Source organism: Hibiscus syriacus, unplaced genomic scaffold, assembly GCF_006381635.1.
Source record: "Hibiscus syriacus cultivar Baekdansim isolate YM2019G1 unplaced genomic scaffold, ASM638163v2 tig00111002_pilon, whole genome shotgun sequence".
NCBI lineage: Eukaryota > Viridiplantae > Streptophyta > Magnoliopsida > Malvales > Malvaceae > Hibiscus > Hibiscus syriacus.
In genome coordinates this window covers 1,062,776-1,134,864 of record NW_024062948.1, presented here as the reverse complement: position 1 = coordinate 1,134,864, position 72,089 = coordinate 1,062,776, and the positions used below count along the sequence as shown (strand labels likewise).

Genomic DNA, 72,089 nt, shown 5'->3' with positions numbered 1-72,089 from the left:
AACCAACAATCCTTCAGCTTTGCTTCCCTCTATAAGCTATATAAGTTTGTTTTTTCCTTCCTTTTCAGAGTTTTGTTTTGTTAATAATTACTACAAATAAATAAAGGTCAAATTAAATTTATTTATTTATTTTAAAACTCATTAAAAGCTTCTCCCACCAATACAAGATTGGGGTCCTATAAAGAAAAAAGAACCCAAAACTTATTAATCAAAGTGAAAACAAATGGTTTTTACACCATTAACGTTAATCTCGGAACAAAACTGAACAAAAGAATTAAGATACACCAAATCGTAAAGCTCGTCAAGCAAGATTGTGAGCTACCCTATTGGCCGACCTCCCGACAAACACAACTTTACAAGAACTGAAATTTATACACCGATCACGAATAGGCCGCATATGGATTCCCAAAGTAGAAGCATCGTCCTCCGTGCAATTAAATATGTTTACCACTAGTGCTGAATCCGTTTCAAAAATAACGTTCTGCCAGCCTTTATCCCTAGCCAAGTTCACCGCAGCAGCTAGTCCATGAATCTCGATCAGGCCTGGGTCAAAACAGCCAGCTATTGGAATGGTCGTGCCTCCACGAACCTCATCCTGGTGTCCTCGAGAAATAACACCAACAACAGCTGTTTTTTTTATTGGGATCAAGCGAATTGATCTTGATGACATCCTGTTGAGGTGGGAACCAGCGAGCAGTAAGATCTGTCCGAGGAACAGCAGCAGTTAATCCCTATTAGCCTGATGTCTCGATGCAAAATTGGTAACTAAGAAGTCATTGTGCAGAAGACGAGCATTGGATACAAGAATCCATGAAGGTTGATGTCTGCCAGAATGGACAACTGTGTTTCGAGCATTCCAAATGTTCCTAAGAACCATAAGGAAACCTGTAAAGTTCTCCAGACCAAGTGCATTAAGAGACGTTTCAAGCCATAATAAAGGTATTGGAGAAGAGTTTATCATGATGGAACCTGATATCTCAGCAAGTTGAAGGACCTCCATCGCAAAGGTGCATTCACGAACAACATGTAATGTTGGTAATGTGGAAAAACAATTTGGCTTGGGTATTTATAGTGTTCATTCTTCCTTCCTTTGTTGAGAATATAGAATGAAGGGAAATCTCACACGTCGTCGTTGTCTCGGCTTGGCTCGTGGCTACTGTACGATTTAATTTTCAGACGGCGACAACTAATTAATCAATTGTCGTTTTGATTTCTGAAAATTAAAATTTTAACTTGTCAGTTTCTGAATTTATATATGTAAAACGTTGAATGAATCTAGACAATTTTTCTGCTCTGTTCATAGTGATTATTGTGCCAGTGACAAAATAATGACAAGAGCTACAGAGTTAATTACCTGGAGTTACAAACGGCTGAGTGTTAAAGCACGAACCTGGACTGAATTGATGTTAAATTCATCTATTTATTACAACAGTTTTAGACACGATTTTAATTCAGAAATTAATCAGATTTTATATATGATTTACATTGGACAATTTTACCCCTGGAGCTTAGCCTATAAATAGAGAGCTTTGTATCACTCTTAACTCACACTCAACACTCTCATATCCTCTCATCTAAAGATATTTCGAGTTATTCTCTCTGTTGCTATCAGAAGAGCAATACCACTGGTAGTCCACTCTGGTTTCGGGTGTGCAAGATTTTGAGCGACCGTGTTAACCTCTGGGGATTTTGAGCAATGATTACACACATCGAGACGAATTTGTTTCTAAGGCAGTGGTGTTTCACCACAACACGGTTTTGGTTGTTCAATATATTTTTATTTGTCCAGTCAATTGCTAACGTCTCATTTTGCAGTTTATAGTTTCAACAATTTAGAAACAAATTCATTTCTGCAAAATGTCAACACCACTGAGCAAGTTGATCCCAGATCTTTCCAAACTCGATGCCTTAGATGGTTCGAATTACTGAAGGTTGTCCCAGCTAATTTTGATTTTCTTCGAGCAACTCGATCTCGACTACGTGATGCTGAATCCACCACCACTTACTCCGGTGACTACCGCAGTTGCGACTGATGCTACTGGTGATGAGGCCACACCTGATGCCGTCTCTGCTTTCGTTGCCACTGCTGATGCCATTGCTACCGCAAAAAAGTACGATAAAGACAATAAGACAGTGCGAGGCCATCTTTTAAATCACATGCCTAATAAGCTATTTTATATGTTCCTAAAAGAAAGGAGTGCCAAGATGATTTGGGACACGTTGGAGAAGAAGTGTGTCGCTGATGATGCGGGCATCAAGAAGTATGTCGTTGGCGACTAGCTGAGATTCCAAATGACCGATGATAAGCTAATCATGGATCAAGTCCACGATTACTAGAAGCTAGTCTACGACATCATTATTGAGGGAATGAGGATGTGTGAAGTTCTACAAGCCAACGTTTTGATCGAAAAGTTGTCCAAGTCCTGGTCCGATTACCGCAACTCCCTTAAACATAAAAAAGGGATATTTTTCTTGAGGAGCTAGAGGGCCATATGAAGATAGATGAAGCTAACCGGTTAAATGATAAGGTTACTAACTCTATTGGTCAATTATCTTTTAAAGCTAACTTGGTTAAGTTTGTTGCTGCCTCAGGTTCTAAGTTCAAAAAGACCGCAAACTGCCAAAAGAGGAAATCAAAACAAGAAGACGAAACTTCAAAAGAACGCCAACTTGAAGAAACTAGGGAAGCCCAAAGCTGAAGGGAAGTCTTTCAAGTGTTATGTGTGCAGACTAGTCTGCCACAAAGCCTACCAGTGTCAACACTGTTTCGACTGCTAGAACATTAACAAACCATAATTAAACGTTACAGAGAACAATGCTGATGATTTCATTGGTGCAGTGGTTTTGGAAGTAAATCTGTTGAAGAACAATACTAAGTGGGTCGTGGACACTGTCGCTTTCAAACATTTCAGCTCAAGAAGGGAATTTCTTAACAAGTTCAAGGATGGGGACAAAGGTGAATGTGTGTACATGGGAAACTCCAACAGCTCTGAAGTGCTGGGCAAAGGCAGATAAACTTGTACTTTCCCGAAACGTTGATTATGTTGGAAAAAGTTTTTCAAATGGGAACTTAATGAAAATAAAGCTACCATTTCTGCTTACACTATTGAGACTGTTGATATGTGGCATGCTAGATTAGGACACGTGAATATTCAATCTTTAAAGAAACTGATAAAAATGAATATTCTGCCTAAACTAGACATAACTATCTTTAATAAATGTGAAATTTGTGTAGAAACCAAGTATACTAAACCTCACTTTAAGACTGTTTCTAAGAAAAAGACTAAACTGTTAGAGCTTATACATACTGACGTAGCATACTTTAGAAACTCTGAAAGTAAGGGAGAAAAACACTACTATATTACTTTTGTAGATGACTTTTCAAGATACACCAAAGTATATCTCATAGGAACTAAAGATGAGTCTGAAAACTTCTTTCTAACTTATAAGATAGAAGTCGAGAATCAGTTAGATATGAGAATAAAATAGGTTAGATCCGATAGAGGTGGTGAATATATGTCAAAATTATTAAAAGATGTGAAGAGGTCGACTCATGGTGACGTAGTGAGAGAGGAGAGGGAGATGGAGTTTGGTTTGGGGAATTAATGGCCTTGTCGTCCATCTTTGTTGCGATGGCCGTTCAGCAAGAGAGTGGGCTACTGTGGTAGGGCAGTCGAGAACTTACTTTGGAGGCTTGAGCGTCGTTGGCCACATGGAGAGGAAAGATAACTGAGTTCACGTGTTTCCTGGGGAAACATTATGGTTTAAGAAAAAGGGGTAAATCACGCAAGTCCCCCCATGTTTTATTGTTCTTTTATGTTTTGGTCATTTGCTTTAAGGGCTAATCACCCATAGGTCCCTCCACTTATACCTTGTTCTTACATCTTGGTCACTACACATATGTTGATTTATTTATTGTGATTTTGACCCCTTGTTTTGTTTTATTTTAATTTGGTCACTGATATATGCTTTATTATTTTGAATTAACTGCTAACTTTTATTTTATCGCACATTAACCACTAACTTTTTATTTTTTCCATTCTAACCATTGTTTTTTTATTTATTTTTTGTTTCTTATATTTGATTCGACCTTGTGGTGACCCGATCCGGGGTACGATCCACATTATTATGGTCTGGACTCTGTTAACCACTAACCGCTAACTTTTCTAACTTACTAACTTACTAACATTCTAACTTTTATTTTATTTGTTTATATTAACATACTAACTTGTATTTTTATTGTTCTTACTAACTTACTAACGTTTTATTTTATTGCACAGACTAACCCACTAATTTTCTAACTTTAGAATATTTAACGACCTTGCGGTGACCCGTTCTGGGGGATGATCCGCATTATTTATGGTTCGAGTTATACAGTTAAAAAAACCCCCTAACTTTTATTTTACTTGTTCATACAAACATACTAACTTTATATTTTTATTGTTCTTACTAACTTACTAACATTTTATTTTATTGCACAAACTAACCCGCTAACTTTCTAACATTCAAATATTCAACGACCTTGCGGTGACCTGCCCTAGGGGATGATCCAGATTATTTATGGTCCGGGTTAAACGGTTAGAAACAACCCCATAACTTTTAAATTTATGCAATTCATTTATGTTTATGTTTTTTTATTTTCCAGTACTTTAAATTCAAACATTTTATTTGTCTTCCCTTTAATTTTGCTGCATTTTATTTCAGTCATTTTTTTATTTCCAGTATTTTATTTTATGTATTTGCATTTAAGCATATTAACTTACACTTCATTTTATTTTAGTCACTAATCTTGCTTGTGGTATATTTACATCTAATGCCTATACTTTTCACTATTTACGTTTCAACTTTATTTATTTATCCACTTACTTGACTGGTATTTTAATTGTGGCTGTTGGTTTAGAAAGCTTGCATGTTGGTCCCTCGTTTATGCTAGTAGACTACCAATGTTTGGCTCATATTTTAGATTTGAAATTGAATTTTGTCATCTTTATTTATCGCTACATTTTTATGCACACTTCTACATTATTCAAACTTAATTTTTTAATATAAATCATCATTTTTTGTTATATATAGAAAAGATAAATTCTTGTTGTGAGAGAAATCTATGAAGACATCTCCCAACTACAAGGGAAATTGTATTTTCGAAGATTTTTCACACAAAAGGTTTTTTTTGTATTCGATAGTCTTCTTTGTTTTACATTTTTATTCTATTATTTTTTTTATCTCGTTCCATTTTTATTTTATTTTGTTTTATTTTATTTTATTTTTATCTTTGATATAAAAAATGTGAGGCAATGTCTTTTTTTTTTGAGGGGAATCTATGGAAAAGTCTCTTAACTACAATGGAAGTGCATTCCCGAGAATTGTTCGCACAAAAATGCATTCTTTTATCTTAACATTTCTAAAAATTTAATATAATACTATTCTCTTTTAAACTATATCATCCACAAAATTGAAATATCATTTTGTGAGGGAAATCTATGAAAAAGTCTCCTAACTATAAAGGAAGTGCATTTTTAAGGATTGTTCGTACAAAATGATGTGATTTCTCTTATAAAAATAAATATAATTTTTTTGGATAAATAAATAGTTTTATTCCATAAAAATATATTTGTGCTCTTTAATTTTTGTGCCCATTGCATTTATTATTTGTCATTATATTCTTATTTGGAAAAGCAATGTTATTTTAGTTTGAGAAAATTGACATCTTTTTAAATAAATTTGAACTAATAAAATGATCGTAATTTAAATATATTTTCTAGTTTGTAATTCCTAATATTTAAGCATCACATGATCGTTTAGGTACCAAAACTTGGGCATTGTGGGGGTGCTCACCCTTCTCCACACGTAATCGACTCTCAAACTCTTAAAAATGAATTTTTGGTAAAACACAGACCATTTTTTTGTCTTTTAATGATTTTTCTTAACACATTAAAATGATATTTTAAGTTTTCAACATACCTAACTTAAATTTTGATGATGATTACAAAATCAAATTATTTTAAAATTATATTTCATCATGTTAAGTATAGCTGAGGCTTGGGTAGTTAAGTTCTTGATGGTTAGTTAGCTGTTGTGTTAGTTAGTTTGTTGCTTAAGGTTGTTAGTGTAGTTATAGTAGTTAGCTTAACTAGTTGGCGTTGTAAGTTGTATATAACAGCAAGTGATCAGCTTGTATTGATATCGAAGTAAATTTTTTTTGCAGTTTACAAAATAGTTGATTTCTCAACATGCTATCAATCGCTAAAGATCCTGGTGACCGTTCTTATGCTTTTGCTTTTTGATCATGTCATTTGGTGAAGCCCTTCCATCCTCCAGCAACATCAAGATGTTTACAAACAAAAAGATCAATGTGGTGCTCGGTGAGATGAATTTTTTGTTATGGAAACAACAAGTGTTTCTTACAGTGAGTAGTCATCGTTTTGAAAGATGCTTACTGGTGCATTAAAGCCTCCATCCGAGTTGATTGCTGATGAGAATGAGACAATGATTCTGAATGAAGATTATGAATCTTTTGTAGCACAAGACAATGCATTGGCTTCCTGGTTGCTGTCCACTTTTAGCAATCATCTATTGTCTTAATTTGTTGGAGCTGAGACTGCTTCTGCAGTGTGGAACACTGTATTGCAATTCTTTGCTACCAGATCATCAACAGCAGCTATGAACCTGCATTACAAGTTGTAGTCTCTCAAGAAAGGTGAAGATAACATGCAGGTGCATTTGGCTCGTGTTAAAGAAACGTGTGATGCCTTGGCATCTTGTGGTAGTACCGTTTCCACGGTTGGTCAGATAGAAAGCATTTTAAAAGGGTTACCTCGAGAGTATCAACCCTTAGTGGCAGTGATTACTACCAATGGGGAATCTTTGTCCCTAGAAAAAGTTTGCACGATTCTAATTGATGTTGAAATGCAGCTAGCAGGATTTATTGCTCAAGAAGAAGTAATCTTGGCAAGTGCGAATGTTGCTCGAGGGTTTGAATCAACTAAGGATGGTTCACACTCATACTTCTAGCACCATCGATCTTATCAGCCATCGCATTCTGGTGTAAGATCGAGTGGTAGGTTTGGTCGTGGATGAGGAAGATCACAGGTTCAATGCAGTTATGTGGGAAGCCATGTCATCTTGTTGACCGATGATGGCATCGGTATGATGAGAACTTTCACATTGTAACCTCTAATACTGGCCAGTCTCAATACACGAGTGATTCTGCGAGAGCTAACAATGTCTCTTATGACAATGCTGGTAGTGAGTGTTGTTCGAATAACACGCGATCTCAGACTGTGTCAGAAGGTGTTTCTCGTGATCATATGCCTTCTGTATCAACTCAATATGAGTGGGTGGTAGATTCTGGTGCCACGCATCTTGCTCATCGAGTAGAACGCAGTGGGCCAGGTAAGGTTATGGTTGGTAATGGCCTTTATTTAAATGTTAATATGATTGGTAATGCCATCCTAGAAACTTCAACAAGATCATTGTTGCTAAATGATCTCCTTCATGTGCCTAGAATAACACAAAATTTAATCTCAGTGTCCAAGTTTACTAGGGAAAATGGAGTATATTTTGAGTTCCATGCTGATGGGTGTTGTGTTTGTGATATTACTACCAAGGAAGTTTTACTGCGTGGACGAGTTGAGGGTGGTCTGTATGTTTTCTCTGGAGGCTCAGTTTCAAGTGCTGAAACAAGTGCTGCTGCTAATTCAGTTATTGCTGCAAATAGCTTTAGTGTTTGGCATCGTCGATTAGGACATGCAACATTTAACACAGTTGCAAATGCTTGTAAAACAATTGATGTAATGCTTTCAAAGGATACAAATAACATGTGTGAAGCTTGCTGCATTGGTAAAAGTCATAAATTGCCTTTTGTTGACTATACTACTGTCTATAATGAACCATTTCAGTTTGTGTTCACTGACATTTGGGGACCAGCTCATGTAATATCCAATGGCTTTCGTTATTACCTATCATTTATGGACGCATACTCGAGGTATGCGTAGGTCTATTTTCTAACAGATAGATCCCAAGATGTTGTTGTGTTTAAAAAATTTCAGAAAATGATGGTGACCCAATTTGGTGTGTCTATCAAAGCTATACAAAGCGATTGGGGTGGTGAGTACAAGAGTCTTTCTACTGTTCTAGCTAAGGAGGGCATCATTCATCGAGTAGTTTGCCCCCACACTTCTGAACAGAATGGGGTAGTAGAGAGGAAACATAAGCATATTGTGGAATTAGCTTTAGTGCTCTTGGCTCAAGTTGCAATGCCTCTATGTTTCTGGTATTATGTTGCAGTCACTGCTATTTACATCATCAATCGACTACCAACAAAGGTTTTAGATAGTATGCCTCATACTGAGAAGCTATGGGGAAGGAAACCCGAGTATGAATCGATGAGGGTATTCGGTTGTGAGTGTTATCCGCATTTAAGGTTGTTTCAGAGGCACAAGCTTGAATTCAGGTCTCAATCATGCACATTTTTTGGGTACAGTCCACAACATAAGGGATATATGTGTCTTTCTACAGATGGGAGGATTTATATATCAAGACATGTACTTCTTCTATTTCAACTACTGTTCCAAGCTCTAAATCAAGCTCTCTTGAGCTTGTTACAGATGTTAGTAAATTTCATACTAATGGTGCTACTGTGGATGCTGAGCCAATAACTACCAGTTTGAGTATGAATTCAAATAATGTACATGTGGCAGAAATAGTTGAGGATGAGGTCTCGAGTGCAAATGCTGGAAGTAATCAGCCCAATACACTCGATGTTCAACATAATGATAATGCTCAATAAGTTAATGAAGACTTAGGTGTTCATGATAACATGGATTCAGAAATAGGAAATGATGCTGAAACCATAGTAAATTGCCATCCCATGCTCACAAGAAGCAAGTGCGGTGTGTTCAAGCCTAAGGTTTATTCTGTCACTTCTGACACGATAGAGTCTGCCAATGTGCATGAGGCCTTGCAGTCACCACATTGGAAAAATAATCTGTTTGCTGAAATTGAAGCATTGCAGGCGAATGATACGTGGTCACTTGTCTCGCTACCTGAAGGAAGGTCGGTAGTGGGCTGCAAGTGGCTATTCAAAGTGAAGAAAAATCCAGATGGATCTGTCAGTCGGTACAAAGCACGACTTGTAGCACGGGGGTACTCTCAGGTTCCATGGGTTGATTTTAATGAAACGTTAAGCCCAGTAGTAAGGTTTGCTACAATTAATGTGATGTTATCCTTGCCTGTAACAAGGGGCTGACAATTGCGTCAGATTGAAGTCAACAACGACTTCTTGCATGGAGACTTGCATGAAGATGTCTTCATGCAACATCTATCCAGATTCGAGCAGAGGGCTTCTGATGGTACTGTGTTAGTGTGTAAGCTTCAGAAGGTTTTATATGGCTTGAAACAGGCGCCGCATAGCTGGCATGCAAAACTAAAGCACTGCCTACTGCAAATAGGTTTCAAAGAATCCAAGGCAGACACGTCCTTGTTTATACGCTGCATTCAAGGGAAGCATGTTTATATGCTGGTATATGTTGATGACATAGTGATCACAGGTGAATCGAATACTCAGATTGAAGAAATGGTGAAGTAGTTAGGTGATGAATTTGCTCTAAAGGATCTTGGAGAACTCAATTACTTTCTTGGAATTGAGGTTAAAAGATGTGGAGAGTCATTAATTCTTAGTCAACGCAAGTTTCTGTTGGAATTGCTGATGAAAACTAAGATGCATAATGCAGGAGCTGTGTCCACCCCATGCTGGTAACGTTGAGGCTTGTGCAGGGTGATGGTGAACTGCTGTCTGATGCATATGAGTATCATAGTATTGTAGGTGCATTACTTTATACTTGCCACACGCGTCCGACATTTCCTTTAGTGTTAATAAGGTTGCACAATACATGCATGCACCTAGACAGGAGCACTTTGTAGCTGTTAAGCGAATTCTACGGTATTTGGTATGAACACTCAATCATGGTTTGGTTATAGCACCAGCAGTGGCTGGTGTGCATGTTGTAGCCTTTGCTGATGCCAACTGGGGTGGCAATACTGATGATCGAAAATCAATCATAGGGAATTGCATTTTTGTTGGTGATAATCTGGTTATGTGGACTTTTAAGAAACAAAAGTCAGTTTCTCGATCCACTATGGAAGCAGAGTACAGGAGTGCGTCTGATGCAACTACTGAAATAACATGGGTGAGTGCACTGCTTGCAGAAATGGGAGTTCAGCAGATGAAGATCCCTATGGTTTGGTGTGACAGCAATAACACAGTTTTCATAGCTGCATATCCAATATATCATGCTAAAACGAAGCATGTAGAGTTGGATGTCCATTTTGTTCGAGAAAAAGTTACAGCCAAGCAGTTTCTGGTGAACTATGTTCTTGCTAGCCATCAAGTAGCTGATGGCTTGACTAAGCCTTTGCCAATAGCACAGTTTGAGTTTTCTGTGCAAAGCTTAATATACAGTCATTTCTTGGGGGAGAAAAAAAAAAGCAGGGAGAATGTTAAGTACAGCGGAGGCTCGGGTAGTTAAGTTCTTGATGGTTAGTCAGTTGTTGTGTTAGTTAGTTTGTTGCTTAAGGTTGTTAGTGTAGTTACAGTAGTTAGCTTAACTACTTGGCGTTGTAAGCTGTATATAACAACAGATGATCAGCTTGTATTGATATCAAAGTAAATTTTTTTTACAATTTACAAAATAATTTATTTCTCAACACATCATATTCTCAAAATTAAATTTTTTAAGTCTAACGAATCCACGTTATAACAAAATAATTAGCGAAAGATTATAGTTTGATGAGGTAAAAGTTTTCGCACCTAAAAGAAAGAGGTCAACGCAAGCGTCAAGCAGCGATCATATTAGGTAATCAATTTTTTCCAATTACCTTTTAAAGGTGAAAAATCCCTAATTTTGTCTCTGGTTAGCCTACCAGGAGAGGAAAGAGGGGAAAAGGAAGAAACTTTGAAGAACAAAAATGGTGTTTTACTTCAAAGCCCGACCAGAGGTTGGCGATTACACCATTTTCATGGGTCTCGACAATTACGAGAACGAGGAACTCATTAAATACGGCTTCCCCCAAGATATTTGGTAATTTCTCATTCGATTATCTTTCCTGTTACAATAAAAATTCCTGGGAATCCTTCATTTATGATATAAATTTAGGGTTATTTTTCCTCTTATGATTATGTATGAAATTCGGTGATTGAATTTAGTTTTGTTACAGGTTCCATGTGGATAAAATGTCTTCTGCTCATGTTTATGTAAGACTTCAAAACGGTCAGACCATCGATGATATCAGCGAAGGTTTGCTTGAAGATTGTGCTCATCTTGTTAAAGCTAATTCCATCCAAGGTTTATTTTAATTTCATCAATTCCTTTTATATATGTACGTGTATATATATCTAATAATAATTTGTATATGTTTGATATTATCATGTGAGGGTAGGCAACAAAGTGAATAACGATGATGTTTTTACACTCCATGGTCAAATTTGAAGAAAACTCCTTCTATGGATGTTGGCCAAGTCGGGTTTCACAATTCCAAGATGGTGAGCATTGTTATTATCTTGATTGTTTTTTCATGTTGTTCATCTGTTTCCTTATAGAGTGTGTTTTTATCTGATTTTATTGTGTGATTTAGGTGCGGACTGTGAGAGTGGAGAAGCGGATAAATGAGATTGTTAACAGGTTGAATAAGACTAAAGTAGAAAGGAAACCTGATTTGAAAGGTATGCAAATATCCATGTCTTGTTTTCTGCTACAACTTGGGACAAAAGATAGTATTATCATTGTTTATGAAAGAAATCTGGTGCGATTTCTTTTGTTCTATATTCTTCTTATTATATACTGGAGTAGTGGTATGCAGTAATGCTGGTTTTGCCTTTTTTTAGTTTCTCAACTACTATAAATTATTGATCAGCTGAGAGAGAAGACACTAATGCCGCAGAAAGAGCAGCGAGAAAGCAACAGCTAAGGGAAAAAGTGAGTCACTTTATTAGTATTATTATTATGTTTTTAACTTATTTCGTTGGGTTAATATTGGCTAATGGCTACATCAGCTGATGGTTTATATGAGGATGCTATAGAACATGAGCATCTTAAATAAATGGTTGTAGTATGAAAAATAAAATTAACCTACTGGATTTTGGTTAGGGTAAAAGCAGTTATAGAATACTGGATTGATGATGGGCAGGAGCCATTATGCCACATATAAATTTTCATTTGATTAAAGATATTGATGGTGTTATAGTTCTATGTACATCATAATATACTTGGATATTGTTTGTTTTCCAGTTTCTTAAACCAAATACGAATCTGGGAAAATAAAATTATGTTAAATGACTGGAAACTATGGTCTATGATCAGAATGGAATGATGTTTCAGACTTGCATTCAGCTTCTCTTTATTGCTAATAGTTCAGATATTGGCATTGGGGCCAAAGAATTTGTATTGTATTTACAATTCATGGATTTCGACTCTATGATCACTTAATCTGCAGATTATAATCTCATCTTCTGCACTGATACGCCCATTTTTCACGTTGTTTGTTATTTGTGACTAAAACGAAAATCCCTTTGATTTCTCTGGCAGAAACGACAGGAGGAATTGCAAAGGCTTGAAAAGGAGAAACAAGCAGAGATACGAAGCTACAAGGGTCTCGTGGTCTCGGAAAAGATGACATCAAACAAACAAATTGCATCGACAAGCAAGTCTTTGCAGGATCTTGAAGAGGATTTCATGTAACCATATTGGTATTTGAATGCCAATTAAGATGCCGAATACCTTACTGCTCGTGAAAAAAATGGCAGTTTGTTGTTACTTGTTTTCTTTATTATCTTTATTGCAGGCTTGAAGTTATTTGCATCAGGAATAAGTTTCTTCAGACCTAACACTATTTGATAGGAAAAAGAGAGTAAGAGAACACATGAATTGGACTGAAGTTGCAGTAGAATAAAGACTATGTTGAGGGGGGAATGAGCTTTCTGTTGTAGCTGACGGTATATTCTGCTGAACATGATTCATGATTCTGTTACTGATTTAATGTAGTTTATTCTGATTGCAAAATTGCAAGGCTTCATGGCATATCACTATGGTTTTACTTATGTTATGCCATCAAGGGTTGGAAATGACTCGTAAACAATTTTATATGATTGTACTATTGAATTTATGACAATACTTTTTGCATGTCGAGAAGGTGCCCCCGAGTATCAGCTCACTTCCACCACCACCACCACCACCATGGGAAGCGCGGGTAGCTGAACCTTTGATACGAGCCAATCTACACTTGATCCAGAAAACTTACAAGGACCTATCAGTCGTTCCAAGGCTAAACAATTCAGGGCTTAAATGTCTTAATGCTTTTGATTCCTTTGAAAAGTTATCAGCCTTAGAAAACAAGTTATATGATATGTTACAAGCTGAAATATAGCATGTTATTAGCCCCACATCTCTATACGTAGTTTATATCATGTTTATGTTAGCTCATGCATCATATCCTAGCTCATTTGCATAGTTAGCATAGGTGACAACATAGTTAGCATAGGTGGCAACATGCATTTTGATTGATTCTAGTTCATACACATCTAACATGATTGTTTTTATGATTTGCATAGGTGCACACAATGGAAAAGCATCATATCGTAGCTTGGTGGGTCAAAACTTAAAGCATGACAGCTTAGAATTAGCTCAAAGCAAGGAGAAGGAAGTAGGTCTGTAAACGAGTCAAGTTGAGTTAGACAATGGGTCTATTTCCTTGCTTATCAAGTATTAGTACTTGTGGCTTCAAACCCTTTCGATTTTCTATAGATACTTGTGGTTCCTATCTATTATAGACAATGGGTCTAAATCCTTGCTTATCACCCCTTAAAGAAGCATATAAAGGCTGGGTCTATATTTTTTAACATTGGTTCTTCTTTGAGAATTCTTTTAAGATACTACTTCATTTCACATTCTCTTTCTTTCATAAGCCTACACCACGCCCCTTATCATCTAAACCAACCCCTCATTTCATCATTTCAAGCCCACCCTTACACTATTTACATCAATTGTCTAACTCTATCTCTTTTGAAGCCTGCACTTACTTATAAGTTGTTTGCTTCATTCCTAGATCCACTATCAAACATAAGTCACCCTTACATCAAGTGATATTCAGAGTCTTGGTGGAAGAAGCAAAGTACACCAATGACAACATTAAAGTGATGCCCTATCAAGAAAAAAAATAAAAGTTCAAAAAGAAGTGCAAAAGTGAAGTGCAAACAAGATGATTCCACAACAATAAAAATAATTCAAGAAGAAAATCAAAAGAAAACTTCAAAAAGAAAATCACAACAAGAAGAGTTTAAAGGAACAAGCAACATCAACTTCAACCATCAAGCCATCTAAGCATAATTGAAGACTTGATTGTGGTCATAGTAAAGTTGTAAGTGACTTGCCTTGTAAGTAACATATTTATTTCTTTTCTCTCTATTTCTAAGTCACCCTTTGCATTATATTTTGTTTTTCCTTACCTATTAACCTTTGCAGTCGACGTATCATAAGTAAGTTTACTTGTGAAAGTTTCAGTAACTCCACAAAATAACTTTGCAAGTGAGATTAAGTGAAAAAAGAAAAAAGGCTAGAGTGCGGTGAGATCAGAAGGGGACGTGTAAAAGCCATCTAGTCTGAGTGGGAAAATGATTGAATTGAGTGACATTTCAAGTTTCTTTGGAGTGTTTTTGTGAGGCTTTGTGAGAATACTTTGGTAAGGTCCCATTACACATTCTTTATTTTGTCTTAACTAACATGTTCGAGTCTTTTATCTCTACTTCCTACAACATTCTTGTTGTCAAAAGAACTTTGAACATTCAATCACAAGTTGATGAACAAAGGGAGAACATCTTTCATACTAAATGCCATGTTGAAGGCAAGGTTGGTTTGATGATAATCGATATAGGAAGTTGCATTAATGTGGCCATCATACTAATGATTGAAAAATTAGGCCTCAAAATGGTCAAGCATCCCTACCCTTACAAGTTGCAATGGTTGAACGATGTGGGAGAAGTGAGGGTCACTAAACAAGTACTTGTTCCATTCTCCATAGGCAAGTACAAAGATGAAGTACTTTGTGATGTGGTACCAATGAACGTAAGTCATCTTCTTATTGGGCATCCATAACGACAAGAAAGCCCCCCATAATGGATTCTACAACAGTTTCTCTTTTCAACATGATGGAAGGAATATCACCTTGGCGCCACTAGGTCCAAATCAAGTTAATGAAGGCTAAGTTGCTCTCAAACTTGGCGTGGAGGCAATGAAGAAATCTAAAGAAGATGCCAAATGAGAAAGAAAACAATAAGACGAACATATATGCAAGCGGAGCAGAAGTTTGAAAACATCTTTCTACAAAGAAGACTCTCCTTGTACTCATGCACAAAGATAGTTTTCTTCTTACTAACCTTCTTGAAGTCTTGCTTTCTATTTCATCTCTTTTGCAGGACTTTGAAGACATATTCCCTGAAAAGATTCCAAACGGATTACCTGTAACACCCATTTTTCGTATACGTTTTCGTACACAAGTCACAAATGTCACATGACTTTTAAAAACATTTACTTATTTGTAAACCCCATAAAATTTTGTTTCGAAAATAAAACAAAACAGTTTAATATAATAATAAAACATTCTTTGCAACATATTACAAAAAATTTCACTTTAATACATTCCAGAGCATTTTTCTTAAGTTCAAGTACATGTCAGCTAATTATCAAAATAGACATAATTGTCCTAATGTTACTGATGAGTCAACCTTGGATTGATTTTCACTGCTGCACTCCTTACTCAGCTAGTCTTGGCTCTTACCTACGCGTGAAATCAATACACGCTAAGTATTTACTTAGTGAGGCATAATATTGTAAAGGAATTGCAATTTATACATAAGTATATCATGCCTATTGAAATACAAACTAAATCGTACACTTCATAAGAATCGGTTAACACCATTTCAGTTAAACCAAATTTCTTTCATATAGTCATAAAACATTCTTAGTATGGCAAACATACATATTTTTCTGTATATTTTCCCAATTATCCTTTATTTTTCCCAATGTATGTCAAATGAGAATATAAGGTACATGCATTGCACCGAAGTGCCGAAATGGTCATTCACCTTTTATGAATACCAGAAGTGGCACCTTTTATGCCTATAATGCACCGTTATGCATTAAACAATATCGATCATAGCTTTCATACACGAAGTATGTCGAAAAGGTAATTCACCTTTTATGAATATCATGAGTGGCACCTTTTATGCCTATAATGCATTGTTATGCAATTAACAATATCGATCGATAACTTTAATTAGTGGCATCTTTTCTGTCAAAATGCACCTATGACTCTCAATGATCATACAATGGGCTTTTAAGTCAAATTCAGAAATTTAGACATTTATTTTGGCAATATTGATAACCATTGCACAACATCAATACTCATCTATTCATTTTAGAGCAATTCATACTCTAAAACTTATTCATAATATCATTCCCATACATGTTATGATAATATACCAAAATACTGTAAAACATACATTTAACAAAACATTCGAGGTTGACTCATTGTGAGTCTTCATCCTTTCACATAAGTACAATAAATGCACTCACCTGATATGCCTCACTAGTATTGATACATGCACCACATGCCCTAAAGCTAAGGATGATGAATTTACTATACCACTTGGCCCTATCACACGAGGCCGGACCAAACTTCTTAAAGACAAGCTTCAAATCACAGTTCAAGCATTCATCCGGAAGGGTCTAATAGCAGCAGATTTGCAACAACTTTTTGAAGGGGATCCAGTTGTTATCCGGTCGACATGTCTTCTGGAGATACAACCGTATGTCTCTTATCTTTCCAATGGTTCTTGAATCGCATCAATCCGATATCGAGAACTCAAGATATGGTCATTTTACTGAAGACGGTGCATGCAGGAAATCCTATACGGGATTAATACGTTATTTTGTAAATATTACGAATTTTCAATATTTATATTGATTATTTGTAATATAATTTAATATAGGATGATTAATTATCTTTTAGGATCAGATTTATTATTTTATTAGGAATTAAGGTTGGGTTAAAACAATATTTTTAGTTATTATTATTTTATTAGGAATTAGAGTTAAAACATGTTTAGTTTATTAATATTTTATTCTTTAGTTATTTAGGACCTTTAGAATTCAACCCCTATATAAAGGAGGCTTCATTCAACTTTGTAAATCAGATTTCTTTGATCAATAATACAACAAGAGTTTGTTTTTGCAAGTGCTGATTGCCTTGTGCCTTCGAAGCTTCTTCTCCTGGAGTTCTTTCAAGTTCTTGTGAGGGAGATTAATCTTCACACTCCAATTTGCCTTTTCATCGCGACTAGGAGGGTTGGTTAGAGTCATATTATCGTGTTTGCCTTTTCATTGCGACTAGGAGGGCTCGATAGGACATTATCCATCGATTTTCCACATCCATTCACGCCATCAATCATCTTTACCGTTCACTTTCATAAGGGAGATATTTGATTTCTTGGTTATTTTCTCTATTCTTAATTCCTTTATCTTTTGTTTATCTTATTTTAATCTTGTTTCTTTTCTTGTTTCTAGCACTAAAAGAAACCCTAAAGAATCCTAGCTATTGCCGCCACCTTCCTCATTCATTCCTTATTGTTCTTCATCGAGTCTAGAGCTTTTCTAGGTTTGATTCTTCAACAAGAGCAACGTTCATCAATCCGCCACCGCTTCCCTATCAATTGGTATAATATTTGGGCCGATTCTTGGAGAGAAACAAGCAATCTTGCTTGTTCTTGCACACAAAACCGTCAAGGTACCCCAACGGAGCTAGTTCACAAACGATTCAACGTTTCAGGTTTTTTTTATTTAATTTTAATTTAGATTTAAATCCTTCTTGTTAGTTTGCTATTTTTTTTTTCAAAAAAACAAAAAAAAACAAAAAAAGGCAAAAAAAAAAGGCAAAGAAAAAAGGCAAAAAACAAAAAAAAACAAAAATTTCAAAAAATTGCAAACGAAAGTATTTAGGGCTGATTTTATCCATATATTATATTCATTCTAAGAGTAATCCCCAGTCCAAATTTCACCCCAATCGGAGTTCATTGGAGCCTTCAAATACATCATTCAAGTTTCATTGGCAGATTCGGTTTAGAATCTTGTCGAATTTCTTAAAAATTTTACAGGAGGAATTTCGTGGTGAAAATTTCCAGATTGAAACTTCATATATTGGAGATCATTCACACAAAATATCAGAATTTTTGGGGATCAAGAACAACTTCGAAAAAAGTGATCAAGACAAATAGATTATTTGAGGACTCACCGTTCAATAGAGTCTACTGGATACTACTGAAGGTATTTGGTTCTGAAATTTTACAGGTGGTTTTTTGACGCATGGAAAGACATTCAAGAAATTTTTCAGAATTTTTGGACACCGGTAACCCCCTCAAAAACGTTGCTCAAGTTCATCGAGCGTTTTCTAGGTTTTCTGGTTTGGTCCCTTTTTCTTTGACTCTTAGTGCTTTAGGTTCTTTTGTTTTTCCTTGTTATTGTTCTTTTGCATTATCTAACACATTATCTTCTTTGTGTTAGTAGGACTAAAGAGTTTGCATACTTCTTCCTTCTTTGCATTCTCGTTCTCTTGGAGTCTAACCTTTGTTTGGCCTCTTAGAGCTTTTAGGTTTTTCTTATCGCCTTTGCTAGTAATCAAACTCCGATACGAACTGTGAAAGACTACGTGGTAAAGTGAGTTTTAAAGAGTACAAGATCAGCTTACTTGCCTCTCGTTGTGTTACTTTCTTGGAGTGACTTGTGAGGTTTCTTGCTTTGTTGAATTTATTTTATTTTATTCTACTTTAAAATCTTCTTTTGAGTGTTATAATTGCAGGATGGGCGACAATAACAATGAGACACTTACGGCTATCTTAGCCGCACTTGAACGACTCACAACTCAATTTGATCAACTTAACAATGCCTTGAGAGAACGGCAAGAACTACAACTGGATCAACCAAACCAGAATCCAAGGCCAAACAATGCTGAACTTTTGGCCCCCAGGCGAGCACAACCACGTTTTCAAACACCCGAACTCTTTGCAAAACCAAAGTTCACGATCCCGTATTTTAAAGGAGACTACGACCCAGACAGGTACATCGATTGGGAAGGAAAAGTTGATCTCTTGTTCGCATATCATGACTGCCCCCAAGCTGAACAAGTTCCCCTCATCACCTTGGAATTCGAAGGATATGCTCACACTTGGTGGATGCAAACAAGGAAAAAGATCGACAACTACCAAATTCAACCAATCACGTCTTGGACCGAACTCAAACATGCCATGAGGAACCGATTTCTACCGACACATTATACACGAGAAGTTAAACAACGACTACACCGACTTCGACAAGGTAGAAGTTCAGTTGAAGATTACTACAAGGAGATGCAGTCCTTACTCAATAGGGCTAACATAACTGAAGAAGAAGAGGACACCATGTCAAGATTCGTCGTTGGCTTAAACTCAAACATCACTGATCTTCTTGATCTCCATGGGTACGAAAACCTCGAAGATACACTAAAGAAAGCAATGACAATCGAAGCACAAATACAAAGGAGATTCCGATTCAGAGAACATTACCAAGGTACTTCATTCTCTTACCAAGGTAATACTTCAAATCCTTCCTCATCTTCTACTTCATCTTCTCAAAAAAAGTCGAAAGATAACAAACTCGACAAAGAAAAACAACGACCAGCGAAGAATGAGACACTTCCAGCCCCTAAAGACGACACCCGAGCTAGAGACATCAAGTGTTTTAAATGCTTAGGAAGAGGCCATATCAGCCGCAATTGTCCAAACACGAGGACCTTAACCATATTAGGTGATGGATCTTACAATTCTGACTCTGATGACAACCTCGCCGACATTCTAGCACATGCCGAAGCCAAAGAAGACAGTGATGACTATGGAAGCGATGAGTACAATGGCACAATCTTGGTGATCCGTCATACATTGAACATCCAAGCATCCGGTGAGTCTGACATACAATGTTCCAACATCTTCCACACACGCTGCCTAATCAAGGAACAACCATTCTCCATCATCATTGATAATGGTAGTTGTGTCAACGTCATTAGCTCCAATGTTGTTGAATCACTCAAACTTCCTTGCCAACGACATCCGAAACCTTATTGCTTACAATGGCTTAATGAGAGTGTCGAGATGAAGGTGGTTAAACAATGCCTCGTTAATATCAAGATGGGAAAGTATTGTGACGACGTATGGTGTGATGTAATTCCGATGCAAGCATCCCACATTCTCTTAGGACGACCTTGGCAATACGACAATGACGTCACATATTATGGTCGAAAGAACATTTACACAATTCCAATAAAAGGTAAACCGTTCCGACTTAACCCCCTACCCCCCAAAGAGATTCTCATAGATCAACAACGAATTCTCAAGGAAACAGAGAATTTGAAACAAAAGGCAAAAGAGGTCACAACCGATAAAAGCCAAACAAATGACCCACGGGTGGTGAGTGAACCTCAATGTGAAAATAAAAGAGTGTGTCAAAACATTTATGCGAGTGCAAAAGACATGAGAGATACCCTTTTTCAAAATAGGCCGTGCATTCTAGTCCGTTTCAAGGACTCCATTTTATCAACTATCACTAACATCACAGATTTGCCTAGTGTGTTTTCTTCTCTATTACAGGAGTTTCAAGATGTCTTAAGCAACCCATCGGATGGTTTACCACCTACAAGAGGAATCGAACATCAAATCGAATTCATCCCTGGATCAACCATACCAAACCGGCCCGCTTACCGATGCAATCCTGAGGAAACGAAGGAATTGGAACGACAAATAGATTCATTATTACAAAAAGGGCACATCCGTGAGAGTCTTAGTCCTTGTGCAGTTCCCGTCATTCTAGTTCCAAAGAAAGATGGCACATTCCGAATGTGTGTAGATTATTGACCTATCAATCGGATAACAATCAAGTATAAGCATCCTATTCCATGCCTAGATGATATGTTGGATGAACTACATGGTGCAAGTATCTTCACCAAAATTGACTTGAAGAGTGGTTACCATCAAATTCGAATGAAAGAAGGTGACGAATGGAAAACAACATTCAAGACAAAGTTCGGCTTGTATGAATGGCTTGTTATGCCCTTTGGACTCACAAACGCTCCAAGCACCTTCATGAGATTAATAAATCACGTTCTTAAGGAGTTTATAGGTAAATTTGTTGTCGTTTACTTTGATGACATTCTTATATACTCATCTTCTTTTGATTCTCATGTCATTCACGTTCGAATGGTTCTCGAAGTTCTTCGACGAGAACATTTATATGCTAACATGGATAAGTGTGTGTTTTGTAGTGATAAGCTTATGTTTTTAGGCTTTATAGTTAGTGTACAGGGTATTCATGTAGATAAAGAGAAGGTCAAGGCAATTCAAGAATGGCCCACGCCTACTTCCATCACCGAGGTAAGATCTTTTCATGGTTTGGCAAGTTTCTACCGTCGCTTTGTCAAAGATTTCTCAACCATTGTTGCACCATTAACCGAGATCATCAAAAAGTCAGTTGAATTCGAATGGGGACCACTACAACAAAAAGCTTTTGAACTTCTTAAAGATAAGTTATGTTCTGCCCCTATTCTTCGTCTTCCCAATTTTTCTAACACCTTTGAGCTAGAATGTGATGCTTCAGGCATAGGCATTGGTGCCGTCCTCATGCAAGAAAGACAACCTATCGCTTACTTTAGTGAGAAGTTAAAAGGTGTACAATTGAACTACTTTACCTACGACAAGGAACTTCTTGCACTCGTCCGAGCACTCGAAGTGTGGCAACACTATCTTCTCCCTAAAGAGTTTGTCATTCACACGGACCATGAATCACTCAAATGGTTAAATGGACAAGGTAAGTTAAACAAGCGACATGCTCGATGGGTTGAGTTCATTGAATCTTTTCCTTACATCATCAAATACAAACAAGGGAAAGATAACATCGTAGCTGATGCATTATCCCGACGATACACACTTATCACTCGAATGCATGCTACTGTTCTGGGTTTTGCACATATCAAAGAACTTTATCCTAACGATCCAGATTTTTCTGAGATTTATAAACAATGTGTAAAAGGTGCTTTTAACAAGTTTTATCTTGTAGATGGCTTTCTTTTTCGCATGAACAGGTTGTGTATACCACAAAGCTCTTTGCGAGAATTCTTGGTTCACGAGTCACATGCCGGAGGACTTATGGGACACTTCGGTATTCACAAAACACTTGATATGGCCATGGAACACTTCTTTTGGCCGCACATGCGTAAAACAGTGGAAAAGATTTATGCATCATGCATCACGTGCAAACAAGCAAAGTCAAAGGTAAATCCTAATGGTTTGTATACGCCTTTACCAATTTCTTCTTCTCCTTGGATCGATTTATCGATGGATTTTATACTTGGCTTACCCCGCACTAAGAAAGGACGAGATAGTATTTTTGTGGTTGTGGACAGATTCTCAAAGATGGCACACTTCATTTCTTGCCATAAAACGGACGATACCACACATATTGCTAATTTATTCTTTCGAGAAATAGTCCGCCTTCATGGCATTCCTCGCACCATTGTGTCCGATCATGACACTAAGTTCATAAGCCACTTTTGGAAGGTATTATGGGGTAAGATTGGCACAAAACTTCTCTATTCCACTTCTTGTCATCCTCAAACCGATGGACAAACCGAAGTAATAAATCGGATTCTAGGATCTTTGCTAAGAACTGTGGTAGGTAAGAATACCCATAATTGGGAAGAATGTTTACCTTTTGTTGAGTTTTCTTATAATCGATCCATTCACTCCACAACAGGTTATTCTCCATTCGAAATAGTTTATGGTTTTAACCCACTAACTACTTTGGATCTTATTCCCTTACCTTTAGATCAGGTTGCCAGTTTAGATGGTGAAAAGAAGGCTGCCCTTGTCAAAGACATTCACGCCAAAGCCAAACTCAAGATGGAGAAAACCTACGAGGCAATCACAAACCGAGTTAACAAGAGCAGACGACATGTCACCTTTGAACCAGGAGATTGGGTATGGGTTCAGATGAGAAAAGAAAGGTTCCTGACACAAAGGAAATCCAAGCTAGACCTACGAGGTGATGGCCCATTTCAAGTTCTTGAACGAATCAATGACAACGCCTACCGCATTGATCTTCCCGGTGAGTATAACGTGAGTGCATCCTTTAATGTTTGTGACTTATCTCCTTTTGATATTTCAGATTCGAGGACGAATTCTTTTAAGGAAGGGGGAGATGATACATGCACCACATGCCCTAAAGCTAAGGATGATGAATTTACTATACCACTTGGCCCTATCACACGAGGCCGGACCAAACTTCTTAAAGACAAGCTTCAAATCGCAGTTCAAGCATTCATCCGGAAGGGTCTAATAGCAGCCGATTTGCAACAACCTTTTGAAGGGGATCCAGTTGTTATCCGGTCGACATGTCTTCTGAAGATACAACCGTCTTCTCTTATCTTTCCAACGGTTCTTGAATCGCATCAATCCGATATCGGGAACTCAAGATATGGTCATTTTACTGAAGACGGTGCATGCAGGAAATCCTATACGGGATTAATACGTTATTTTGTAAATATTACGAATTTTCAATATTTATATTGATTATTTGTAATATAATTTAATATAGGATGATTAATTATCTTTTAGGATCAGATTTATTATTTTATTAGGAATTAAGGTTGGGTTAAAACAATATTTTTAGTTATTATTATTTTATTAGGAATTAGAGTTAAAACATGTTTAGTTTATTAATATTTTATTCTTTAGTTATTTAGGACCTTTAGAATTCAGCCCCTATATAAAGGAGGCTTCATTCAACTTTGTAAATCAGATTTATTTGATCAATAATACAACAAGAGTTTGTTTTTGCAAGTGTTGATTGCCTTGTGCCTTCGAAGCTTCTTCTCCTGGAGTTCTTTCAAGTTCTTGTGAGGGAGATTAATCTTCACACTCTAATTTGCCTTTTCATCGCGACTAGGAGGGTTGGTTAGAGCCATATTATCGTGTTTACCTTTTCATTGCGACTAGGAGGGCTCGATAGGACATTATCCATCGATTTTCCACATCTATCCACGCCATCAATCATCTTTACCGTTCACTTTCATAAGGGAGATCTTTGATTTCTTGGTTATTTTCTCTATTCTTAATTCCTTTATCTTTTGTTTATCTTATTTTAATCTTGTTTCTTTTCTTGTTTCTAGCACTAAAAGAAACCCTAAAGAATCCTAGCTATTGCCGCCACCTTCCTCATTCATTCCTTATTGTTCTTCATCGAGTCTAGAGCTTTTCTAGGTTTGATTCTTCAACAAGAGCAACGTTCATCAATCCACCACCGCTTCCCTATCAAGTATGCTGAAATGATGTCCAACTACTCGAAAACTTTATCTTTTCCATTTTTCTTGGTTGACTCAGAAGCTTGGTTATGATCTACACAAGCATCCATTAAGTACACATACCATACCAATATTACTATACTCTCTAACATTTGTACTTTTAATAATACTCAAAAGTACTATTATATTCAATTTCTAACAAAATTTGTCCTATCTTAAATTTTCCAGACTCAATAGTATCGGTACCCCTACCATGGTATCGATACTTCTATACTATGGTACTGATACTGCCTTTCAGTATCGATACCATTTATCTGGAATCCATTTTATCGATACCTTCCTCCTAGTATCGATACCCACATCAGTATCAGTACTAATTGCATCATTATCTATGCTGTTAATCATATTTCTTCAATTTTAATCCTATAGTATCGATACTGTTTTTCCAGTATCGATACCCTTACCCAAATTTTCCATTTTTCAGCTCAATTTTTACCCAAATTTCGTTAATTTCTCTTACTTTTACCTCCAACAATACCCTTAAACTTAACATCACTTAACCCAACTAACTTTCCTTCATTTAGCTTCTCATAACATCTAAAATCTCCAAAGAACATCCCAAACTAAGAATCTTACTACTTTTTCATACATGTTTTTAATCACTTTCAAGGCTTCTAATCTCTTATTTACTTCTTTGACAAGTTAAATATACTTATAAACCTCCATAAAAACTCATATTTCAACATATCACTTAAAAACCCACTTTCTTCAATCTCAAAATAAATCATCCATCCCTTAGTTTTAATCCCCTTTAAACCTTCCTTAATCTTCCACATCACTTAAGGTTTCAAGAACAAACCAAAAACGAAAGGAAAAACTAGCTAGATGAAACCTTACCTTTTGCTATGGAGGAAAACACGAACACACGGAAAGAATGAGAGAAGAAGAGAAGATGACTTAATTTATTTTTCAACTTTCCCCTTTTTCTGTTTCTTAAATACCCTAATTAAAAATGAATTTTAAATCCATTTCATTCTTAAAGGACCAAAATACCCTTTCATTATTCCATTCTTACTAACTGGTCTTAAACACAAATTTCTAAATCATTTATTCTATTTAATCCTCCAAATTTTTAAATCTTTTCAATATAGCCGCTCACATGATATTTGGGGTATTATAATTATCCCCCTTAAGAAATTCATCTTCGAATTTAAAGAAGTACCCAATACGAAGAGGTGTGGAAACTGTTTCCTCATGTCCTTTTTTCCCCCCAAGTAGCTTCTTCTACTTTGTGGCTTTTCCAAAACACTTTAACTAAAGGAATTTTCTTGCTACGCAATTCCTTGTTTTCTCTATCCAAGATCCAAACTGGTTCTTCCTCGTAAGTTAAACCTGGTCAGATCTCTATTTCTTTGGGTGTGATGACATGTGATGGATCTGATCGGTACTTTCTAAGCATCAACACGTGAAAAACATTGTGGATCTTGTCCATATCTGGAGGAAAATCTAACTGATAAGCTATTGGTTCGACCATTTTCAAAATTTTGTAAGTTCCAATGAATCTCGAACTCAACTTTCCTTTGCGCTTAAAACGCAATACTTTATTCAAGGGCGACACTTTCAGAAATTCTTTATCTCCCACTTGAAATTCAATTTCTTTTCATTTCAAATAAGCATAAGATTTGTGTCTATCAGAGGCTATCTTAAATTTATCTTGGATGATTTTTACTTTCTCCTCCTTTTATTTCATCAAATATGGGCAAATCAGGTCTCCATCTTTTAATTCAAACCAATTTAAAGGTGTTATGCACTTTCTCCCATACAAAGCTTCATATGGGCCATCTTAATACTCGATTGGTAACTGTTATTATAAGCAAATTCTGATAAAGGAAAATACCTTTCCCATGATCCTTTGAACTCAATCACACATGCCCTTAGCATATCCTCCAATACTTAAATAGTTCGTTCTGTCTGCCCATCTGATTGCGGATGAAAAGCTGTGCTGAAATCCAATCGAGTACCCAATGCCTCATTTAAGGACTTCCAGAATCTTGAAATAAACCATGGGTCTCGATTAGACACTATCGATATGGGTGCTCCATGCAGCCGAACTATTTCCTTTACATACAATTCCAAAATTTATCCATCGAGTAATCAACTCGAATTGGAATAAATTGAGCTGTCTTGGTAAATCTCTCTACAATAACCCAAATTAAATCCTTTTTTACGTGATGAAAAAGGTAGCCTTGAAACAAAATCCATTGTAACTCATTCCCACTTCCACTTAGGAATGGATATCGATTGTAGCAATCTGGATGGTACTTGATGTTCAGCTTTCACTTGCTGACATGTCAGACATCTCGCATCTAACTCTGATAGAACTCTTTTCATGCCAGGCAACCAATAACGACTCTTCATATCTTGATACATTTTATTCCCGCATGGATGCGTTGTCAAAGGACTATAATGTACCTCAAAAATAATATATTTCTTCAGTTCATCATTATTGGGAATGAAAAGTCTTCCACGATAATATAAACTTCCATCAGCCCTTATTTCGAAGTATTTGACCTCTTCTTTTTCTACTTGCGTCATTCTTGCCACGCATTTCTCATCTTGACCTTGCAACTCTTTTACATGATCCAAAAGCATCGAATTTAACTTAAGTTCAACAATCAAAGCACAATATTCCTTTAAAGACATACGTGCATCTAAAACCCGCAGAGTGACAAAAGTCTTTCGGCTAAGTGAATCTGCTACCACATTAGCCTTCCCGGGACGATAATTAATGATCAAATCATAATCTTTTCAAAGCTCGATCCATTTTCTCTGCCTCAAGCTAAGTTATTTTTGAGTTAACAAGTACTTTAGGCTATTATTATTCTTATAAATATGGAACTGCTAACCATACAGATAATGACGCCAAAGTTTTCAAGCAAACACAACCGCTGCCAATTCCAAGTCATGTGTCAGGTAATTTCTCTTGTGATTCTTCAGCTGTCATGAGGCATAAGCCACAACTTTTCCATCTTGCATAAGACACAACTTTTCCATCTTGCATAAGCACACATCCCAACCCAATATGAGATGCATCACTAAATATTACATAATCTTTACCCAACTCAAATTGTACAAGCACTGTGGCATCTGTTACGATTCTCCTTAACATTTCAAAACTTTCTTGGCATTTCTCCGACCAAAAAAAAAAGGTACATCCTTATGTAACAACTTAGTTAGCGGTAAAGCTAAAATTGAGAAGTTCTTCACGAACTGTCTATAATAACCAACATGCCCCAAGAAACTATGAACTTTTAGAACATTATTTGGGGGTTTCCAACCACTATAGCTTGAATGTTTTTGGGATCTATTCTGATGCCTTCTGCAGAGACTATATAACCAAGGAAAGTAATCTCAGCTAACCAAAATGCACACTTGGATAATTTGGCATACAATTTCTTCTCCCGAAGAGTCTTTAGAACCACCCGAAGATGAGCATCATGTTCCTCTCTTGACTTGGAATACACCAAAATATCATCTATAAATACCACCACGAATTAATCCAAGTAAAGTTGGAATACTCGGTTCATCAAGTCCATAAATGCTGAAGGAGCATTAGTTAATCCAAATGGCATCACCATAAATTCGTAGTGTCCATACCGATTCTGAAAAGCTATTTTTGAAATATCAACCTCTTTTATCTTTAATTGGTGGTACCCCAACCTCTAGTCTATCTTAGAGAACATTACTGCACTTTTCAATTGATCAAACATATCATCAATCCTCGACAGAGGATACTTATTCTTTATCGTTAATTTATTTAACTGACGGTAGTTGATATATAATCGTATAGACTCATCCTTCTTTTTTCACAAAAGCACATGTGCTCCCCAAAGAGAAACACTGGGTCTCACAAATCGCTTATCGAGTAGCTCTTGCAATTGGGCTTTTAGCTCTCTTAACTCCATTGGAGCCATTCGATATGGATCTATAGAAACATGTTCAGTACCCGGGTAAATCTCAATCTTGAATTTCACCTCACGATCTGGAGGTAAACCTGATAACTCTTCTAGAAAAACATCCAGAAATTCCCTAACCGCTGAAATATCATCTAATCTCGCTTCTGGTGCTCGAGTGTCTATCACATTGGCTAGGAAAGCTATACACCCTTTTGAAATCATTTTCCTTGCAACTATGGCTGAGATCACATTGGATGTTGATTTCGCCTTTTCGCCAATCACTACGATTTCTGAGCCTTCCGCATTCTTCAAAAATAATCGCTTCTTGTGACAATCAATCCATCCATGATGTGGAGACAACCTATCCATGCCCAAAATAATTTTAAATTCATCGAAAGGCAAATCCATCAAGTTTTTCGGGAACACAATCCCTTGAATCTTTATCGGGCTTTTTCTACATACCCTAGTTACTCTCGCATTATGACCCATAGGGTTTACCACTATCTTCTCACTAACAATTGGTTCTAAAGGAATTCCTCTAGCTTTAACCAACTTTGTAATAATGTATGAATGTGTAGAACCAGGGTTAATTAAAACAAATACATGTTCATCAAAAAGATTGAATGTACCTGTTAAGATATCCGGGTCATCCCGATTCTCATTGGTCTTAATATTATAAATTTTGGCGAATCGACCAGTCTCTTGTCGCGACATTGATTCAGATTATCCCTTGGATCTACCCCTACCTCTGCTCCTTTTAGAAGCTACCGCCAATCTCTCAGATTGTGCTAAACTATCCTCGAATTTCTTAGGACAATTTTGGGCAAAGTGACCAGTCTCACCACACTGGAATCAAGCTCCACTGTGAAATCTACATATTCCAAAGTGCAATTTACCACATGTCTGACTTGGAGTTCTTTCCCCAAATGCTCTACCCGAGCTAGAAGCAAAAGATTGGATTTTTTAGTTTTCTACGAAGTTGTAGCAGAACCATCTCTGTCAGTATATCGGGAATTTGAGCCCTTGCCTCTCTTAGCATGATGGGGAGTTAAAGGCGTTCGAATTCTTTCCCCCGTCTGCATACTCTGCTCCGCTGCTAGAGTCTCTTCTTGAGCTCTTTTAATAGCCTTAGCTCGATTTATGACTTCTTGTAAGCTAGGCAAGTTTAAAGCCAACATCATCTCTTTTAACTTTTGCCTCAAACCTTTAATGAACTAACACGTAGAGCATTCATTGGGAAGTACCTGAGTAGCAAAATAGCTCAGCTTGTTGTATTCAACCTTGTACTCATGTATGACTCGATCACCTTGTTTCAAATTAAAGAACTTCAGCAGCATCGCCCGTCTGAACTACTCACCAACAAACTTGTTCTTAAATTCCTCCTGATAGAACTGCCAGGTCACTTGCTCTGGTGGTGAATACATCATAGTATTTGACCACCATACTCGAGCTGATCCCCTAAGTAAAGATACAACTCCACCCAATTTTTCAGAATCCGAGCAGTGATGATTTTCATGTATTAACATAACATCATTTAACCATAAGTCAGCCTCCATAGGACCTTCATCTTTTTGAAACTTAGGAGCTCCTAAACTCTTCAATTTATTTGGAATCAATATCCTCGGTGCTAGAGGAGCAGGGGGAGGTGGAGGAGGTTGAAACCGTGTCAATATGGCATCGAGAACTTGCATAAAAGATCCAAACTCAGGAAATAACATACCCTAATGTGCAGGAACACTAGTATTTTTAGATGGAATTGGCTCATCACTATTAGCCTCGTAACTTTCACTACCCGTTCATTCTCTAATTTCTTGTTTCCCCGCTCTTCGCGAGTTCAAAGATTCCGACATCTACTAGGACATGAATAATAATAACACTAAATTTAGTAAGGAGTGACATCAATCACACTCTAATGACACCAAATCAGTAACATTGACAATCTTAGTGGCATGTAATCCTTTTTAAAGTCAAGTAAACCCAATTTCGGCCGAGAATCGGCTAGACTTGTATCTCTGATACTAATAAATATAACACCCATTTCTCGTATATGTTTCTATACACAAGTCACATGACTTTTAAAATCATTTACTTATTTTTAAAACCCATAAAATTTTGTTTCGAAAACAAAACAAAACATTTTAATATAATAATAAAACATTCTTTGGAACATATTACAAAGAATTTCACTTTAATACATTCCAGAGCATTTTTATTAAGTTCAATTACATGTCAGCTAATTATCAAAATAGACATAATTGTCCTAATGTTACTGATGAGTCAACCTTGGATTGAAGATCGCTGCTGCACTCCTTACTCAGCTAGTCTTGGCTCTTACTTATGCGTGAAGTCAACACACACTAAGTATTTACTTAGTGAGGCATAATATTGTAAAGGAATTGCAATTTATACATAAGTATATCATGGCTATTGAAATACAAACTAAATCGTATACTTCATAAGAATCAGTTAACACCATTTCAGTTAAACCAAAATTCTTTCAAATAGTCATCGAAACTATTCTTAGTATGCCTAACATACATATCTTTCCGTATATTTTTTCCAATTATCCTTTATTTTTCCCAATGTATGTCAAATGAGAATATAAGGTACATGCATTGCACCGAAGTGCCAAAATGGTCATTCACCTTTTATGAATACCAGAAGTGGCACCTTTTATGCCTATAATGCACCGTTATGTATTAAACAATATCAATCGATAGCTTTCATACACGAAGTATGTCGAAATGGTAATTCAACTTTTATGAATACCATGAGTGGCACCTTTTATGCCTATAATGTATCGTTATACATTTAACAATATCGATCAATAACTTTAATTAGTGGCATCTTTATGTCGAAATGCCATTATGACTCTCAATGATCATACCATCGGCTTTTAAGTCAAATTCAGATATTTAGACATTTATTTTGGCAATTTCGATAACCATTGCACAACATCAATACTCATCCATTCATTTTAGAGCAATTCATACTCTAAAACTTATTCATAATATCATTCCCATACATGTTATGATAATATACCAAAATATTGTAAAACATACATTTAATAAAACATTCGAGGTTGACTCATTATGAGTCTTCATCCTTTCATATAAGTACAATAAATGCACTCACCTGATATGCCTCACTAGTATGCTGAAATGATGTCCAACTACTCGAAAACTTTATCTTTTCCATTTTTCTTGGTTGACTCAGAAGCTTGGTTATGATCTACACAAGCATCCATTAAGTACACATACCATACCAATATTACTATGCTCTCTAACATTTATACTTTTAATAATACTCAAAAGTACTATTATATTCAATTTCTAATAAAATTTGTCCTATCTTAAATTTTCAAGACTCAATAGTATCGGTACCCCTACCATGGTATCGATACTTTTATACTATGTTACTGATATTGCCTTTCAGTATCGATACCATTTCTGCATTCTGGAATCCATTTTATCGATACTTTTCTCCTAGTATCGATACCCACATCAATATCAATACTAATTGCATCATTATGTATACTGTTCATCATATTTCTTCAATTTTAAACCTATAGTATCGATACTGTTTTTCCAGCACTGATACCCTTACTCAAATTTTCCATTTTTCAGCTCGATTTTTACCCAAATTTCGTTAATTTCTCTTACTTTTACCTCCAATAATACCCTTAAACTTAACATCACTTAACCCAACTAACTTTCCTTCATTTAGCTTCTCATAACATCTAAAATTTCCAAAGAACATCCCAAACTAAGATTCTTACTACTTTTTAATACATGTTTTTAATCACTTTCAAGGTTTCTAATCTCTTATTTACTTCTTTGACAAGTCAAATATACTTATAAACCTCCATAAAAATTCATATTTCAATATATCACTTAAAAACCCATTTTCTTCAATCTGAAATAAATCATCCATCTCTTAGTTTTAATCCCCTTTAAACCTTCCTTAAGCTTCCACATCACTTAAGGTTTCAAGAACAAACCAAAAACGAAAGGAAAAACAAGCTAGATGAAACCTTACCTTTTGCTATGGAGGAAAGCACGAAAACACAGGAAGAATCAGAGAAGATGACTTAATTTATTTTTCAACTTTCCCCTTTTTCCCTTTATTAAATACCCTAAATAAAAATGAGTTGTAAATCCATTTCACTCTTAAAGGACCAAAATGCCCTTTTATTCTTCTATTCTTACTAACTGGTCTTAAACACAAATTTCTAAATCATTTATTCTATTTAATCCTCTAAATTTTTAAATCTTTTAAATATAGCCGCTGACATGATATTCGGGGTATTACAATTCTCCCTCTTAATAAATTCATCCTCGAATTTAAAGAAGTACCCGATACGAAGAGGTGTGGAAACTGTTTCCTCATGTCCTCCTTTTTTTCCCAAGTAGCTTCTTTTACTTTGTGGTTTTTCCAAAGGACTTTAACTAAAGGAATTTTCTTGCTACGCAATTCCTTGTTTTCTCTATCCAAGATCCATACTGGTTCTTCCTCGTAAGTTAAACCTGGTCATATCTCTATTTCTTCGGGTGTAATGACATGGGATGGATCTGATCGGTACTTTCTAAGCATCAACACGTGAAAAAGATTGTGAATCTTGTCCATATCTGGAGGAAAAGCTAACTGATAAGCTACTGATCCGACCATTTTCAAAATTTCGTAAGTTCCAATAAATCTCGAACTCAACTTTCCTTTGCGCCCAAAACGCAATACTTTATTCAAGGGCGACACTTTCAGAAATACTTTATCTCCCACTTGAAATTCAATTTCTTTTCATTTCAAATAAGCATAAGATTTATGTCTATCAGAGGCTATCTTAAATTTATCTTGGATGATTTTTACTTTCTCCTCCATTTATTTCATCAAATCTGGGCCAATCAGGTCTCCATCTTTTAATTCAAACCAGTTTAAAGGTGTTCTGCACTTTATCCCATACAAAGCTTCATGCGGGGCCATCTTAATACTCGATTGGTAACTGTTATTATAAGAAAATTATGATAAAGGAAAATACCTTTCCCATGATCCTTTGAACTCAATCATACATTCCCTTAGCATATCCTCAAATACTTAAATAGTTCGTTCTGACTGCCCATCTGACTGTGGATGAAAAGCTGTGCTGAAATTCAATCGAGTACCCAATGCCTCTTTTAAGGACTTCCAGAATCTTGAAATAAACCTTGGGTCTCAATTAGACACTATCGATATGGGATCTCCATGCAACCAAACTATTTCCTTTACATACAATTCCACAAATTTATCCATCAAGTAATCTACTCGAACTGGAATAAAGTGAGATGTCTTGGTAAAGCTCTCTACAATAACCTAAATTAAATCCTTTTTACCGGGTGAAAAAGGTAGCCTTGTAACAAAATCCATTGTAACTCGTTCCACTTCCACTTAGGAATGGATATCGGTTGTAGCAATCTGGATGGTACTTGATGTTCAGCTTTCACTTGCTGACATGTCAGACATCTCGCAACAAACTCTGATACAACTCTTTTCATGCCAGGCCACCAATAACGACTCTTTATATCCTGATACATTTTATTCCCACCTAGATGCATAGTCAAATGACTATAATGTACCTCGAAAATAATATCTCTCTTCAGTTCATCATTATTGGGAATGAAAAGTCTTCCATGATAATATAAACATCCATCAACCCTTATTTCAAAGTCTTTGACCTATTCTTTTTCTATTTGCGTCATTCTTGCCAAGCATTTCTCATCTTGACCTTACAACTCTTTTACCTGATCCAAAAACACCAAATTTAACTTAAGTTCAACAATCAAAACACAATCTTCCTTTAAAGACATACCTGCATCTAAAACTCGCAGAGTGACAAAAGTCTTTCGGCTAAGTGAATCCGCTACCACATTAGCCTTCCCGGGATGATAATTGATGATCAAACCATAATATTTTCAAAGCTCGATCCATCTTCTCTACCTCAAGTTAAGTTATTTTTTAGTTAACAAGTACATTAGACTATTGTGATTCTTATAAATATGGAACCGTTCACCGTACAGATAATGACGCCAAAGTTTTCAAGCAAACACAACCGCTGCCAATTCCAAGTCATGTGCCAGGTAATTTCTCTCGTGATTCTTCAACTGTCTTGAGGCATAAGCCACAACTTTTCCATCTTGCATAAGCACGCATCCCAACCCATTATGAGATGCATCACTAAATACTACATAATCTTTACCCAACTCAAATTGTAAAAGCACTATGGCCTCTGTTACGATTCTCCTTATCATTTCAAAACTTTCTTGGCATTTCTCCGACCAAAAAAAATGTACATCCTTCTGTAACAACTTAGTTAGCGGCAAAGCTAACATTGATAAGTTCTTCACGAACTGTCTATAATAACCAACAAGCCCCAAGAAACTGTGAACTTCTAGAACATTATTTGGGGGTTTCCAACCACTATAGCTTGAATATTTTTGGGATCTATTCTGATGCCTTCTGTAGAGACTATATAACCAAGGAAAGTAATCTCAGCTAACCAAAATTCACACTTGGATAATTTGGCATACAACTTCTTCTCCCGAAGAGTCTTAAGAACCACCCAAAGATGAGCATCATGTTCATCTCTTGACTTGGAATACACCTAAATATCATCTATAAATACCACCTCGAATTGGTCCAAGTAAAGTTGGAATACTCGGTTCATCAAGTCCATAAATGATGAAGGAGCATTAGTCAATCCAAATGGCATCACCATAAATTCGTAGTGTCCATACCGAGTATGAAAACCTGTTTTTGAAATATCAACCTCTTTTATCTTTAATTGGTGGTACCCTGACCTCAAGTCTATCTTAGAGAACATTACTGCACTTTTCAATTGATCAAACATATCATCAATCCTCGACAGAGGATACTTATTCTTTATCGTTACTTTATTTAACTGACGGTAGTTGATGCATAATCGTATAGACTCATCCTTCTTTTTCACAAAAAGCACAGGTGCGCCCCAAGGAGAAACACTTGGTCTCACAAATCCCTTATTGAGTTGCTCTTGCAATTGGGCTTTTAACGCATTGGAGCCATTCGATATGGATCCATAGAAACATGTTCAGTACCCGGGTAAACCTCAATCTTGAATTTCACCTCACGATCCAGAGGTAAACCTCATAACTCTTCCAGAAAAACATCCAGAAATTTCCTAACTGTTGAAATATCATCTAATCTCGCTTCTGGTGCTCAAGTGTCTATCACATTGGCTAGGAAAGTTATACACCCTTTTGAAATCATTTTCCTAGCAATCATGGCTGAGATCACATTGGATGGTGATTTCGCCTTTTTGCCAATCACTACGATTTCTGAGCCTTCTGCATTCTTCAGAAATAATCGCTTCTTGCGACAATCAACCAATCCATGATATGGAGACAACCAATCCATGCCCAAAATAATTTCAAATTCATCGAAAGGTAAATCCATCAAGTTTGTCGGGATCGCAATCCCTTGAATCTTTATCGGGCTTTTTCTACATACCCTAGTTACTCTCGCATTATGACCCATAAGGTTTACCACTATCATCTCACTAACAATTGATTCTAAAGGAATTCCTCTAGCTTTAACCAACTTTGTAATAATGTATGAGTGTGTAGAACCAGGGTCAATTAAAACAAATACATGTTCATCAAAAAGATTGAATGTACCTGATAAGATCTCCTGGTCATCCCGATTCTTATTGGTCTTAATATTGTAAATTCTGGCGACTCAACCAGTCTCTTGTCGCGACATTGTTTTAGATTATCCCTTGGATCTTCCCCTACCTCTGCTCCTATTAGAAGCTTCTACAAATCTCTCAGATTGTGCTGAACTATCCTTGAATTTCTTAGGACAATTTCGGGCAAAGTGACCAGTCTCACCACACTAAAAACAAGCTCCACTGAGAAATCTACATACTCCACGGTGCAATTTACCACATGTCTGACTTGGAGTTCTTTCCCCAAATGTTCTACCCGAGTTAGAAGCAAAAGACTGGATTTTTTAGTTTTCTACGATGTTGTAGCAGAACCATCTCTGTCAGTATATCGGGAACTTGAGCCCTTGCCTCTCTTATCATGATGGGGAGTTAAAGGCGTTCCAATTCTTTTCCCCGTCTGCATACTCTGCTCCACTGCTAGAGTCTCTTCTTGAGCTCTTTTAATAGTATTAGCTCAATTTATGACTTCTTCTAAGCTTGGCAAGTTTAAAGCCAACATCATCTCTTTTAACTTTTACCTCAAACCTTCAATGAACAAATCACGTCGAGCCTTGTCATTGGGAACTACCTGAGTAGAAAAATGGCTCAGTTTGTTGTATTTAGCCTTGTACTCATGTACGACTCGATCACCTTGTTTCAAATTAAAGATCTTCAGCAGTATCGCCCGTCTGAACTGCTCACCAAAAAACTTGTTCTTAAATTCCTTCTGAAAGAACTGTCAGGTCACTTGCTCTGGTGGTGAATACATCGTAGTATTTGACCACCATACTTGAGCTGATCCCCTAATAAAAGATACAACTCCACCCAATTTTTCAGAATCCGAGCAGTGATGATTTTCAAGCATTGACATAACATCATTTAACCATAAGTCAGCCTCCATAGGACCTTCATCTTCCTGAAACTTAGGAGCTCCTAAACTCTTCAATTGTTTTGGAATCAACATCATTGGTGCTTGAGGAGCAGGGAGAGGTGGAGGAGGTTGAAACCGTGTCAATATGGCATCGAGAACTTGCATAAAATATCCAAACTCAGGAACCAACATACCCTGATGTGCAGGAACACTAGTATTTTTAGATGGAATTGGCACCTCACTATTAGCCTCGTAACTTTCGCTACCTGTTCATTCTCTAATTTCTTGTTTCACCGCTCTTCGCGAGTTCAAAGATTCCGACATCTACTAGGACATACATAATAATAACACTAAATTTAGTAAGGAGTGACATCGATCACACTCTAATGACACCATATCAGTAACCTTGACAATCTTAGTGGCATGTAATCCTTTTTAATGTCAAGTAAACCCAATTTCGCCAAGAATCGGCTAGACTTGTATCTCTGATACCAATAAATGTAACAACCATTTCTCGTAACGTTTCCATACACAAGTCATATATGTCACATGACTTTTAAAATCATTTACTTATTTTTAAAACCCATAAAATTTTGTTTCGAAAACAAAAAAAACATTTTAATATAATAATAAAACATTCTTTGCAACATATTACAAAAAATTTCACTTTAATACATTCCAGAGCATTTTTCTTAAGTTCAAGTACATGTTAGCTAATTATCAAAATAGACATAATTGTCCTAATGTTACTGATGAGTCGACCTTTGACTGATGATCGCTGCTGCACTCCTTACTCAGCTAGACTTGGCTCTTACCTACGATTGAAATCAACACACCCTAAGTATTTACTTAGTGAGGCATAATATTGTAAAGGAATTGCAATTTATACATAAGTATATCATGGCTATTGAAATACAAACTAAATCGTATACTTCATAAGAATCAGTTAACACCATTTCAGTTAAACCAAATTTCTTTCATATAGTCATCGAAACTATTCTTAGTATGCCTAACATACATATCTTTCTATATATTTTTCCCAATTATCCTTTATTTTTCCCAATGTATGTCAAATGAGAATATAAGGTACATGCATTGCACCGAAGTGAAAAAATGCTCATTCACCTTTTATGAATACCAGAAGTGGCACCTTTTATGCCTATAATGCACCGTTATGCATTAAACAATATCAATCGATAGCTTTCATACACGAAGTATGTCGAAATGGTAATTCACCTTTTATGAATACCATGAGTGGCACCTTTTATGCCTATAATGCATCGTTATGCATTTAACAATATCGATCGATAACTTTAATTAGTGGCATCTTTTATGTCGAAATGCACCTATGACTCTCAATGATCATACAATGGGCTTTTAAGTCAAATTCAGAAATTTAGACATTTATTTTGGCAATATCGATAACCATTGCACAACATCAATACTCATCCATTCATTTTAGAGCAATTCATACTCTAAAACTTATTCATAATATCATTCCCATACATGTTATGATAATATACCAAAATACTGTAAAACATACATTTAACAAAACATTCGAGGTTGACTCATTATGAGTCTTCATCCTTTCATATAAGTACAATAAATGCACTCACCTGATATGCCTCACTAGTATACTGAAATGATGTCCAACTACTCGAAAACTTTATCTTTTCTATTTTGCTTGCTTGACTCAGAAGCTTGGTTATGATCTACACAAGCATCCATTAAGTACACATACCATACTAATATTACTATACTCTCTAACATTTATACTTTTAATAATACTCAAAAGTACTATTATATTCAATTTCTAACAAAATTTGTCCTATCCTAAATTTTCCAGACTCAATAGTATCGGTACCCCTACCATGGTATCGATAATTATATACTATGGTACTGATACTGCTTTTCAGTATCGATACCATTTCTACATTCTGGAATCCATTTTATCGATACCTTTCTCCTAGTATCGATACCCACATCAGTATCAGTACTAATTGCATCATTATCTATATTGTTTATCATATTTATTTAATTTTAAACCTATAGTATCGATACTGTTTTTCCAGTACCAATACCCTTACCCAAAATTTTCATTTTTCAGCTCTATTTTTACCCAAATTTCTCTTACTTTTACCTCCAACAATACCCTTGAACTTAACATCACTTAACCCAACTAACTTTCCTTCATTTAGCTTCTCATAACATCTAAAATCTCCAAAGAACATCCTAAACTAAGAATCTTACTACTTTTTCATACATGTTTTTAATCACTTTCAAGGCATCTAATCTCTTATTTACTTATTTGACAAGTCAAATATACTTATAAACCTTCATAAAAACTGATATTTCAACATATAACTTAAAAACCCATTTTCTTCAATCTCAAATATATCTTCCATCTCTTAGTTTTAATCCCCTTTAAACCTTCCTTAAGCTTCCACATCACTTAAGGTTTCAAGAACAAACCAAAAACGAAAGGAAAAACTAGCTAGATGAAACCTTACCTTTTGCTATGGAGGAAAGCACGAAAATTATATTGCCATTTGTTTATTTTATGTTTGGTATATGAAATGACTGTTTTGGTTAACGGTTATCCTATCTTCATGAGCTGAATAAAATGGATAATATTCGGAAGGCATTTTTTTTACATAATTTTATTTCTATATAATTTTTCAATGATTTCTCTCCCAATTTATCAACTATTAACTTAATAAAGGTATGTTCTTCTCTAAGTTAGTGATGATATGTAGTTTATAGCTCGTTTGTTTAGTAAATTAATTTACAATTTGTAGAATGAAATCATCTAATGTTGATCATGTTTGGATAGATTTGTGTTTTGGAGGGTCATGGGAGAATGTTCATATGGTGCCAAGCAATAGGATAACCGTTAACCAAAACAGTCTGAGAGAAACATAGTTGATATAGAAGAAGCTGAATATTTAAAATCTCGAAGGCGATCCATTTGGTTCTCAAACATTAAAAGCATTGGAAGCATTTCAGACTTATGATTTGGTGGTACACGGGTAATGCAACAAAATGCATCCAAAAATTCTCGAGAATTAAATGCTAGATCTTTTAATAATAATGTTAAAATAATGGAAGATACACACGTAAAGCATAAGTACCGGTACAATTAACAATGTAAACGGATAAAAGTTCTCCGGTATAATAAAAATAGCCGTAAATGACAAGTTGAGACGCTTGTCATGTACGTCTATTATCATTGCACCGGTAGAATTTTACCGTTTACATTGTTAATTTAGCAAAGTATCGATAGTTTATACACGTGTACCCTTCAATTATTTTTGTTATTATTAAAAGTTGTAGCCCTCAATTATCGGGATTTTTAGTTGCCATTTGTTGCATTTCCCGTATACCACCCAGATCATACGTCCGAAACGTTTCTGACGCTTTAACTGTTTGAGAACAAAATGCATCACCATTGAGATTTTAAATCTGCAGCTGCTTCTATATCAAGTATGTTTGGCTAAGATAGTTTTGGTTTAGGGTTAACCTACCTCAGTGAGCTGACTGAAATGGATAGTATCCGAAAGGCATTCTTCGAATATCCAATCTTCCTACTTGTTAAACAAAAATTACGATGGTCGGGATTTCCCTCGCGTTTAAAGTTGGAAAAAAACAATAGAAATTAGGAATAATCAGTGATAACATGCATATTGGCTAAGTTATTCCATTGAGTAAGTTGTTGTTTGGATGGAACAAAGGCTCGGGCTAATATTTATAGTGGAGCTGAAATTTATATTGAAATTCAAACTCAAATTGAAATTTAAATTCAAACTCCAATTACATATGAAATGAATTTGAAATGCAGTGTTAAATTGAACATGGAAATTGCATAATTGATTCATACTGTTCAAGTAACATGTTTTATGAACCATCAAGCTAAAAGACAATATTGATTGAGTTCAAAGCTGAGTTGTGAGTTGATGGGGTTGTCACACTCGTCACATGGTGGGAATAAAGTACTCACATGGAAGAGATAGATTGTTTTGTTATGCACAACCCATCCCATCTGAATGAAAATATATATACAATATAATCAAACCAAAACATACATACACAATAAATTTATACATAACAATGTTCAAATAATGTACCCACATCAACGAAATTAACCCGATGAAAAAGGGTTATTTCTAACGAAGTCCGGAACATTATTTTCCAAATAATGTACCCATAACAATGCTCAAATAATGTACCCACAACAATGTTTAATTGATTTGTTGTTTAATTTTCAATCTGCATTATGTTGAAGGTAAAAAAGACATGTTGAAGGTACACTTTCGCAACGCGAAAGTGAAATTCACGTTGCGATTTTCTCGTTTCAATTGTTGCAATAGTCAAATTCACAACGCGAAAGTAAAAATCGCATTGCGATTGTTGCGAAAGTCAAATTCGCATTGCAATTTTTGTGTTGCGAATTTGATTTTCACATTGCATATTTGACTACATAAAATAAAACTGAAAAAGATAAAAGACAACAATCTGATAAGTGATAATAACTAAACAGATCATAGCAATGTTCAAACTCAAGTTACTAATGCATGTCTAACTGAAAATGTATGCATTCACACATAAAATACACATAATACAACGTTTGCATTTAAAAATCACCTAAGTTAATAAGTCCCAAAAGGTGAAGTGGTTATGATTGAGATTTTGATTTCCTTTTTCTTGGCACCATATGAGCTTTGGATTTTGATGAGACTCCATATTTTGGTAGATGAAAAGATGATTGTGATGGCACTGGTGATCCACAGGTCAACCTTGTATGACCACTTTTCTTGCACTGACTACATGTTGATATCCTCTTCTCTTCACCCTTAGACGGTATACGATCATAATTTTTTGGTCGGCCAGGTAGCCTGCTGTCCATGACTAGTGGTAAAACTGTTTGTAAGTCATCTGGTATGTCCCACTCAGAAGGATGTGGAATAGGGTAGACGATCTCGGCATAAGTCTGTCGATATACTTCTATAGTGTAACAATCCATAGCGTATGCACTTGAATCATCTTGGTTTAGATGAAGGGAAACTTTTATAACATGGCCACACGAATAACCAGATGTTTGCCATTGCATACAACTACGCGTCTTTGCATTTATATCGACAAGCCCATTTAAGTTATTATCGAATACTTCAAACAAAGTGTTTGAACATGGTTCAACTCTCCATAACGTTGACTTCACAACACGTTTCGTTATCTTTTTTTCAGTCCATGGTGTAACACGACGTTCCAATGTTCCTGTAAATTTAAATAAATAATACTTAGTAAAATATATATTAAATATGTTAAGTTACGAATTTAAAGAAATAATACCTGCATGGTTTCTTTTCTTGTAGTACCGCTGTTGAATAGAGGCTCGAAAAAACTCCATTAACATAGTAATGGGTAATTTTCGGGAATGACGACTTAGAGCGTTGATTGATTCTGCACTATTAGACGTCATGAAACCATATCTTGCTCCAAGTTGATGTACTCTTGACCATATTTCAAACCCAACATCTTCAGTGTTTGAGCACATTGAGGCAAAATACGTCTTAAACAATTTATATGCATATTAAAATCCATTTCTCGATAAGCTTTTACAACCTTCCAGTATGTTCATTTGTGATTTTTTATACCAGCACATCTTGATTTTAGATTTCAGTACAAATGAACACCACAAAGTCCATGAAAAGCATCTGGGAAACACCTTCTAACAGCGTTGTCAATTGAGTTTTCCCTATCGGATATTATTGTCAGATTGCTAATAGAACCTATGCAATCCCTAAGATGCCCCATAAACCATGTCCATGAAACAGAGATTTCAGATTTTCCAACCCCGTAAGCTATTGGTAGTATCCCATTGTTAGCATCCATGGCTACTGCTAATAAGTTTACTCCAAGGTATCGACCTTTCAAATGTGCTCCGTTAACTATAATAACTGGGCGCATGCAAGTAATAAACGAACGAATCTACAAAATAATATACACAAGATATATAATCATTTAAATGTGAAATGTATGTAACTAACAAAAATGAGTCAACAAAATTATATTGATTTACTAACCGCATCACCAATGGAGATAAACAATAACTCAAAGCGTCCATCTCTATATGTTTTGATATGAGTTACCGACCCAGGATTTTTCAGCTTTAAATTGTGACAATAAGCCAGCAGTTGGGCAAACGATGCTTCTGGCGACCCCCTCAACAATTCCAAGGCATAATATTTGGCTCTCCAAGCTTGAGAATATGAGATACTAATCTTGAACCGAGCATTCATGTCAGTCATAATTTCATGTCCCCGATATACCTTGCCATTCAAAAACATTAACTCAGCCAGAAAACCACCCAACACCTTTTTGTTTGCCTGTCTATAGTGAGGAAAAACTTGGGTTCTTGAACATGTATGTTTATCAATAAAAGTCCTAACTTGAAACATTTCACAATCTTTTATCCTCTTTGCAATCATACGCCACATACAGTTTTTGTCAATCATACACCTTGTTTCAAAACGATCTTTGCTTGATTTGTTCACTTTTAGTTGATAGCCATCTTCCATACATTTCGTATACAAAGCTATCTTCAAGTCTTCCTTTGTATCAAAACAATCATCTTTCTTGATACGAATAACTTTTGTGTAATAATCAACTACTATCTTTACCAACTCTTCTTTCGGTATATGAAGTAATTCTGGCATATTCCAGTTATACTCCCGTGGCATTTTCTTCTTTTTATTTTCTTCGGGGACTTCTTCTTCTTCAGGGTTATATGAATTACAGAATGGATGTTCAACATGTTCATTCACAGTTGTAACTTCCTCCTCATTATCATCAACAACATCTTCTTCGGCAACGGTTGTTTGATCATCAAAATTCGGGTATTAACCAATATCAAAATCATTACACACAGGTTCTATTTCTTCTTCAGAAATATCATAAAAATCCGAGTATTAACCAAGATCAAAGTCCGGGTATTGACCAAGATCAAATTTCGAATACTGACTAGTACTCATAATTTTTTCTGTTGGCTCATCATCGTCTAACTGGTCAATACGAAACCCGGAATTTGGTGCTGAAAGTTGATTGGGATTTGGATTAGGAAAAGGTTGTGGGTTTTGAGATTGTGTTTGATATTGTGTTTGGTATTGGAAATTTGGTGAACAAAATTTTTTTGGTGATGAAATTGTGGTAGAACCATTAAATTTTGAGGTTGATAATAACGTTGTACATTGTGAGCACCATAAACTGGGGTTGAAGAACTTAGTTGATTACTACCCGCTACTGACCCAACTTCACTACTTCTAGGTTCAACAACATACAATGTAACATCATTTTCTTGCGAAACACTAATATAAGCAATGAATCGTTCAACATCTTCATTTTCGGTTAACAAATAAACTTTACCTTTTCTCTGATAAGATAGCCTAAATCCACTTAGAGACTCTAAATTCAATTTCTTTGCAACACGTAACATTAGAGTTTCATAAGTTAACTTTTTCAATAACAGTTTTAGTTGAAGATTCATGGGTAAAGGCATATATCGTAAAACACCATGAACATTCTCCCATGACCCTTCAAAACACAAATCTATCCAAACATGATCAACATTACATAATTTCATTCTACAAATTGTAAATTAATTTACTAAACAAACGAGCAATAAACTACATATCATCACTAACTTAGAGAAGAACATACCTTTATTAAGTTGATAGTTGATAATTTGGGAGAGAAATCATTGAAAAATTATATAGAAATAAAATTATGTAAAAACAATTAGAGATGGGGAAGGATGTCGTTGGATATAGGAACGGATGTCGCCGGAGAGAGTGATAGATGGAGATGGAATGAGTTGCGATTTAGGGATTTAGGTTATGAGTTGCTGCTGCTGCGTAGTTATATACCCAAAACATTTGTGTTGCGAAAATAAAACCTGTTGCGAAATTAAAATTCGTGTTGCAAATTCAAAAATCGAGTTGTGAATTCAGAAATCGAGTTGCGAATTTGAAATTCAGTGTTGCGAATTTGTAAATCGCATGGCGAAATTGTAAATCGCATGGCGAATTTAAATCACGTTGCGAATTTGGAAATCGTTGCGAATTTGGAAATCGCATTGCGAATTTGACTTTTGTGTTGCGATTTACAGATTCGCGTTGCGATTTACATATTTGCATTGCGATTTACATATTTGCGTTGCGAATTTGGAATTGAGTTGCGAAATTGGAGTTCGCGTTGCGAACTCGAGATCGTGTTGCGAATTTGTTGGTCATTTTCGCAAATCCAAAAAACGTTGGTTAAAATCATATATTATAATGCATTTTCGGTCACTGAAGTTATTTTCTCTATTCAAAATAATTAAAAAATGAGGAAGGGGTGATTATTTCATAAAAAGGAGCATAAATGTTAGGGACCTAAAAAGTATTAATCCTTAAACTTCTTAATAAACACTTCAGCAAAAAATAAGGCAAATTATCATGATCAGACCCTATGATCCAGAATAAAATTCATAATAGTCCAAACTCAATGACAAAAATACAAATATGCGGCTAAAGATGGGGGACTTAAATGAAATTAATCCAAAAGTAAATTTATATCACCTAAAACAATACCCCGTGTACTTCATCTCTTCTATTTCTCTCCCTCTCCATCTCACAAACGACGCTCACCATGGATGCTCCAAGTCTCTCGATCGTCGGCCACCGTTATTAACGGAAGATAATGGTAATAGCGTAATAGCGTATCATTATCGATGCTATTAACCATTACCCGTTAGATTGCGGATGCGATCGACCAATTTTGGTGTGAATCTGCTGCCCACCATTATTTTCCCGGATTTCGGTTTCGGACGGCATCGCTACCACGAAATAGCGGACGCTATTGCGTTTTCGTCCCGTTATTTTAAACCCTGATAGCGCCCGCTATGGCCGCAATAGTGCCCGTGAAATAGTGGTAGCGCTGCCTTCCGATATACCCGCTATGGCCGCAATCACGGTAAACGCGACATGACCGAAAATGCAACCACGACCGTGATTTGAATCCATGCTGTGGATAGTTTTATGTTGGAAATGATAAATTTAACTGAACTGAAGGTACATGCAAGTTCAAGGTAAGTGATTCAAGTTTGTCCGCTTACAGCCCGAAAGACTAGTCGTAAAATTTTGATGACGGACATCTCATATCTGTGTGCTCTTAGGTTGAAACCCAGTTCTCACTAAAAACCTGCAAGAAACAAAAGAACATCATCAATTACATCCTTCCCAGTAGCTGCTTGTGACACCATAAATGTGAACTTACAGTTTCTACAGGGACATGTGAACCATGATGAGCATGCGGTGCAATACACGACCCGTTACAGTGTCGATAAGGTATATAACCAACCATGATTCCTCTGGTGTAACGGATCCAATTTCGCCACTGGCCTTGGGTGCAACAGTTGCCACAAAAAGTAGATTTCTTGATATATATTTATACATGGCATCCTGGTCTGCAGCTATAAGCTTAGCTTGAGTATGAACCGCCTGCAAGCATTCAATTTGGTTATAGGTGCAGGCAACATTCACCACACCACACCAATAGACATTCAAATAATACAGAAGAACATGCACAAGCGGTAGTAAGCCATCTTTCACCTTAAGACCTTTAACCACATGATACTAAAGCACAGTAAAATCATAAAAAATTAGACACGGTTTACCTTGTTCGATTTTCTAGTGACAGTTGCAATGATCTTCTCTGATTTTGAGGGCAACACAATAGACCACATTTCCCTAGCATCAAAGCAGAACTTATCAGCCACATTGCCATTGCACTTGCGCTTCAAAGCATACCTTTGATGATGCCATTATCATCCTCAACTGAGTACCAATATATGTTTAAAAACTCTCGTCGGACAATACCAATAGCCTCAGGAGTTTTGGGATACACATGTGCATTCTTATCAGCATCGATTAGCAGATGGAGTCGTTGCTCTGTTGAATCATTAAATGGTAGTGGAATAACTCGTACAATGGAGTGATTAAGATTTGACGAACTAACCTCCTTTCCTGTATTTGAATCAACAAAAGAAAGTACACCTAGTGCATCTGAACTTGGAAAGCACCTACCAGCTACAAGAACAATTGGATTTTCATCCAAAGCATGATGATGGGGAACCTGCCACGGACACAAGTCCTATTGGGTGTTGACAGGCTTCTGACTTGCTTAGAGACTGTAGCAAGCGAGACCAGACAATGCGTCCATCTCCGGTATGCAAGGCAAAAAGCTTCCCTGCCCTTGTTAATACTATGATCAACTTCCGGAAGCCATTGTGGTTTTGGGTCATTTTGCTCTTCTCTGAACTTTTTAACCTCTTATATTGTATCGCCGCTATATCCTCAGGACTAGCAAGCATCAGTGTACCCTTCAGTTTTAGCATGTGTCCCTTAAGAAAAACATCACCTTGTCAAAACCACATTGTCAGAGCGGATTTAATTAACTAAAATGCACCTTCAAGACAGCTTTCAAATAATGAATATAGGATGCTTTAACAATAGGAAGTCCTTTCTAAAAACAACATAACGAATTAGTATTCAAGTTAGTATCTTCGGGCATGTTTATCCACGATCTTTATCATTTCAGAATCCCATGAAAGGCAACATAGATATGATACTTCTACATATATCAGAAACAAAACTAATAACCGGTATCTGTTAACTAGTTAAAAGCAATGGAAAGAGTTGCATGCTTTCCAGTCTAGAGTTGCCTTCAGTTCAAACGTGAACATCAAATGTGCTTTTCAATGAAAACAATTCTTGAAATCAACTTAAAGGATTCGTGTTCAATACCTTAAGCCATTCAAACAGGTTGAGCTCAACTTTGGCAACCGATACACCAGCCCTTTCCACTGGGAGTTCTGAAGTAGTTACATCAATTATTGAAGCCATACCATCTTCCATGTTCCAGACCATTGTACCTTGTTGTAGTAACAGCAATGAATGATCTTCCATCACAATCAATGCCCAAAATCCGTGAGACCTCTCTGTTCGGACATAATTATTTATGAAAACCTTGTGGATGAGCCCCCTTTGCTGGTATATTTTAATGCTTTCTTTAAGTAAATCACCATCCCAATCATGCAGAAGCTTGACTGTGAGATGAATATCGCTGCCTACATGTTGAACCAGTGCAAATTCTTGTTGGCCCTCAGATATTGAGAGAGCATCGCCAACAGCTGTTTCACGATCAGCTTTTTCCACCACTTCCAACATGCCATTACCTATCGCTCTAATAAATATAGTAACTGCATTCATTCTAATTGCAAATAGACCGCAGGTCCTGGAGAATCCTCAACAAGACTCGAAATAGGTGTATGTTGAGTACTAATTTTTCCCTCATGTAAACTTATTGTTAGCAAAGCTAACCCAGTGGAATCTAAAGTCACAAGTGTCTCACTAGAAACCAGTGAAACTTGTCCCGAAAACCCACCAGAGAAGGCTGCACGTTCATGCTTCAGCAACTTCCCATTCCTGGCATTGATTTGATACATCTCAAACTAGGATGATGCACCAAATCCTACTATGTATACAAAATTACTGCCAGGTGGCTGAATTACCTGCTGAACCTCGAGGCTGAAAGTATCATGGCAATATAGTACATCAATGGCATGTTATTTCAAAGGGGGTGAGTGGAAGGGGAAGCTGTTGAAATTTAGAACTTTTATTTGGACTAACCTCTCTGCTTCAAAATCCTTGTTCCAAAGAACCTCACCATCTATGCAAGAAACAGCATGGAGGCGGCCATTGCTGAAAATGACTACTACATTATTCCTTTCAATTATCAAATTTGTCTGCAAAATATCAATACGGTGAATCAGAGAATGGAGTAAATAATTTATAACTAATTAAAAAAAAAAAAGCTTTTAAGTCCGGTCAAAATCAAGAACCAAAAGATTTCTGGAAGATAAAACTCAGACTTCAACAATACTTTAATGTTCAAGAAAGCATACTTTTTTACATAAACTAGCCTAGTTCTTTTGTATGTGCTACCAGACAACTAAATTCTTTTTAGAATGAAAATCTCATGAGAATAAACTTAATTGTACAACAGAATATAGCATTGGAAGGTCCCATGTTCCACAGAAAAAGACTGTCAAGAAAATAGAAGCCAACACATTGTTAATTGGAAAGATTCTGGAAAATAGAAGTTCTGATTCTAACCATTAATAACAATGATTTTGAGTGCTTTGGACCATGAAGTGAAGATTCCCACACCATCTGTCCATCAGGAAGGTTCCATGCTCATAAAACTCTTCCTTCCGGTGAAAGAGTAATGACAACTGAATCAATGAAATTTATTCAAAACTTAATCAGATATCAAAGCAAGAACTCAATAAACTTCCATTACTGAAAGAATAGGAGAAACCCACATTTAATCCAACAAATTTGAAAAAGAATTTTCTCAGACCAAAAGTGGAATGGGCATACTTACATTTTCCGAGAGCAATATCAATACCATCAACAGCATCATTAGACCCAAGCACATGTGTCCAAACTAATAAACAACCAGCCAGGAATCCAATATGAATTTAGAAGTATATGAAACAAAAACGGAAGACGATTTTTCTTCTTCTTCAAAAATACAATAAACGGAAGACGAAGATCAGGCGTGGCTATGACGTTAAGTTCAGTGGATACTACGACTCGTTTTATGGGTGTTGAACACTGCTTGCTTCAGTTTCCCGATGTATTGCTGATGCCTGACATTAAACAATTTATTAGAATGATAACAAAAACAAAGAAAATAAGATGTTTTTAATGAAAAAGAGAGATTAAATAATAAGTATCAATCGGTGAGGCTTACTTGATCTTCGTAAAGAGAAAGGATAGGGGCTAGAGAAGAGAAAATTAATAAAACAAAAATAGGGAACGTGATCGCCATGGCTAATGACGATTGAAAAATGATGGTCCGGGGTAACAGATATGAGAAACTGGCCGATACCAACCAAACCAACAATCCTTCAGCTCTGCTTCCCTCTATAAGCTATATAAGTTTGTTTTTTTTCCTTCATTTTCAGAGTTTTGTTTTGTTAATAATTACTACAAATAAATAAAGGTCATATTAAATTTATTTATTTATTTTAAAACTCATTAAAAGCTTCTCCCACCAATACAAGATTGGGGTCCTATAAAGAAAAAAGAACCCAAAACTTATTAATCAAAGTGAAAACAAATGGTTTTTACACCAGTAACGTTAATCTCAGAACAAAACTGAACAAAAGAATTAAGATACACCAAATCGTAAAGCTAATCAAGCAAGATTGTGAGCTACCCTATTGGCCGACCTCCCGACAAACACAACTTTACAAGAACTGAAATTTATACACCGATCACGGATAGGCCGCATATGGATTCCCAAAGTAGAAGCATCGTCCTCCGTGCAATTAAATATGTTTACCACTAGTGCTGAATCCGTTTAAAAAATAACGTTCTGCCAGCCTTTATCCCTAGCCAAGTTCACCGCAGCAGCTAGTCCATGAATCTCGATCAGGCCTGGGTCTAAACAGCCCGCTATTGGAATGGTCGTGCCTCCACGAACCTCATCCTGGTGTCCTCTATTAGCCTGATGTCTCGATGCAAAATTGGCAACTAAGAAGTCATTGTGCAGAAGACGAGCATTGGATACAAGAATCCATGAAGGTTGGTGTCTGCCAGAATGGACAACTGTGTTTCGAGCATTCCAAATGTTCCAAAGAACCATAAGGAAACCTGCAAAGTTCCCCAGACCAAGTGCATTAAGAGACGTTTCAAGCCATAATAAAGGTGTTGGAGAAGAGTTTATCATGATGGAACCTGATATCTCAGCAAGTTGAAGGACCTCCATCGCAAAGGTGCATTCACGAACATGTAATGTTGGTAATGTGGAAAAACAATTTGGCTTGGGTATTTATAGTGTTCATTCTTCCTTCCTTTGTTGAGTATATAGAATGAAGGGAAATCTCACGCGTCGCCGTTGTCTCGGCTTGGCTCGTGGCTACTGTACGATTTAATTTTCAGACGGCGACAACTAATTAATCAGTTGTCGTTTTGATTTCTGAAAATTAAAATTTTAAATTGTCAGTTTCTGAATTTATATATGTAAAACGTTGAATGAATCTAGACAATTTTTCAACTATGTTCATAGTGATTATTGTGCCAGTTACAAAATAATTACAAGAGCTACAGAGTTAATTACCTGGAGTTACAAACGGCTGAGTGTTAAAGCACGAACCTGGAATGAATTGAGGTTAAATTCATCTATTTATTACAACAGTTTTAGACACGATTTTAATTCAGAAACTAATCAGATTTTATATCTAATTTACGTTGGATAATTTTACCCCTGGAGCTTAGCCTATAAATAGAGAGCTTTATATCTCTCTTACCTCACACTCAACACTCTCATATCCTCTCATCTAAAGATATTTCGAGTTATTCTCTCTGTTTCTATCAGAAGAGCAATACCACTGGTAGTCCACTCTGGTTTCGGGTGTGCAGGATTTTTAGCGACCGTGTTAACCTCTGGGGATTTTGAGCAACGATTACACACATCGGGGCGAACTTGTTTCTAAGGCAGTGGTGTTTCACCACAAAACGGTTTTGGTTGTTCAATATATTTTTATTTGTCCAGTCAATTGCTAACGTCTCATTTTGCAGTTTATAGTTTCAACAATTTAGAAACAAATTCATTTCTGCAAAATGTCGACACCACTAAGCAAGTTGATCCCAGATCTTTCCAAACTCGATGCCTTAGATGGTTCGAATTACTGAAGGTTGTCCCAGCTGATTTTGATTTTCTTCGAGCAACTCGATCTCGACTACGTGATGCTGAATCCACCACCACCTACTCCGGTGACTACCCCAGTTGCGACTGATGCTACTGGTGATGAGGCCACACCTGATGTCGTCTCTGCTTTCGCTTCCACTGCTGATGCCATTGCTACCGCAAAAAAGTACGATAAAGACAATAAAACAGTGCGAGGCCATCTTTTAAATCACATGCCTAATAAGCTATTTTATATGTTCCTAAAAGAAAGGAGTGCCAAGATGATTTGGGACACATTGGAGAAGAAGTGTGTCGCTGATGATGCGGGCATCAAGAAGTACATCGTTGGCGACTAGTTGAGATTCCAAATGATCGATGATAAGCTAATCATGGATCAAGTCCACGATTACTAGAAGCTAGTCTACGACATCATTATTGAGGGAATGCGGATGTGTGAAGTTCTGCAAGCAAACGTTTTGATCGAAAAGCTGCCCAAGTCCGGGTCCGATTACCGCAACTCCCTTAAACATAAAAAGAGGGATATTTTTCTTGAGGAGCTGGAGGGCCATATTAAGATAGATGAAGCTAACCAGTTAATTGATAAGGTTACTAACTCTATTGGTCAATTATCTTTTAAAGCTAACTTGGTTGAGTTTGTTGCTGCCTCAGGTTCTAAGTTCAAAAAGACCGCAAACTGCCAAAAGAGGGAATCAAAACAAGAAGACGAAACTTTAAAAGAAAGCCAACTTGAAGAAACTAGGGAAGCCAAAAGCTGAAGGGAAGTCTTTCAAGTGTTATGTGTGCAGACTAGTCTGCCACAAAGCCTACCAGTGTCAACACTGTCCTGACTGCTAGAATATGAACAAACCACAATTGAACATTACAGAGAACAATGCTGATGATTTCATTGCTGCAGTGGTTTTGGAAGTAAATCTGTTGGAGAACAATACTAAGTGGGTCGTGGACATTGTCTCTTTCAAACATTTCAACGCAAGAAGGGAATTTCTCAACGAGTTCAAGGATGGGGACAATGGTGAATGTGTGTACATGGGAAACTCCAACAACTCTGAAGTGCTGGGCGAAGGCATGGTTTTACTCAAGCTGACTTCTGGTAAAACTTTATCCCTGAATAATGTCCTTTTTGTACCTGCCCTGCATAGAAATTTAATAAGTGGTGGACTTTTAAATAAAGCATACATTAAGTTAGTTTTGAGGCAGATAAACTTTTACTTTCCCGAAACGTTGATTATGTTAGGAAAGGTTTTTCAAATGGGAGTTTAGTTTTTATAGAAACTCAACTTAATGAAAATAAAGCTACCATTTCTGCTTACACTATTGAGATTGTTGATATTTGGCATGCTAGATTAGGACACGTGAATATTCAATCTTTAAAGAAATTGATAAAAATGAATATTCTACCTAAATTAGACATAACTATCTTTAATAAATGTGAAATTTATGTAGAAACCAAGCATACTAAACCTCACTTTAAGAATGTTTCTAAGAAAAAGACTAAACTGTTAGAGCTTATTCATACTGACCTAGCATACTTTAGAAACTCTGAAAGTAAGGGAGGAAAACACTACTATATTACTTTTGTAGATGACTTTTCAAGATACACCAAAGTATATCTCCTAGGAACTAAAGATGAGTCTAAAAACTTCTTTCTAACTTATAAGACAGAAGTCGAGAATCAATTAGATATGAGAATAAAATAGGTTAGATCCAATAGAGGTGGTGAATATATGTAAAATTTATTAAAAGAGGTGTGTGAGAAAAATGGCATAATTCACGAAACTTTTGCTCCCTACTTTCATTAACAGAACGATATAGTCGAGAGGAAAATTGAACTTTAAAAGAGATGATGAATTCATTGTTAATAAGTTCTAGATTAGCTGACAACATGTGGTGGGGGAAGCCATTATATCGACAAATCACATTTTGAACCGAGTACCTCATAAGAAATTAGATTCAACTCCATACGAATTGTGGAAAGGCTACACTCAAAGTCTACAATACTTGAAAGTGTGTGGGTTTCTGGATAAAGTGGGCTTTCCAGACTTTATGAAGTCCACCATTGGTCCTATAACCATTAATGTAGTGTTTATAGGGTATGCTACAAACAGGGCCACATACAGGGTATGCTGCAATACGTTGTTTTCTTTGAAGAGATCTTTCCACTAAAGAAACCTAGATTAAGAGAAGAAACAAAACTAAGAAAATTACCATACACTTCTTCTAGTGTATCGTATGGGCCTTCTCAAGAAATTAACTTCGAGCCTAGAAAAAGTAAGAGAAAAGAACTGAAGCCTCTTTTGGACCAAAATTCATAACTTCTTTTATCACCGTGATAAATGATTTAGACTACCTTTCTGATCCTATAACTCAAGTTTTTTTTAGATGAGGATCATAAGACATATGAAGAAGCTATACGATCTATTGATGCTAGTTTTTGGAAAAGCACTATCAATGATGAACTAGAATCAATATTATATAATCATACATGGGAATTGGTTGACTTGCTTCGAGGATTTAAACCAATCAACAACAAATAGGTCTTCCGTAAGAAATTCAGACTAGATGGTTCGATCCAGCGGTACAAAGAAAGCCTAGTCATCAAATGGTTCACTCAAAAATATGGTTTAGACTTCTTTGATACCTACTATCCCGTGATGAAAATCTCAAGGATCCGAGAATTATTTACATTATCCTCAATTTGTAAGTTACAAGTACATCAAATAGATGTAAAGATTGCATTTCTGAATAGAGAATTAGATGAGGATATCTATGTGGAGCAACCTATTGGCTTCGAGGCACCTGGCATGGGAGACAAAATGTGTAGACTGAAAACATAACTTTATGGCCTCAAGTAAGCTCATAATTAGTGGTATGAGAAATTTCACAAAACTATCATGAGTTTTGGTTTTGTTGTGAATGGTTCGGATACATGTGTGTATTCAAGGTTGTTTGGTACTGATTGTGTCATTATAAGTTTATATGTTAATGACATGTTAGTTTTTAGTACCAACATTGAGTCCATTAATAAAACAATGAATTGTTTATCTAATAAATTTGAGATGACTAATTTGGGAGAAGTCGATGTGATCTTAGGAGTCAAAGTTACCAAAAATGAAAAGGGATTTTCATTAAATCAAACACATTACATTGGCAAAGTGTTAAAGAAGTTTGACAGTTTTGATGTTATCCATGTTCGAACTCTTTATGACCCTAACATACATCTCTTTAAAAATAAAGAAAGTAGTGTTTCCTAAACTGAATATGCTAAAATAATTGGAAGCCTGATGTTCTTAATGAACTACACTCAACTTGATATTGCCTATGCTGCGAGAAAACTTAGTAGATATACTCATAATCCAAATGGTGAACATTGGATTGATCTTCGACGCTTACTTAAGTATCTTAAAGGTAAAATGGATTGGAAATTTGAGTTTGTTAGCTATCCCGCTGTTTTAGATGGATATTGTGACACCAACTGGGTTTCTGATAATGATGAGGTAAGCTCTATGAGTGGTTATGTTTTTAATTTGGATGGAGCTGCGATCTCGTGGAAGTCTGCCAAGTAAACATGTATTTCTCGTTCCACTATGAAGTTAGAGTTTATAGCTTTTGACTTATCTAGGCAAGAAGCCGAGTGACTCAGAAATTTGTTAGCTAAAATTTCATTGTGAGGAATACCATCTCCTCCAGTCTCTTTATTGTGTGATTCACAACCTGCAATATGTGTGGCAAAGAACCAAGCTTACAATGGTAAGGAGAGACACATTTGCATAAAAAATGAATCTGTTAGACACTTAATAAGGGACATAGTAATCTCTTTAGAGTATGTGAAGTCAGAAAAGAACCTAGCAAATCTGTTTACCAAAGGGTCAAGCCAGAAATTGGTCCTAGATTCGTCAATGGGGATGGGTTTAAAGCCCATTGGTTGAGGAATTCATGGTGGATACCCAACTTAGTTATCTAAGTTCAATGAGGTTAAATGAAACCCTGAAAAAATTGATAATATATATTTATCAACCTATCCATATGATGAACAATGACATGCACAAGATAAGCTTGATTGCTCTTAATAAATTCATAGCCTAGGTTTGGTCTTAGTGAGAAAGACTTAATGAATTAACCAAATTTGGTTGAATATCTATTCTTTATAAGTTCATAACCCAGAGATGAGTGGGTAGTCCTAATTGAGAATGAAGTGATAAACTTACCATTATCAAATACAAAGTTTGGATGGTCTTAGTGAGAAGGACATATTGAATTCACCAACTAAAGTGGTTGAATATTTATTCTTAATGATTTCTTATCCTAGAGTTTGGGTGGTTCATTTGTAATAAACTTGAATAAAATCACCATAATCTTTTCGAGGTTGAGCAATTGTAAAAGGCTCTTAATTATTTCATAGCCCATTTTTAGGGTGGTTTATGTTGAGATAAACCTGATGAAATGACATGAGTAAGTGAGAAGGATTAACCATATTCTATGAAAAAATGTTGTGTTATTTTTCTAAAGCACTTACTAGAATCCAGAGGTAAGATGACTTAATAAACAATCATGTATATATCTTTCTCATCGAGGACTTCGGTGAATGAAGGAGTTAGTTATGCGTTATGAGTTTAATCTTATCTTATAAAGTTCAAGACTAGTTTCACTTATCTAAGAGAAAGATTGCTCATCATCACTATGTATTAGTTCAAGATACGGTCACTAATGCTTAAGAAACTAATTCTGTTATTGCTCTTATAAGAAGATTATATTTCAAGTTTCAGAAGAATTCTTTCGTATTAGTGGGGGGATTTTGGTAATGAGGAAAAACACTATCCCACATTGAGTAAGAAACACCATTTGGCTTAGGTATTTATAGTTTTCATTCTTCCTGCCTTTGTTGAATGATAGAGAACAAAGGGAAATCTCATTCGCCGCCGTCCGTCTCGGCCCGTGCTCATGTTCATGGAAGTGGACTTTGACGTGGACATTGAAGTGGTCGAGGTTGAGGACGAGGTTGTAGCTTGTGGCTCGTGAGGATTTTTCTCATGCATAAGGAAATTTGTGAAAGAATTTTATATGATATTTATAGGTTGTTGTACGATTTAATTTTCAGAGGGTGGCAGCTAATTAATCAGTTGTCGTTTTGAATTCTGAAAATTAAAATTTTAAATTGTCAGTTTCTGAATTCATATCTCTTAAATGTTAAATAAATCTTGACAATTTTTCAGATCTGTTCAGTGTGATTATTGTGCTAGTTATAGAGTAATTACAAGAGATACATAGTTAATTACCTAGAGTTACAAACGACCGAGTGCTAAAGCACGAACTTGGACTAAATTGAGGTTAAATTCATCCGTTTATTGCAATAGTTTCAAACATGATTTTAATTTAGAAATTAATCAATTTTATATCTGATTTACGTTGGACAATTTTACCCCTGAAGCTTAGCCTATAAATAGAGAGTTTCATATCACTCTCAACTCACACTCAATACTCTCATATCCTTCATCTAAAGATATTTCGAGTTATTATGTTTTCTGCTATCAGAAGAGCAATACCACCAGCACTCCACTCTGATTTCGGGTGTACGAGATTTGGAGAGACTGTGTTAATCTCGGGGGACAATCCGTCTGAAGCAACGATTACACACATCGGGTCAAATTTGTTTCTAAGGCAATGATGTTTCACCACGACACGATTTTAGTTTTTTAATATATTTTTAGTTGTCTAGTCAATAACTAACTTCTCATTTTGCAGTTTATATTTCCAACATGTAAGATTGTTTCAATATCGAGTTTGGATAAAGGACAAATACCATCACCAAACCCAGCTGCTCAGAGACGATACCTAAAACGGTAAGGAACTACGTGAAGCAAAAATTCTCACTTTTGAAAGTATCTTAAGCTTGGCAATAATCTTCAAAGTTTGGGGTGATAAAATGTGATGCATTAGTACGACACTTTTAAAGCATCGAGACATCGAATATATTATGAATTCCATTATACTCAGGTGATAATTCAAGTTGATAAATTATAGTATCAATCATTTCAAAGATTTTATACAATCTGAAAAATGAGGATTAAATTATCTTCAAATTAAATCAAGTAAATTTTTTCCATAGAAATACTTTAAAAACACGCTGCCAGCAACTTTAAATTTTATATCCTTTCTCTTAAGATTTATATAGGAAATATGTTTATTTAAAGTAATCTTTAACTAATATCGGTTAATTCAATTTTATATAGTCATATTATCTTTTTTTTCACTCAATTTAAATTAACATATTTAACTAAGACATTTTTTTGCCATAGAAAATTTCTTAAAGAGCCATTTAGATGCTAGATTGTAGTGAAATCTACCAATAACCACAGAACAACACAAAACCAGATTCTAAACATAGATCAAGATCAAGAATCAAAGCAGTAATCAAGAACACCAAATATTTACGTGGTTCAGTCAATGTGGCCTACATCCACGGGAGGGAATCAAAATTCACTAAGGCAATCAAAAACAAGGTTACACGATTTCAAACCAGAGATAAAAACACTCTCTCTACCTCTCGATACAATCTGTTTTTCTCCTTGAACCCTCTCAACTCACATACATCTTTATTTATAACTAAATACCCTTCTAAGTTGATCGGTTCACCAATCATAACCTTTCTTCACTTTTCACCAACTGTCAAAGTCAATGACAGTTATAATCGAGTTAGTTTTGGCTCCTAACTGTCGTAACCACCTCCTGATTCATGGCATTGCCTTAGTCCAATAAATTGTGAGTCATTATAACAATTCTCCACCTTGAATCCCAATTACAAACCTCCAAAAATGATTCCCTCCTCTCATCCCCAAAGGTCTTTTACTTCTCAGTTGAGTTCACTAAGTCCAGACAGTGTCTGAACTTAGCTGCAGGTAGTGCCTTTGTGAGCATATCAGCTGGATTTTCTTTAGTGGGCATCTTCTTCACTATTATTGAACCCTTAGCAATAACATCCCTCACAAAATAAAGTTTCACGTCTATATGCTTAGACCTCTCATGAAAAACCTGGTTCCTCGTCAAGTGAATTGTGCTTTGGTTATCACAAAACACTGTTACAACCTTCTGCTGTAAGCCAAGCTCTTCAACCATTCCCTTTAGCCACATAGCCTCCTGAATTGCTTCTGTCACAACAATGTATTCAACATATGTTGTTGAAAGAGCTACAACAGATTAGAGATTGAACTTCCAGCTGACTGCAGTACCAAAGACTGTGAAAATGAATCCGGTTAGTGACTTCCTAGTATCAATGCTCCCTGCATAATCAGAGTCCACATAGCCAATAAACTTCTCCCTTTCATTCTCTTGCTTCTTAATCTACAACCCCAACTCAGAAGTACCCCTTAAGTATCTCAAGGTCCACTTCAAAGCTTCCCAGTGAGCTTTTCCTGGATTTGCCATGAACCTGCTTATGATACTGACAACTTAAGCTAAGTCTGGCCTGTTGCAAACCATTCCATACATAATGCTGCCAACCCCACTAGTATAAGGGATACTCTCCATGTATTTTTTTCTCAACTTCACTCTCAGGTGCTTGAGAGTTTGACAATCTAAAGTGTTAACCAATTGGTGCTGTAACCTGCTTGCCTCTTGCATATTGAACCTTACTAATACTTTCTGAATATATGAATTCTGAGAGAAGAACAAGCTGTTCTTCTTTCTATCTATTATGGTCTCCATCCCTAAGATCTTCGTGGTAGCCCCCAAATCCTTCATATCAAATTCTGAGTTGAGCATACCTTTAATCTTCTGGACTTTCTCCTTGCTCCTTCTAGCTACTAGTATATCATCCACATATAGGAGCAGATAAGTGCTTATTTCACCATCTTGTTTCTTCATATATATAAAGCTATCGTAACTGCTTCTAGCAAAACCAATCCTTAACATAAACTCATCAAATCTTTTATACCATTGTCTTGGGTTTTGTTTAAGTCCATACAATGATTTTCTTAGCAAACAGACTTTGTCCTTGGTTTCAAGAGTGACATATCCATCTGGCTGGTCCATATAGATGGTTTGTTCTAACTCTCCATGTAAGAAGGCAGTTTTAACATCTAACTGTTCCAGTTCCAAGTGATATTGAGCCACTAGTGCTAAAATCATCCTAATTGAGTAATGTTTTACGATAGGTAAAAAAATCTCATTGAAATCGATCCTTTCTACCTGTGTAAATCCCTTTACAACAAGTCTAACTTTATACCTGGCCTTTTCAACACTTGGTATGCCCTCATTCTTCTTGAATATCCACTTACATCCTACTACTCGTTGATTCTTTGGTCTATCCACAAGCTCCCAAGTTTTGTTTTTCATCAGAGCATCTATTTCCTCATCCACTGCATCAGCCCATTTGTGCCTCTCCTTACTCTTCAAAGCTTCCATGTAGTTTTTTGGTTCAACCTCTTCCATTTCTTCAACAACGTTCAATGCATAGAAGATCAAGTCTTCATGGCCAAATCTTTATGGTGGTCTGATGGTTCTTCTTTGTCTATCTCTCACCAGATTGTAGTCATCAAATTTGGTATCTGGTTTAGTTTCTTGGTGGATTTCTACTTCTCCATCTTGATAATTCACTCCAGTCCCTTGGTCAGCTACTGTTTGTTGTTGTTGCAGCTCCACCTCAATTGGAATATCCTCATTTGTAACATTGTTCTTAGTAACATAACTTTGCAGGTTTGCCATTTTTGACTCATCAAATACCATGTCTCTACTAATGATACATTTTTGTTGGCCAGGCTCTATACACCACAGTTTATAACCCGTGGTTCCGAGTGGATACCCAATGAAAATACACCTCAAAGCTCTTGCCTCCAGGTTATCTTGTCTGATGTGAGCATATGCCAAACATCCAAAAACTTTGAGGTTGTTATAGTTAGCTGGTTTCCCATACCACATCTACAAAAGAGTCTTTATTTCAACAGCTGTTGATGGCCACCTGTTAATAAGATAATATGCTGTTGACACAACTTCACCCCAAAAGCTTTTGGGTAGACCAATATTCAGCAACATGCACGTCACTCTCTCTAGGAGAGTTCTATTCATCCTCTCAGCTAATCCATTCTGATGAGGGGTATTTTGAACTATCTTGTGCCCTGTAATACCATTTTTCCTGCATAACTCATTAAACTGCTCTGAAAAATATTCCAGGTCATTGTCAGTTCTCAAATGCTTCAATTTTGTTTCCATTTTGTTTTCAGTGAGAGTTAACCAGTCCTTGAACTATTCAAAGGCTTCATCTTTTGTTTTTAAAATGAAAACCCACACTCTTCTAGTGTAATCATCTACGACAGAAAAAAATACCTCCCACCTCTATGTGTTTGAGTTCTAGTAGGACCCCATAAATCGACGTGTACATAATCTAATGGTTTCTTTGTTGTGTGAGTTCCAGTAGAGAACTTTATTATAGTTGACTTCCCCAACACACATTGTTCACAAAACCCCAATTTACTAATTTGGTCATCACCTAACAAGTTCTGTTTATACAGTTTTTGTAGGTCCCTTTCACTTACATGCCCCAACCTCATGTGCCATAGTCTAGTTTTATCAATTTCAGGTCGAACTACATTAGAGGAGTTACCAATAACAGTACTCCCAATTAGTGAATATAAACCATTTCTTCTAACTCATTTCATGGCAATTATAGAGCCTTTAGTTACTCTAATATAACCATTTTCAGCATTAAAAGAATAGCCACTTGATTCTTACATTCCTAAAGAAATTAGATTCCTTTTGAGTTTTTGTATGTACCTGACATGTTGTAGTATTCGTTCAGCTCCATCAAACATCCTTATTATGATTATCCCTCTACCAACCACCCTACATGCTTTGTTGTCTCCAAGCAGTATAGATCTACCACTGACCAGTTGGAGTGTCTCAAACCAATCTTCATGAGGACACATATAGAAGGAGCAACTCGAGTCAAGAATCCACTCTTTACTTGATTCTGATTCAGTAATTACCAAAGGTTTAGTCGAATCATAGCCATCAGAGACTACACTTACTTCTCCTGAATCTTTTGGCTTTTCTTGATATTTTTTCTTTCTGTCAGGACAGTTCTTCTTGAAGTGGCCTCCTTGTGGCAATGACAACACTTGAACGGTCAATTTGATGACTGATTTCAATTTTTCTTTCTTTGTTTCGATCTTGATCTGTTCTGATTATTCCTCGAGTCTCTTCTATCTGATATTCCTCTAGCAGTAAGACCATCTCCACTGTTCTCCTCATTCATATCATGTTTCTTTTGAAGTTCTTTAGCTCTAATCAGTGATTGAACTTCTTCTATCGAAATTGTCTGTACCCTTCCATAAAGCATTGCATCTTTGAAATGCTCATAACTTTTGGGAATAGAGTTTAGCAACATCAAAGCCTTATCCTCGTCCTCCATCTTGACATCAATGTTTTCAAGATTATATATGATCTTATTAAACTCATCAATCTGCTCTGAGATTGATTCCTCTTTATGCATCTTGAAGGAGTACTGGCGTTGCTTTAAGAAGAGTCTGTTGGCCAGGGATTTCGTCATATAGAGGAATTCAAGTTTAGTATAGAGTGTCTGAGACGTTGTCTCGCTTGGCACTTCCCTCAAAACTTTATCACCTAGGCTCAGAATTATCATGCTGAGATCTTTATCCAAGATATTGTTCCTTTCTTTCTCAGGCATCTCAGTAGGCAAAGCCGTTGGTCCTTGTAGTGCCCTGTTGTACTAGTAAGGCTCTCATATTTACTCTCCATATGCCAAAGTCATTCTTTCCGGTGAATTTTTTGATGTCGAACTTGGCAGATCCCATCATCGTTGTCTGAGTTCCCACAGACGGCGCCAATTGTAGTGAAATCTACCAATAAACACATAACAACACAAAACCAAATTCTAAAAACATATCAAGATCAAGAATCAAAGTAGTAATCAAGAACACCAAATATTTACGTGGTTCAGTCAATGTGACCTACATCCACGGGAGGGAATCAAAATTCACTACGGTAATAAAAAACAAGGTTACACGGTTTCAAACCAGAGATAAAAAAACTCTTTCTGCCTCTCGATACAATCTGTTTTTCTCCTTGAACCCTTTAACTCACATATATCTTTATTTATAACTAAAGGCCCTTCCAAGTTGATCGGCTCACTAATCAGAATCTTTATTCACTACAACTTAGATTAATAGCTATTGTTTTATGTAAATTCGACTCATAATAGACATTTCTCTAATCATCCTTCAAAATTTATAATGCATACTAAAATATGTCATTTAAAATCTATAATTCAAAAGTTTCACTATTCAAGAAAAATATTACATTATCATATTATAAGTCATTATAATCATTAAGAATTTACATGAATAACTTATTTTGATTAATAGACCGTTTGAAAATGGAATGAAATATTAAGGTGCAGTTACAATCCTAATGTTTCTTGTAAGAAGTTTTAGAATTGAAATATGAATCTAAGGTTTTCTAAAATTTCTTATAATGTCATCCAAAAGATAACCACATCTCCTATACCATAATTAATCGGTAGTTATTGACAGTGTAACACTATAATCATGACCCATAAAATTTAAAGGTATAAGATGTCATATTGAACTGTTGATAATTAAATTTAAATGTTTTGAAATTTTAGTTTAATATGTTTGAAATTGTTTTAAACATTAACACTAAGTAATATTAAAATAAAATAATTAAAATAGTTTATAAGAAAATCAGAGCTTCGAGTATGGCACAATACATATTAAAATCAAAATTAATTAATAATAGAGTTTACATATTGAAATATTGTCACACCCCAATTTAGGGGTTAAAATTTTATTAGTTTTAAAGTATCGAATTAAAGTAGTCACAAGGGAGAAATTGAGGATCAAATCGTAAAATTTTAAAGGTTTTAGCTTTGTTTTGGAACCTGTGGAAAGTTAAAGAACTTAATCCTGAATTTTACCATTTTTCCTAATAAGAGAAAATTAATAACCCCCCCCGATGATACTCGAAAATTCCAGAGAACCCAAGCTTCCCTGTCGCCCATTCCTAAACTAGCTCCGGCCAGCCTCATCTAGCCTTCTCTAGCTGGTGTTGCTCAACACCGTTCAACTCAATTGGTGCACCTGGTCATCACGAACCAGCCCCCGACAACCCTTCACCGGTTGGTCACATTGTTCACCGTGAAAGATGCTCGACGCTTCACCGAACCCAGTCTCGATTCGATTTTTTGAGCTTTTCAACCATTCTAGGTGTCGATTCGACGCACCACCCACATTGGTGTATTCCCTTCGCGATTCTAGTTAAAACCCAGGTGGGTTCATCGGTCCTCCATCGCTGCTCCGTTCGATCACCGAGGGTAAGTCGTCGATCATATTCGTAATTAGTTTAATTTGATTTTTGGCCAAGATTGGATTTAATTGGTGTTGTTTGGATGTATGGATACTATTAGAGTGTTAGGCCGACCGCTCCGAGCCTACAGCAGGCGTCACGTGCGCCACCCGCGCATGGGGCTTGTTTGGTCCAAGGAATTTTCCAAAATCGGGTTGAACCAACCCGACCCGCCTGGTCCAGTCCAATCACTGAGTTAACTAGGCTGGATCAACATACTGAGTCAACTCGTTGACTTTGACCGAGTCAACCCATTGACCGTTGACTTTGACCAGTATGACTGTTAACCACTAACTTTGACTGAAAAAGTTAAATTTTTCAAAAAGCCTTATTTAATGTTTTTCGACGTCATGAGTTCGAATCCGTAGTCTGTTTTCCAAATTCTAAACCGATAAGACGTTTTTTTTAGTGATTTACCTTCAGATTCAATATGGTTTCTCAATTAAGTTCAGTTTCTAATGTAAATTTGGTTGCTTTGTATCTGAGGAATTATTGGACGTTGAATTGATGCTCGAGAGTGATCGAATGGGGATTAAATGTTCGATTAGTGGATCATAAAAATTGAGGTAATACTCTAATACCTTTTGTATGTTTTTCGGAACCCATTGATAAATGGTAAATGCATAAATGAAAATGATTGGTGGATTAGGTGTAGTTAATTATCGTTGGACCAAGAGAAAATTGGAATAAAGATTGAACACCGTATAAGACTCCAACGACTCAAAAAATAAATTAGTAGATTGATCGTAAATAAATCTGAGTTCAATGATTTAATTAGTAAATCAATCAATCTCTGAACGCGTAAATTCTGATTAATCTCGTTTAAGATTAAATGTTAAAAATATTTGGATAAGAAATTAGCTAAAGATAACACTATGAGATAAAATTACAAAAATACCCTTGTATTGTAAAAGGACCAAGACTTCCCCTAATGGTGAAAATAACCTCTATTGATCAAATGAACAAAGTACTCTGAGCTCTAAAGAAACTATAATACTTTCAAGCCTAAGTTATCTGAAGTAATGCCACTGACAGAATTGAATGAAACGACGATAATAAGTGTAAAAAGGAATATGGATGACTATAATAAGGGAGACGACCTGAGAAATTATATCATGATCCATTGGAATCTTGAAATCACTGATTAAACTCCTAATTTATTTGGAATGCCCCTGAAGTGTAATATGATTTGAAGCACGTCCAAGCCCTAGAATAACTAATATCCTCATCTCTGAAATGAACAAATCAACCTCAAATGCTTAAATGACTATAATATATGACTAAGTTGAACTGACTGAAAGTACGGTATGTAATCGAATTTGAGGAAACGAGCGAATTTCTCAGGAAACGCCTAGGCGACCGTGATAAACTTGAATACTAATTGAATTAAGTACCCTGATGACCTTGAATTAAGTGATTAACTTGGATAAGTTTGGAATCACTGATGATCTTATATATATTCTATCGTCTATAAGGGTTTTAAACCACAAATCATGCACGTCGATATTTCCTAATAATGTTGTAATGCCGATTTGGAATAAAGACAATTGGAATACCTGTCCATCTCCCAAAGATCCATTCCACGATGATTATGAATAATCAATTTGACAAGAATTGTTTGTATTAAAAAGTGAATACTCTGGAAGTGTAACAATTTGACTGGTTGACAGGAATCATTGATGGGACTTATACAGTTCGAGTTAACTCGATATTCCGATAGATCAACACAAATTGTAAATGCCTTAAATATTCGTTTCTCCCTTATCAGCTCAAATCACTAAGAATTCTCTAATAACCTAATGCCTAAAATGCCTCTGATTTCATGAATAATGGAATCACTCTTGGTATATCTGAAAACACAAGTACTCAGATGCAAAGGATTCTAAATACCTTTATGATTTCTTAGTGCCTCCGAAAAATGGCTGAATACTATATGATCATGATAAATCACGTTCTGAATAACTGATGATTCCGTCAGGTAATGAACTCTTTTGATAGTGATTCTAATTTCTGACATTCTATCAGTATATTGAAGATCTGTGTTTTCCTGCCTGAAAGGATTATCATGTACCTACTAGGATTCTGTAGTGTGTTCCCCATGTACTACATGACTATCTTATATTTTTTGAAATACTAGCTTATGAACCATGGCTACATGGCACATGTTCTCTGATTATGGTTTTCATTGAAAAATATGTATTCTCTGATTTCAGTTTTCATTGAAAATTATGATTTTTCTTGATTTATGGAATCATGGAAATTTACTGGTTTATGAACTATGGTTTCATGTTTTCACTGGTTACTACTTGAACTGTTTTATTGGGACTTTATCTGGGTAGGCTGAAGGTTCAGCTCTAATCAAGCTGGTAAATCCTTACGAACCTAAGGTGACCCTTGGGTAGGTTCTGAGGCCCCAAGGCACTCCCTTGGGTTAATCATGGGACTACATATGGTGTACAGGTGGAGGGCAGTTATATGGTTTATTTTATTGTCACATTTATGAGATTTTACTGGATACGATCCAGATATTACGGTTTACTGTTAAAACTGATTTCTACTGGATTTTATATTGGTAGAATTCTGGAGTATAGAGGTTCAACACTGATCCAGTTGGTAAATCCTTACGAACTTAAAGTGACCCTTGGGTAGGCTACGAGGCCCCGGGTAACTTTCTTGTGTATGCTCTATTGCGCCAAGGCATTCCCTTAGGGTGGCTCCCTTTGCTATGTGCTTAGGGTAAGACATTATGGATGCTATTCTAGGGAACAACATAACGGTGTTCAGTTCGAGGGTTCTACTATAGTTTTAAAAACATGTTTTAAATTGTTACTGTTTTAAAAAGATCCATATCTTTTCACTAGTTTTGGTTGGGACACACTAGACATCCTATTCCAATCTCTCGAAAACATGGTTCTCTTAATGTTTCCTATGAGCTAAGATCTTTATGACTTTCACTCGATAAACTACTAGTGGAAGCTCATCCTGAAAACCAGTATACATATGAATCACAAGGAAATTTTATTGTTTTCAATTTATCTGCATGTGTTGTAGCATAAATTGGTAGCATTGTATTACTGAGCTTCCCAAAGCTCACTCTTTGTCTCACTATTTCAGGTTGAAAGAATCAAACCAGTGTAGCTATTGACATCAGTAAAGGAGTTCCACCGGAGTTTCTTGCAGAGTACGATGCATGTGATTAAGGGGCATGTAGGTTGTATTTTTTTTTTATAAACGCGTCTGAAATCTATTTTATTTCTGAATATTGGAAAATTTTACTTTTGTATTTATAAATTGTTTCATGATTTTATGTGTTTTAACAATTATTTTAATTTTTATGGGATTTTTACTATGGGTCGCTCCGGTGGCCCTAATGTGACACTCCAAATCGGATTGGGTCACCCGCATCGGTCTGTAGGTGTTACAAGTACTAACAAAGTCCTACGAATACTTATGCATACTAATTGACAAGTGTATTTTTTTTCAAATAATAATATGCTAATATCAAATAAACAATGAAAATAGTATAGAGAAATAAAAGTCGATCTACTAAGGCTAAGAAAGTAAGATAAATTTACTTAATTCAAATATGTGATTTAATATCTATAATTAAAAAGTTTCACTATTCAAGACGAATGTTACATTATCATATTATAAGTCTTTATAATTATTAAGAATTTACATTAATAATTTATTTTGATTATCCGACCGTCTGAAAATGAAATGAAATATTAAGGTGCACTCACATTCCTAAAGTTTCTTGTAAGACGTTTTCGATTTGAAATGTCAATCTAAGGTTTTCTAGAATTTCTTATAATGTCATCCAAAAGATAACCACATCTCCTATACCACAATTAAGTGGTAGTAATTGACAATGTAATACTCTAAACATGACTCATAAAATCTAAAGGTATAAGTTGTCATATTGAACATTGATCATTAAATTTAAATTTAAATCTAAGGTTTTAAACATTCACACTAAGTAATATTAAAATAAAAATAATTAAAAGAGTTTATACAAAAATCAGAGTTTCGAGTACAACACAATACAAATTAAAATCAAAATTAATTAATAATAGAGTTTACATACTAAAATACTATCAAAGTCCTATGAATACATATGCATACTAATTGATAAGTGTTAAAATTTTCCAAATAATAATATGCTAATCTCAAATAAATAATGAAAGTAGTATAAAGAAGTAGAGGTCGATCCACTTGGACTAAGTAAGTCTGATAAATTTGCTTAATTCAATCATTTGGTCTTATCTGTAAAAGTATAAATAAGGGATTTAGAATTAATGAAAGTAATAAAATAAAATAAATAATGAATAAAAATTATGAGAAAATAAATAAAAATAAATAGGGTAAAAGAATTCAATTAAGATTATATAGCCTTAGGCTTTGCTTAGTCTTAATTTCGATCGATCATCGAAATAAATTTTCTCTACTGGATGCACATTGGTTTCAATCAACATAGCCCAACCCTCATTGTTAACTCTTATATCCAGTTAACCAAAATTTCCTAATCTATCTTTGAAATTTAGTCCTTGTTGGTCTAACTACATCTATCGTCATTAGATTTATAAATAACTTTGAGTTCTAAAAGAGGCCAACTCAAGTTATTGCATCTCATTAAGAATCGAACTCGATCTTGGTTTATCTTAGCGGACTGTCGCTAACGTTATTCAAAGAAAATTGAATTACGACCAACTGATTCATTTACCAAACCCTAAGTCAAAACTACCTTCAAACCAACGTTGACTTTTTATATGAAGGTGTAACAACTTTTTGATATGAAGTTATAGAGGAAGTTGTTGGGTCCTGAGTTGGTTTAGGATACCAAGGAGACAGTCAGACTGATCCATGACCATTTGAAAGAGGCTTCTAATAGGTAGAAATCATATACATATCTAAAGAGGAGAGACATCGATTTTAATGTTGAAGACTAGGTTTTCCTGAAGTTATCTTCGTGGAAGAAAGTATTGAGGTTCGGGTGTAAGGGTAAGGTGAGTCTTAGATTCATTGGGCCATCGAATTCTTTAGAGAGTAAGACCAATTGCATACCATCTTGAGTTATCCCTCGAGCTTGAGCATAGCTGATTCTTAGATTCATTGGGCCGTATGGATTTCTTCAGAGAGTAAGACCAATTGCATACCAGCTTGAGTTATCCCTTGAGCTCAAGCATATTCAAGATGTTTTTCACGTATCCATGTTCAGACAGTATCATTCTAATCTCAGTCACATTATCTAGACATATTCAGTTGAGGTATGACTTTTCATATGATGAGTAACCTGTTCAGATTCTAGTTCGGGATAAGATAATTCTTTGGAGCAAGCGTATTCTGATGGTGAAGGTTCAATGGAGTAATCAAATTCTTACAGAGGCTACCTAGGATACATAGGAATCCATGATGACTCACTTTCTACATATGTTCGATCAAGTAAACTTCGAGGATGAAATTTATTTAAGGGGAGAGTTGTCACACTCTAAATTATGGACTAAAAATTTTCTTAATTTAATTTTAGGGACTAAACTTGTATTTTAATTAAATTTGAATCAAATTCATAAATTATTAAAGGTTCAAGGACTTGAGGTATGTTTTTACCATTTTTAGCTAAAGTAACTTTAAAAACCTTTCTAAATTAGAAACCCATAGCTATCTCTCCGTCTTTCTTTCTATCTTTCCTCTTTTAAATTTTGTCCTCCAAGAAGCTTCCATTTTTGTTTCATCACCGTCTAAACATTCGTTTATTAAACCATTGAACCGTTATATTTATTGTGTTGTTCCGAGTCCACTGATGTTTACTTTGTCGTCATCTTCGTTGGCATGGGGGAGGTGAATAGAAAGAAGTTTTAGCTAGTGTGGAAATTAGCTCTCCGCTAATCACCGTCATGAACCAAACTTGGTAAGTGACTCAAAACCTCATACTTTTCATTTTAAAAATTTTAGAGAATTTTCTAAACCTCCATAATGTCACATGCACCTCCACGTGTTGCCCTTTTAAGTTGGGTTATTCCTTTGCTTGAGTGTTTCTAAAAATGGTTTGGTTAAACTTAGTCAGACGGAACCAGTCCAAACCAGATTGAACAACTCTAATTCTAATAAATCGGTCCAAACTGAACCGAACTGGTCTAACCCAAACTGAGTTGAGCTAAAGTCGAGCCAAGCCAAATTGAACCAAGTCAAGCTGAGCTGAACCGAGTCGAGTCAATCCTTAATCATTCGCTAACCATTGAATGACATTGACTATAATTATATTCTTCTAAGAACCTTTATCTTGACATTTTTCGACATATTGAGTCTGATTTTATGGTATGATTCACCAAATTCTAATCGAAAAGTCCCGAAATAAGATTTTTAACCAAAAAATACATTAATAGCTTTAGTATTTTAATATAGTTATTGGATTTTGAATATAGAGTTGATTTAGGAATTTATTTTTATGAAAGTACTTGTGTCCCCCCGATTGAGGGTCGATTAAATTTTGTGTTTTTCATCTAATAGACCCATACGATTTATGCACTGTGAGAGTTATTCGTAGGTTTTCGTATATTATTCAAATAAATTTAATTTCTTATATTAGAATATTAATTGAATTTCCTTTGTTACTTATGTTCTAATAATGCCACAGATCATGATAGGTAGACCCATCAGTAGGCTACTCTGTCAGACTTCCCAGACTGATACATGTGTGTTTGTGATGGTATTAAATTACTGATTTTATGTATTTATCCTAACTAGTCTGGACTTCTAATGATACTGGTATTTTGATGGCATGATATCTGATTTATTGTGTGTTTTTGGTTCGATATTAGATTTATAATAAAATTTTATATGATTTGTGGTTCATATATTTCTTAATAAAATTTTAAATTGTGAAATGTTTTCATATTAAAAATAATTAAGCTGTCATTTTCATTTAAATATATACATATTTATTATTGTCATGGGGGTATTATAGGAGGAAGTATCTCAAGCATAGTAATGACATGTAAGATCTTAACGCAAACTCATCTACTTTATTCAAAGGGTAAGTTCTTACCGCATGCCCTTATACTATCAGCCTAAGGTTTTTATCAGGTGTACAAGTGGGTGTATGGTTAAGGAGAACCTACATGTTATGGTGTTTGGATGAGGGTAGTGATCATATTTTTTTTAAAACATGTTTCTAAATAAATTTATTGAAGTATTTTATATTTGTATGTTTTTAAACACCTTAATGAGCACACTAGGCTTTTTAGCTCAGTCTTTTAGTTTTTCCTTTTTCAGATATTATCAAACAGTAGGCTATCAAACTTTGTATAAAAAGATCAATCATTCATCACTTTTGTACCACTGTACAGTTCTTTATGCTATTTTTGTTATATTTTGGTTACACATATTTTTACTATTGTCTTTGTATATCTGTATTATCAGTATTTTGTTTTAAGTACATTTTTATGTGATTTTATGACGGCAATACATTTATATGTTTATTGTTATGGACTTTACTCGGTAGATATATTCATAAAATTCTATTATGTGCATATTTATTTACCAGTACCAGTTTTAACTACACTTAAAACTTGAATGATTTTTTAGGATATGATATATGACTGACTAGATTTGATCATAATGTTTGGGTCAGGTTTAGGAGGTTACATTTAATGGTATAAAAGCTTTTGGTTTTCAAACACTCAAAATCTAGAAGAGTCATGAATTCTCTATTTTTAAAAGATATTTTCTTACTATAAAATAAGTTGGGAAAAAAGGAAACTATTTTAATGTATATCGTGTCACCTTACTTTTAAAAAATTAAATAAGTTCGATATTCCGATGCTAGTTCTATTTTAGGTTTAAATCATTTATATAGAGCCATGTAATTCTGTCAGATGAATGCTAATTGATGTCGTAGGCTAGGATGTGGTTGTAGTCGTGGGTGATTGACTCGACCTTCTAT

The 72,089-nt window shown here is 35.7% G+C and overlaps 2 pseudogenes; one reads left to right on the top strand and one right to left on the bottom strand.

Annotated features, from left to right (window-relative positions):
* The first annotated feature begins 10,864 nt into the window (after nucleotides 1-10,864).
* On the top strand, nucleotides 10,865-13,891 carry LOC120149350 (annotated as a pseudogene).
* Nucleotides 13,892-36,829: 22,938 nt separating this feature from the next.
* LOC120149369 lies at nucleotides 36,830-49,891 on the bottom strand (annotated as a pseudogene).
* Between the last annotated feature and the right edge of the window lie 22,198 nt (nucleotides 49,892-72,089).